The 72,089-nt window shown below is 40.4% G+C and overlaps 1 protein-coding gene across 1 annotated transcript; it reads right to left on the minus strand.

Moving 5' to 3' along the window:
* Window positions 1-581: 581 nt before the first annotated feature.
* On the minus strand, window positions 582-57,910 carry Dtwd2 (DTW domain containing 2). Its single transcript, XM_028871804.2, has 6 exons — window positions 57,641-57,910; window positions 34,371-34,461; window positions 31,140-31,234; window positions 30,626-30,818; window positions 8,022-8,150; window positions 582-2,212 (listed from the first exon to the last, which is right to left on the minus strand). Exons 1-6 carry the CDS (start codon window positions 57,829-57,831, stop codon window positions 2,042-2,044), a joined length of 870 nt encoding a protein of 289 aa, XP_028727637.1. The 5' UTR covers window positions 57,832-57,910; the 3' UTR covers window positions 582-2,041.
* Window positions 57,911-72,089: the final 14,179 nt, after the last annotated feature.

Below are 72,089 nucleotides of genomic sequence, written 5' to 3' on the forward strand. Positions count from 1 at the left end.
CAGACTAAGAAGGACGTAGGGTTCTTCTCCCCTATGTGCTGGCTGTGCAGATGGAGACTGCACATTGCAGAGATCCCGTCTTAAACTACAGTTTTGACAAATGCCACTTAAGAGCTGAGGAAGGCATGCCTTTGTTTTCTTTTACGAATCTCAACTTCTGTATGTCATCTCTGTCTAATGCTGCACTCCTGACTTTCCATGCCACTCGTCTCTGGAGCCGTGCATCTGATGCTGTTTTAGATTCACGGGTGTAGCAAAGTGCCAAGTGTCTCAAATGTGCCATCTTCCCTCTATCTAGATACATCTTCTTTAAGTAAATGCACATGCGCGCACACACACGCACGCACACACACACACACACACACACACACACACGCACACACGCACACGCACACACACAGCCAAAGTAATTAATTTTAAACATTTAAGTAGTTAATATATTTAAAACATAAAAGTTATTCTAAATGGTAAACACTAATTAAAGTTTGGAAATATAAATGGTATCTGTGATATTAGAAATTAATATCAATATAAATGATTTTTCTTAAAAAATCATAACACTCAATAGAAATTTGTGAAATTTAATTCCAACATAAAAATTACTGAAAGATGATTTTAACTCATTCCTTAAGAAACAATTATACATTATATTATTTTTTCATTATTACACAAATAATTGATACTAGACATTTAGGTTATAAAAGGCCAACTTATTTTTAAATGAAAATATAAGTCAGCAATTGAAGTCACAAATCTAAATTTTAATATTTTAAAATATTTTCATATAACTTGCTACATATTTGTTAGCATTCTAATTGGGACCAGCCAAGCTATTAATGAGTGTCTAATCTGAGCCAATAATAAACAAATGAGCATGAAAAACATCAAAAACTGGTGTATGTTTGTGTCACACACAGGTACTTATCAAATCACCACTAAACTGCATGCTTGATTTTTCCTTCCATTTAACACTGAATTCAAGGAACTGTAGTAATCAGGAACAAAGGTCAAAATGAAACACCCTGATCTTGCCAAAGTGTTTTCTTAACTATAAATTGAATATAAATATAGAGTGTATAAATTTCTCTTATTCTATACAAAATCTCAGCACATATTCTCCTAATAGGGTGAGAAATTTGATCTTTCATATTGAAAGCTTTTGCTCTTAAAAAATTTTTTTAAGTCGAGCTACTTACAGAAGTATGTTCTCAAAATGATAACTGTATTATACTCTACTTCAGTCATTGCCATACAGAAACTTCACCAACAACCTCTTACCACAACGAGTAAACTTGTTAAATGAACACTGAAAACTAAAACTGAGGCAAAGCAACTACCAAAGAAAATGTAGGCTATTTCAAAGTTAAATGCACTCCACAGGAAGCCAGACAATTACAGGGTGTAAATCACATTCACGGAGTCCACGTTCAACCCGAAACAGTCAAGTTTCCCTGTTTCTTTATACTAGTTAATAAAACTAGTAACCCTCTTTTGCCACCTATTTCACAGTAAGGCTGAAACTAATGCAGGGTATATTCCATCACTGATCTCTAGATACCTAGGTATCCACAAACACTGATGGAAACAACACTGTTCCCAGGCAGAACTACCTTCATTTTATACACACTCTTTACTCTAGACCAACAACTAATTGTATTTTGAAGAGATCTAAAACAATGTATTAGAAGCACATATTTAAAAACAAATACAATATCTGGATGGTGGTGGCACACACCTTTGATCCCAGCACTCAGGAGGCAGAGGAAGGTGGATCTATGAGTTTGAGGCCAGCCTGGTCTACAGACTACACGGAGAAACCTGGCCTCAAAAAAAACAAGAAAACAAAATGAAACAAAAGACTGCTTTTCACAGAGTGGGTGGAAGTGTGCTGCATGATGCTGTTTAGCAGACCAACTCTTTCCGCACAAGTACCTGCCAGCATCCCTTCTTCAGAGTCAAAGCCCTCAAGCCTAAACTGGGGGAAAGTTTACTAAGTCTTGTCAGCTAAAGACAGGTGAAGGAGCATCACGGGGACACTGGGCTAAATTTTAACACTGTTCATCAACAGCTCCATCTTCCTGAGTTTGCGTTTGTTCTTTGGCATTGGCTTGGGATATAATCCGTTTTTCAGAAGATATTCCTTGCTGAGGCGAATCTGAGCACCGTGCTGAAGCTGGAAAGAACACAACGCTTGAAGAGGGCGAAGCAAAGTCTGTTAAGAAAAAAAAGATACTAAAAATGTATTTGTGGCAACTTGTATTCTATCTATTATTTTTCTTTCAAATACAATTACGTGTTCTTTTTTTATATTGCTTTTGACTGTGAAAAGTAATCACTACTCTATACTTCATAATTATTTCTAAATTCACAGATTCTAATAAAAGGATTTATATTGATTTTTCATATAAGAAATAGAGTCTGACTTAAGTTTTATACACTAGTTTATTTAGATAGCATGAAATGTGTCATTATAATTTAATTAGTTAACAAGCTGATTAAAGGAAGCATTTAGATAGATAGGTACACCACATTAGTTGAATTTCAATCACTGATACAAACAATTCCATGATGACAATGACGTCTCCCTCACATCAGTCCATGGAAGACACAGAGGTGACAGAGCCACAAGTGGTACACTTGAAATACTGTAATTTTATACCCTGCCTTAAAGTAAATTTCTGCAGAGCCGAGCAAATAACACTAGTGTGGTAACTGGCTTTACATGTAAGTTAATAGAGATGGGTGCCACACAATAGGAACACATGCTGCATGCAAGGTTATTCAAGATCAAAAGCTAAACAAAATTAAATAGTATTTTAAACACATTTTTTGGGTCAGATTCTTTGTATGTGAGAATAGCAAAGGTTTTGGTTGAAAAGGCCATTAAAGAATAATTTTTAAAAAGGAAAAAACTGAGCCAGGCAGTGGTGGCACATGCCTTTAATCCCAGCCCTTGGGAGGTAGAAAGAGGAGGATGTCTGAGTTCAAAGCCAGCCTGATCTACACAGAGTGAGTGACAGGACAGCCAGCGCTGCACAGTGAAACCCTGCCTCAGGAAAAAATTGACAAAGGGTCTGTGTGAAAATTTATTCCCCCACATATACAAAATACAAGGTATAATTTATATATAAAAATATACAATGAAGTATTAAACACTATGGCAGGCCCTGATCATTGCTTCTCCCTACCCATTATTTTTATCCTTAGTAATAGAACCCAAGTTGTATTCATGAGAGCACTGTGCCCATCTACTAATAAAATAATGAGTAATGACAGGTAACTAAAAGTCACTTGGAATAGGCTTTTAGAGGCACTCAAAGCCAACAGGTTTAGGTAGCATAGGTTTTTTTTTTTTTGCCCCCCTTTTCCTATCAAGAATATGATTATTAGAGTGGGACAACTATGATGATCAGTCGGCAATAAATGTGACAATTAAAGCCAAACACAGAAGACAGTGGACAGAAAAAAATGTGGGCTTTTTGTGTTTATGTGTATGGGTATTTTGCCTACATGTATGTCTGTGCACCAGAAGATGTCATCAGATCCCCTGGGATTGAAGGTCCAGACAGTTATAAGCTGTCATGTGGGTGCTGAGAATTAAAGCTGGGTCTTCTAACAGAACATCCAGTGCTCTTAACTGCTGAGCCATCTCTCCAGCACCATAATTTGGGTTCTTGATGTCCTTTCCAAACTGCATGAATAACTCAGGACTGCCCACTTTTGCATGTTGTACTTACAGAAGTTTTTTTAAAAATTGATTTAACCACTGCCTTTGTTTTTAAATGCTGTCACACACAATTCCTTATTGATATAGACCAATAAGGAAAAACAGACAAGTATTTTGGAAACCTCAACACAACATTATTGTTGAAAGTCCATTAGGTATGTTTTCACTATTATAGAAATCCCATCACGTATCTTTTCATTGTTTATGTTAATAAGAAAGACAGGAAAGGAACTAGAAAAATGTATTAATTTTACTTAATAGTCAACTCAATGGACAGACTGGACAATAAAACATGATAGGTCTCTAGGAAACACGGATATGACTATATACAGATAGAAGCAACTTAAAAGTCTCTTCATGTTCTAACATTTACTTTCACAGATAGAATAATGCTAATATTATGGTCAAACACCTCCAACTTTGACATCCCAAAGATAAGGTTCTATCAAATTTACTTAAGTAATAGATCTAAACCAGATCCTCATTTAATCTCTGTTGTGGTCACTAATAATAAAGTAACTTTTGTCTTGGTAAACGATCAGTTTACATTTTTTTATTTTATTTTTATTTATTTATTTATTTTGGTTTTTCGAGACAGGGTTTCTCTGTGTAGCTTTGCGTCTTTCCTGGATCTCACTCTGTAGACCAGGCTGGCCTCGAACTCACAATGATTCGCGTGGCTCTGCCTCCCAAGTGCTAGGATTAAAGGCGTGTGTTCCACCACCGCCCAGCCAGTTTACATTTTTTATTCCTTTTGAAGTTAGTCATGGACACTGTCCTACTTAGTTTTAATTGTCAATTTGACACAGCCTAGAGTCATCTGAGAAGGAGTATCAATTGGGGAATTCCCCAGATCACATTACCCTGACGGCAGGTCTGTGGTAGACCGCATTGATTGTTAATTGATAGAGGAGGGCCCAGCCCAATGTAGGTGACACCATTCTTTAGGCAGGTGGTACTAAGATGTATAAGAAAACTCATTAAGCTTGAACCTGTATGTGAGCCAGCAAAGAAGCATTCTTCCATAGTTTCTGCTCCAAATTCCTACTTGAATTTCTGTCTCCACTTCCCTTAGTTATGGACTGCGATCTTTAAATTAAAATAAACTCCTTCCTTGCTTTTGGTCAGAGTGATTTATCACAGCAACATAGATCAAGTAGACTTAGTTAATGAAATCTGAGGAGCTCGAGTACTGTGTGTTGTCTTTGGGTAGAAGTATTATAAGTAATGCAGAATTTACCATTTTTCTTGCCTCATCTTTATGAAAGTGAAATATTTTTGGATAGATTTCCATAATCCTGGGTCCCTAAGCACCTGCATGAGCCTCTAGAAGCCCTCCTGGCACTCCCACTGAACAAGCAGCATGCAGAGAGGCATTAAAGCATTGCCATTCTATGCCATTTTAATGCAGCCTTCTTGATGATGCTATCATATATTAGTTATGTGCTTCAAAGTAAGTAAATAAAGTCTACCTAAAAAAGTTATTATCATAACAAACAGTGAGGTGATATATTAGACCCCATCAATTACAGTGTTGAAACCACTACCTGATGTTCAATAAATGATAATGCTTCTAATATAAAGAAAAATATCAGATTTGAGTCAGAGTACATAAGAAAATCCTATTTATAAAACTAGTTTTATCTAAATGTTTACTTGAGGAAAATGAGTGTTATGTGGATCCTTTTGTCTTCATGTGTGTGGTCATAGCTTGCTGGACAGAGCTAAAATTCTTAAATTTACATGCAGCTAAAAGCTTTTTACACTTTGAAATTCTGTAAGGTAAAACTTCCCACATAAAGGAAGACCTTGAAGCAAAAATAAACCTGAAGGTGAAGGCTCCCTGGTAAATACTGCAGTAGATTAATAAAATTCATCAAGCTGTAGTTTAAATCTTTCCTTGATCTACCAAAATTGGAGAGGCATAGAAAGTCAAAGGTGCTTGTGTCGACAATGGCAGCAATTAATACACCCCACTTCATTTTACAATAGGAGGCAATGGGGACGGAACACATTAGGCAAGTCCTCTCTCACTGAGCTACATCCCCAGCCTAGGTAACCATTTTATACAAGTTTAAAAGGAAAAGCAAGTACAAAGAGAGATTATGCAACTGCCCCTGGCAAGCCATGCTGACAACAGTGATGAAGTTGCGATTCAAACTGACTTCAAAGCCTGTACTTCTGTTCCAGGAGCCATACGCTCATAGCCTCTCACATCCTGCTACTTCCTGTGCTTCAAAGTTGCTCCAGCATACAGGATGGGGAAGAACCAAAAGACTGAAAAGCAATGTTACATTAAATTTGTTTATTCTGAGGAGCCTGATATCTATAAGTCATACAATATTTCACTGTTTTCCAAGATCTCAAGGTTTTCTAGGAGAAATACACTATAGCTTTCCTCCCAAGGAAGAACTAATATACCCATTGTCACAGAAGACAGTAACTGTGTTCCACAAAGTGTGCTATTTAATTTTTTTAACTAATTTTTAACAGATTGGCCTTAGGGTTCACTTCCAATAAAACAGCTTATACTATTAACTGGAAGCAAATTTGTTTTCTATAATAAGTAACGAGATGTTTCTTTACACGGGTCTCCTGTTCATGCTCCTACCAAGCATGTTAGAATCACCGAAGTCATGGATATGATTGTCAGACACTGTTTCTCTACTGGCCACTGTGATTTGATTATTCCTGAAGGCCGAAGTAAGCAGAATAAGAGTTCTAGGCCCTTACTGTTACTATGAAAGTTTATGTTCGATCCATCCATAAGGAATAACAAAAGTTCAGGACATGTGGGCTCCCATCACAACTCTATACTTTAGCGATTGCTTATTCTCAGATACTATACTTAGGACATAGTTATTCAAGTCTTGTGTGGTCATGATAAAGATTCCTCTTTAAGATATCATATCACTAACCATCACATATAATCTAGTAGGAATCAATGTCATCTTTGAATGCTTCTGGTTTCATCAAGAAGGAAAAGTGGTGAACAGATGGAAATAAAGTTACACAAATAGGAAAAAGTAACGGGTAGAGGAAGAAGAGAAGTGTCTATGGTGCCCTGGTCATTCAAGGCACAGAACCAGGATTGCTGGGAAGTGTTCTTCTCAGAGACAACATGGGGAGTGGAACTGTTTAGCTGGAACAGTCCATTTCCAAAGGAAGTCTCATCATGAAACACAACTTCCATCCAAAGAAAAAAGCCTCCAACTCTCACTCCCACAGCTCAGGGCCCTGGGAAGAGCAAAGCACTCAATCCTGGCTCCCCTCACTCTGACTCTTTTGCAAACTCTGGAGATATTTTTGTTTATTTTCTTCAGGATTAACGTCTTTATAACTTCCAGTTACTCTGGCTAGGTTTTAATCACGGCAGGAATTTCCTTCCTGGCTAAGGTATCGTCTCATCACAGTACTGATACTTACTATACAATGAAGGAAGATGAGGCAGGAGAGAGAGCTGTCTATGTGTAGGCATGTGTGGGAGTGCCTGTGTGGTGCCATGTGGGGGAGGAGTTACCAACTCTTTTTTAATTGTCATCCTCTGACATTGTTTTCCGAGGAAGAAGTAAGAGTTCACTTCTTTTTCATAACACATCTTAAAATTATTTTTACTATACTTTTCTTTTGCTATAAATATGAAGTTTCTAACATGTCCCCAAAAGTTGAGATATTACTAAGCTCAATGAAATGTTATTCTCTGCTGATAATTGTTAGTTATATATGTAATCACAAGAAATTTTATGAGAATTAAATATAATGTTGATTGTAGGTTAAATCCTTTTCATATTCTGTGGGCATTTCTATCCATATAAGTATCTATTTTACACTCTAAGCAAGTTTAATAAAGTAAACAGAATGTTAGCATATCTCCTCAAATAAAGGCACCAATGCAAACAAGTAATGTTGCTGGAGAATGTTCTTTTAATTAAAAAGAAAAAAGCTGATCACCAGAGAATACAAACTACTTAAAAAAGAAGTAGAGAACACTAAAGGAAAAATCGAGCCAAAAAAAAAAAAAAAAACTCTATTGAGCACTGTGCTACTCACACGCAATTTAGCAAATTAAAAATGCTGTTTGCACAGCTTAGTGGGAATATTTAAATAATGCAATCTGGAATGATAAACCAACACAGTAAAATACCAGAGAGGAAGAAGATTATGAAAGTCCATAAATATCTACTGCAGATATACTCCACTTGTCACGTGACTTACAAAATTTACAAGTGATGCATGTCTAAATTTTCTCAATAACATCCAACCCTACTTTTAAGAAATGATGACTTCCACATACCTCTTGTATACAGTTATTTTTCTCCAAGATGGAAAGAGCAACAGCAGCACATTCTAGGGTAGAAAGGCACCTGCTAGTGGGTTGCATCCGAATTACATACTGACTACAAATGCTAGTTTTTAACTGCACCTGAAACCAAAAGCAAAGTAATCAAATGTAATTTTCCTCTTGAATTTAAAACTATGAAACATATATTTTAAATCCCACTCACCTTCCATCTAAAATGACAACTTTAGAAATATTAAGTATATCAATATCTTTGCACATAATTAGTTGTTACTGTTGGGTAGCAGAAGCAAGAGTCTAGCTATGAAAAGATATCTGACAAAGAAAAGATACCCAGAATACATTCAGATTTCTATATACCCCAAATGATACCAGTAACACCCTCCAGTGAGGACAAGAGTGAAGACACACTTCACAAAAGAAGACATATGGATAGCAAACAGGTACTTGGCATAGAGCTCAAATGACCCAATGAGTAGCTAAAAATTAAAAATAAAATAAAATTAACATGAAGCTGGGGATACAGCTCAGTGGTAGGGCCCTTGCTGGGCATACAGGAAGCCCTCAACTCAGGCCTGAGTATTGCCTTCCCTTTACCTTCCCCCCAAAAAACTAACACCATTATCCAAATATAGAGGCCCACAGACAGACAGTATACAGAGAGTGAGACCTCGGAACACTCAGCCCTCAATGAGATGTCTACATTGAATCCATCCCCTGAGGGCTCAGGGAACCCTGTGGAAGTGGAGGCAGAAAGAGTATACGAGCCAGCAGGGATGGAGGACTCCAAACAAAGCCCTCTAAATCACAGGATCCACGCACATATGAACTGTATTACAGACTGAGGCAGCTGCACAGGGCCTGCATGGGTCTGCACGTTAGGATCCTGGGACAGAAAGAAGTAGACATATGCCCCCCAATGATAACCCAGAGGCTATCTCTAAGTGATAACTATTCGCAAATGAAAATTTAATTTTCTCCAAGGGAGTCTCACTGGAGGAAAGAAACTACTCTCAAATGTAGGCTCCATGCCCAGTAGTAGATGGCCAACAGAAAAGGAACTCCATGGCATCTCTGGAAGTTACTTGTCCCATAATATTGTGTTATGGTTTTTTGCTTTGTTTTTTTAGAATATTATTTTTTGTTTTATTTATATTTTTCTGTCTTTTTACGCTAGAGGTCCCTTCTGTATATATTATGGTTTCCATTTAAGTGTTTTGATGGGATTCTTGAGTGTGTGATTGAGTGGGTCTCTGTGTCTATGTGTTTTCTTGTGCCTTTTCTTGGGCTCTTCTTCTGTTTGTTTTGTCATATTTCAATGTATCTGTTTTTGTTTTATCTTATTATATTTTATTATCCCTTAGAAGCCTGTTTGTTACTAATAGAAGAGAAAGGGGAAAGATCTGAATGATAGAGAAAATGGGAGGAAATGGGAGGAGTGGAGGGAGGGTAAACTGTAGTCAGTATATATTATGTACAAAAAAAATCTATTTTCAATAAAAGGAAAAAATAAGAGTTTCAATGTAAAATAAAGGACTTACTTTATACTTAAAATGTGGTACATATATACAATGGAATTTTATGCAGCTCTAAAAAATTGGAATCATGACATTTGCAGGAAAAACAGATGCAAATGAAAATCATTATGTTAAGCAAAAAAAGGGGCTTAGAAAAAACAAATACATCATGTTTTCTCCCATATGCAGAATAAAGATTTAAATGTGTGTGTGTGTGTGTGTGTGTGTGTGTGTGTGTGTGGTGTGTGTGTGTGTGTGGTGTGTGTGGTGTGTGTGGTGTGTGTGGTGTGGGGGGGGGGTTACTGGAAAAACAGTAAAAAATACATAAAAATAAACATGTTACTTCTTTGACTAAATTAAAATCTCAAACTAGCAAAACTTGGTGTGGAGAAAATATGTTAAATATGAATCTGTGTAGGCATTTAAACAGAGAATTCTGTTCCTCGATACTTTTTAACTATATAGCAACATTTAGAAAATCATAAGAAAATGCAGGGGATTGAGTTTTTCATTTATATGATTCAGAGGATGTCACAGCATTTACATTAACTATATGAAAAATATATTTGACGACTTCCATATATAAGTTTTAACCTCTCAGTTTGGGCGAGGGGAGGGGAAATTTCCTGCATTGTGAACTTGCATGTAAATGTTCTATGTTTACATGTTCAAAATGAGTTTAATTCATTTGTGAGTGGTTATCATTTGGAGATAGCTTCTGGGTTAGTGATAGGGGCTTAAGACTGCTTCTCTTGGTGCTGGAACCCTATCTGATGCAGACCCCTGCACGTCCTGCGTATTCTACCTCAGGCTCTGTGAGTTCATATGCTCATCTGTCCTGTTATATTTAGGAGTTTCCTTGGTGTCATCCCCTCTGGCTCTTATACTCTCTCCTCCTCCTTTTTCATGGGGTTCCTGAGCCCTGAGGGGAGGGGTCTGATAAAGACATCTGTTTAAGACTCAGTATACCACGGTGTCTCACTCTCTGCACATTGTCTGCCTCTGGATCTCTGTAACTGTTCCCATCTACTGCAGGAAGAAGCTTCTCTGGTGAGGACTGAACAAGACACTGATCTATGAGAACAGCAGGATGTCATTAGGAGTCAGTTCACTGCAATATTCCTTTAGCAGGACAGTGGTATTTGGTTTTCCTTTCAGTCCCTGACCTATCCAGTCTGAAGTTCTTGCCCCCTGAGCACTGTTGGGGATGGGTTCCATCTCATGGAGTAGCCCTTAAATCCAATGAGATACTGGTTATGTCCATAAGCTTTATGTTACCATTGTACCAATGTATCTTGCAGGCAGGTCATTCTTGTAGGTGACAGTTTTGTAGCTAGGTTGGTGTTTACCTTTCTCCATTGGTAGTATGCTAAGTACCTCTCAGTACGAGGAACACTATTCTGTAGGTGTGAAGGCTCTAGACAGGAACCAACTTAACTTCTCCATGTCCAATGAGTTGTGTTAAGCTTTGTCTTCAGCAATAGGAGGACCCTATCATCAGTTTTTGGAGAGCTACCAATTGCCTTGGCAATAGCCTATGTTGTTTGGGGTCCCTTTGGCCAACAACTCAATTAGATATAACCCATTCCCGGTACTGGGAGCTTCATTTGGTTTGCACTCTATCTCCCCTGCTATTCAGCCATTTGATTAAATCACCTTCATACATGCATATAATTCAGGAAGCGTCTACTATATTAGGTTTTCATACAACCTCTCTGATGGCCCTTAGTTTTAGCTGTCCCTCCCTATATTCCCTCCTTCACCCCCCTCTTAACTCTGCCTTCCTGTTTGATTATCTGATTCCAGGCCCCCACTACATCTACCCATAACTAAGTATTCTATTTTCTCTTTGTAGGGAGATCTAGCCCTCCCCACTAGTCCCTTACTCTATACCTAACCTCTGTGGTTCTATGGATTATACCATGCTTTCTGAAGACTTAACAGCTAACATCCACATATAAGTGAATACATACCATATTTGTGTTTCTGAGTCTGAGTTACCTCACTTAGGATGAGTTTTTCTAGCTCCATCCATTTGTCTGCGAATTTCATGATTTCATTTTTAACAGCTGAATAATATTCCATTATGTAAATACACATTTTCTCTACCCATTCATCCACTGATGGACATCTAGGCTGTTTCCAATTTCTAGCTATTATGAATAGGGCATAAATGAATATGGCTGAGCAAGTTAGGAATATCTTTTGGGTGTATGCTCAAAAGTGGTATAGCTAGATCTTGAGGTAGATCAATTCCTAGCTTCTTGAGGAACCATCACAGTGATATCCATAGTGGCTGTACACATTTGTACTCCCACCAGCAATGAATGAGTGTTCCCCTTACTCTGCATTCTCACCAGCATGTGCTGTCACTTTTTTACTACTTTTGGTCACTATGATCGGTGTAAGACAAAAATGTTAAAGTAGTTTTGATTTACATTTCCCTAATGACTAAGGATGTGGAACACTTCAAGTGTTTCAGAGCCATTTGTGTTTGTCTTTTGAGACTTCTCTGTTTAGAGCTGTACCCCATTTTTAATTGGGTTGTTTTCTTGATGTCCAGGTTTTGAGTTGTTTATATATTTTGGGTATTAGCCCTCTGTCAGATGTGTAGTTGGTAAAAATCTTTTCCCATTATGTAGCCTGCTGCTTTGTCTGAATCGCCAATGGTATCCTTGGCTGTACAGAAGCTTCTCAGTTTCATGATGTCCCATTTATTAGTTGTTGTTCTTAGTGTTTGTGCCATCAGTGTTCTGTTCAGAAAGTCTGTTTCTTATATTATTAAAGAACTAAAAGCTACATTTAAATCTTTTCTACCAATACAAGCACTTTTATTTTGTTTTCTGAACAATCCATCTAAAAGTTCAGGTCAACTGCTTATGTAATATAATAACATAAAGCACAGGAAAAGAGTATACTATAATGAACTTAGAGTTCTGTTGAATGTAAACATGTATGTAAAATAGCAAGTGATCAAGTATTCGCTAGTACTAATATATATGACTCTAATCCAAGAGGAACTGGAAATCTAGAAAGATCAGAAGATACAAGGACATAATAGCAGCTACTTGAGGAAGAATTCTAACAAGTAGGAAACAGATCAAGTCTTAAGTGTATTTTTAAACATGTATTTTATTAACAAATTTATACATAAGATGACTGAAAAATTATTAGGGATCATTGGGTACTTGATTTTGTTTTCTGCTCTCGAGGCTAAAAAACAATTTAAACTAGTATCTGCAAGCTTAAACACACCTCAAATCCAAAATCCAAAAGTAGTATTCAAAACTTACTAGAAAATATGTTTTTAATCTAGCCCTTTTATCCAAACTGAGTAAGATTATCAAAATAGATAATGGTGTAACTAAACAAATTCCTTTTAAAATCAAACTGCAAGCCAGGTGGTGGTGGTGCACGCCTTTAATCTCAGCACTCAGGAGGCAGAGACAGGTGGATCTCTGTGAGTTTGAAGCCAGCCTGGGCTACAGATTGAGTTCCAGGATAGGCCCCAAAAGCTACACAAAGAAACCCTATCTTTTTTTTTTTTTTTTTTTTTTTTTTTTTTTTTTTTTTCAGAGCTGAGGACCAAACCCAGGGCCTTGCGCTTGCTAGGCAAGCGCTCTACCACTGAGCTAAATCCCCAATCCCTAGAAACCCTATCTTGAAAAAATAAATAATAAATAAATAAATAAATCAAACTACAATTTAAAAAGACCACAGAAAATACTGGTGGCAAAGCAGAAGCATATACTCTTCTAAAAAAACAAAGACAAAGATTGTTTTGCATACCTAATTCTCAGTTTCTAGCAGATGCATTATAGAAAAACTGAACAGTGCTATGTCCCTAGTGGTTATAAGGCTCACTTATAAAAATGTCCCCATTGCTGGGCAGTGGTGGCACATGTCTTTAATCCAGCACCTGGGAGGTAGAGGCAAGCAGATCTCTGAGTTCAAGGCCAGCTTGATCTACAGAGTGAGTTCCAGGACAGCCAAGGACATATAGTAAAACTGTCAAAGAAAAAAAAAGAAACAATAAAATAAAAAATTTATCTCTATGAGTTTGAGGCCAGCCTGGGCTACAGAGTGAGATCCAGGAAAGGTGCAAAGCTACACAGAGAAACCCTGTCTCGAAAAAAAAAAAAAAAAAAAAAGTTAAAATGCCCCTGTTAATTGCAAGGTTCCAAAAATGTTGTTTCCCTAGGTAATTGAATAACTACAGAGTAGCCCTCTTCTTAGGTATCAACTAGGTCCCTTTTTACTCTTGTAAATTTATATATATATATATATATATACATATATATATATATACAATACACACACACACATATATGTGTTTTGAAAAAGTCATTCAGTGACAACTGACTACTACATTGCTAATGAAAATTTAACAGTTTTATTTCTTGAAATAATAATATATCACTTTCCCCCTTCCCTTTCCTCCCTCCAAACCCTCCCAGGTGTGTTGTACCTTTCTTGCTCTCTTTCAAACTCATGGCCTCTTATTTGTTTTGTTGTGGGTGGTGGTGGTGGTGGTGTGGTGGTGGTGGTGGTGGTGGTGTGGTGTGTGTGTGTGTGTGTTCCTAAACATCATGTCATATAATGTGTGTGTGTGTGTGTGTGTGTGTGTGTGTATGTTTTCAGGGCTGACCATTTGGTATTGAATAACCAATTGGTGTGCTCTCTGGGAAAGACTTTCTCTCCCAGTCTCCTACTCTCAGCATTCCTGAGTTGCCTATAGTTCTTTGTGTAGGTCTGAGGCCTCATGATACTGCCTCCCACACACGCATCCAGTCCACTTCGGAATGTCTACTGGTGTTCTTTTCCTATTCCGCTGGCTCCTACCAGCTTTCCACTCCCCTTTCTGCAATGATCCCTGAATCTCAGGTGTAGGAGTTATATTACATACAAATCAGTTGAGACTGGGCTCCACAATAGCATTTTAATAAGCTGTGGCTTTACATAATGGTCTCCATCTGTTGCAAAGAGAAGTTTCCTTAATGAGGGGTAAGGACTACAATCATCTGTCAATTTCAGGACAAATATTTAGAATGTAAGTAGGGATTGTGTTGGTTTAGTAAGGTGATGATTCTCCTCCAAGATTCACGACTTTCCTACAGTGCTAATGAAAAGTTAAATATATCCTCTTCAGTCCTCAAACTATTCATCTCAAAAGCTTAACACACACTCATTCTTGACCATTTAGAACTTCTGAAATACATTTGGATCTGAATCTGAACTTAAGAATAAACATTCCTTCCCTGCCTTCAATCTAGGCTAGAAACATTGATCACTTTAAAAATGATGCTCTAACACTGATGAGACATAAAATGGTCTAATTTTATCTCATAGATTCAGACTAAACCTTTAGAAAATGGTAAATTTTTAATTCTTCCCATAAATTATAGACTATAACCTATCTGCTTTTGGTTCAATAAATCTGAAAAGCAAGAACTGCTTTTAAGTTGATTTGGGACATACATACTTAGCAAGAACCTTTAGTAGCCTCAGAGCATACTAAAAAGTAGCTACGAATCAGTGAAAAGTACATGAAATGTGGCTTATTCAAGGCTGCATATGTGAATGTGCATGCGTGTGTGTGTGTGTGTGTGTGTGTGTGTGTGTGTGTGTGTGTTGTGTGTGTGTGTGTGTGTGTGTGTTCTGAGAAAGAGAAAAATGTATGGGCTACAAAAGCAAAATGTTTTAAAGTGTTGTGTTTTACAGTAAATATTATGAAAGTTAGGAAATGCAAAGGCTGCTTGCATGTTTATTATAACCAACCAACAATGAAATTCATTAGTGATTTCTAAAAGCAATGAAATACATTTTAATGTCATCTTTCTTCTTAATCAGTTTATATAAATTTCTTCCATTTGTATTCAGTGTATTTCTCAAACTATACAAAAAAATTTCCAATTCTTTAAAAAATTACTAGTAATATGGCAAGGTATTCTTAGAAAGTCAAGTATTCTTAGCCATCTGTTCATACTATGCACTCTCATCTTTTCATAAACAACTTTATCCACCATGCCCCATAATTGAGGTACATAATCATACCAGCTGCCTAACTATGCCAACCACGCCTGTCATGCAAATAGCTCCTTTTCTGAATTAATTGTGTCCACTGGACCAGTTGAATACAGCACTTCTCCAGGATGACTCTGCCAACTGTGACAGCTGTTGCATGGAAGTCTACAGTGCATACACTGCTGCGCACAGCTTATTTTCACTGTGGATATGCAAAACATTTCTGAATAACGTACTCCTCCAAAAATGTAGACAGTTAGAGGTTTATGTATCACCAGAAAATAATATGGCTCTCTAAAAGTTACAGTTGATTAAAAACAAATACCAAGTCATCTCACATTACTAGACCCTTTCAGGTATGACTGCAATTCACAAGATACATGGGATCAAGGCACTAATATTTAATAAATAAACAAAATAAGACTGACAATATGGCTTACTATGGCACTTGCTGCCAAGCCTAATAACCTGAGTTTGATCCACAGGACCCCAGAATGCAATAGACAGAAAAGCCCAACTCTCAGAAGTTGCCCTCTTACTTCTACAGACACACAGTGACACATCATGTGTACACACACACACACACACACACACACACACACACACACAAATATTATCCACAAATTTTATATAAACAAGAACACAAAACAATCTAGCTCAGTACTAATAAAAATACATTATCATAATATAAAACTTAATAATGGGGCAAATTGGCCTTCATTAAAATTAAAAACTTGTTCTTCAAAATCAATATTAATAAATGCAAAGCAAGGCTGAGATTGAAATAAGTATTTGTGATACATAAATCTAACAAGGGCTTTGTAGATATATTTAAGTCTTGCATCTCAATAATAAAAATTCTCCCCCAAGGAGGAAAGGCTAGACACTTGAAGAAAAACAGAAAAGGATGCTTGGCATCTGTGATCATAATGGGGGCACAAATGTAAGTCAAACCACAATGAGGGACAAGCTACTGCAGTTAGAATGACTAAAACCAAGAAAAAAGCTAAATAAGAAACACAGCCCACTTTCAGGTATTTATTTATCCAAGAAAAAACAGAAGCATGTGACCCAAAACCCTTGTAAAAGAAAATGTCCAAACCACACTCATTCATCCTTTCTGCTCTCTGAGAAACATACTATCATGCTATCAAACATTCCTTTTCTTACCTTGATCTCTTTTAACTAAATCCTTCATACTAACTAAAAAACAAGCTTAAGCCTCTCTTTATTTGGGGAAAATAAGTAACACCCTCCCACCAGTCTCCCAATTCTACCAGCTTCTACTTCCTCCCTTTCCTCTCCAAACTGTCCATATCGGTGTTCTATGTTAGCTCACGTCCAACTGCCTCTTAAGCCAGATTGTGTGGGCTCCATCTCTGTATTCCATGAAAACTGCTCTTACTAAAGCAACACTGCAGCAACTATCATGTCATTAAAACTGACGACACTTCCATGCTCATTTTAACTGATCTAACAACAGCGTTCGACTGTAATGAAACTGTAATAAAATATATATATTTGCTCTGCTGTCAAGCCCCTGGTTTCCTTCTATCCGTCAGGCTACACATTCACAGTGTCCTTCACAGTGTATGCTCTCCCTTGCATTAAGTACTTCAGTTTCTCAAAACCCAATCTTAAATTCTCTCTCTCTCTCTCTCTCTCTCTCTCTCTCTCTCTCTCTCTCTCTCTCTCTCTCTCTCTCCCTCTCTCTCTCTCTCTCTCTCCCTCTCTCCCTCTCTCCCTCTCTCTCCCTCTCTCTCCCTCCCTCCCTCCCCTCCTTTTTCAGAGCTGAAGACCAAACCTAGGGTCTTGTGCTTGCTAGGCAAGTGCTTACCATTGAGATAAATCTCCAACCACTTCTTTCTTTATTTCAATCTATGTTCTAATTCTGGATAATAATATGCATACCCTTACTTAACTTGCCATCTAGCTGGAAATGACTGGCAGGTCTTAGCTGCTCCTACAAATGAAAGATTGAGAATGTATTGCTTTAAAGAGATTCTGAATTATCAGTGTCGTTTAAATAAGAATAGTGCAAAAAATGAATGAAAACATTATGTGCAAACAATTGTGTATCTAATTAATAGCTTAGGATTATCATAATGAAGTGGCATACATAAATGAAAGAGCATTAAGAATCCCAATGTAAATACACACTAATGCGGAAAGGAAGGGGGAAGAATGAATGAGTGTGATTGTACAGTTGCACCCAAAGCAGGTGACCTAAACTTCTTATTCCAAGGTCTTCAGTGACACCTAAAGAGTGGTCATCCAAAAATCACTCTAGCTAGTGACGAGGACAGGTAAGAAGAGTTAGAGGGAGTCAGTCCATAGGGCTACTTCTTGAACAAGTGGGTGGAGTACTGTGACCGAAGACACTAGTGACTTAAGGCAGAGTCTAGGTCCCAGTGACATAAGCAGACTGTGAACTCAGAGTTCAGGGCTAAAATTAATTCACCCAGAGACAGTATTACAAATGAAGGAAGACGGATTCAACCAAGAGTGTTCTGGTTCACCCAGGTCTCCAAATACAAAACTAAGACCATCCAACTCCAATGCAAGTCCAGTATCAACTGCGTCAACTAAGGCAAAGTAAAGAAGGAAAAAAAGGAACAGAACAAATTTAATGTCAGGACAGAGATGGACACATAGCTGTCCTTACAAACAGGGAGATTTGAAATCAGAAGACCCTTCTTCTCATTCCAGTGTCTGCTTTCTCAAGCTAAGTACCCAGAGTTTCAATTTATAATGACATGAAGTAATTAGTAGTATTTACCATACCTCCTCAAAATTTATTTGAAGAATGAAAATTGATGAAAATTATTTTCTAATATGTAATAATACCTCTATAAAGTTGTCATTTCATTATAAATACTAAAATACAGACACAAGTACTAAATATAAACAAACCAACACTCACATGGGGCACTGAATGAATTTGTACATGAAAAGATCAAATTATACCTAGAACATGTATAAGACTTGAAGATTCTCCATGCTATTCAGAGGGAAGGAGAATCTCTGAATTCTCAGGAGCTACAAATGAGTGAGTAAACAAGAAATATTTCTCATCACATGTTAGAAATGTTTCTATATTAAGTAAAGCTCATTTTTAGTCATAAGAACCTGTAATATTTTCTATAAAAAGAATTCTTCCCTTCATAGTTATTCCTGAAAACAAAAGTTATTGTGCATGTTAGCCCTCAATTCTACATGCTGGTCAGATTTTTATTTCCAAATGAAAATGAGCCTGAAAAGGTTGAGATTTAAAAAAATAAAATAAAATAGACACTCTATAATAAGTATATAATCAGAGTATTGCTTATCTTAGAAACACCAGAGCCAGAGATAATGTTATATATTAATAAGACAACCAAAAATACAAATAACATGAACACAGAATCATTCAAAGAATGAAAGATGTTCCTTAAAATTTGAAAAAGATAGTTGGGGAAGAGATGAAAGGAATTACTGTTAAGTCCAAATAGGGCCCCCAAAAGGCAGGGTCCTGTGGGAGTCTGCCAGAGTCCAGCTCTGACCTGCTCCCATCTATGGAAGGGTTCTTGGGTGAAGGAGAGAGGAATAAGGAAATATTAGGTAGGATGATAGACCTAGACAATGAGGAGAAAGACAAAGACACAGGATAGCTTTGGGAGGGCCCTGGATCAATACCCAGCCACCCAGAGGTTTATTCAAAAGGGCTTTTTTTTATAATATGCCAAGGGGAGAGGCAAAAGACTTCCCCCTTGCAAGATCAAAGCACACTATACAGACAAGTGTAGACCCTTCCAAACACCTGGTAATCATACCCATGGCCAAATCATTCCATTATGCAACCCTGCTGGGTAAAGCAAGCTCAGGTTCTCTGACCCTTAGTAAGATCTCACTAGATAGCCTCTGTGGGCCACCACAGGGTCCTCCATAGAAGAGCTCTGAACAGTTAACAGGATTGCTATTGAGTAAACAGAAGCCTAAAGATGGGTTTCTATTTATCAGGAAAACCACTACCTCCCTTCATCCACCTCCAACTGGTTAACTGCCTCAAGCAAGGGCATCTAATTCCCAGTTAATCTGAACAGCCTGTATTAGCTCAAAGACCACAAACCCAATGACCGTCAAATAAAACCTGCCTGCTCTTCCACCATTGTGCTGTTCTCTCTGACCCCTACCTCACACAATCCAAAATTTCAGACTCCCTGGTGAAACTGATGCATGTCTGGTAGCACACTGTGTGCACTGTCGTTAGAGCACAGTGTACCACTCATCTCTTCAGGAAGTGTCCATCAGTGCATGCTTCTGAGCAGTCTCCGCCCTGCTCTGTCAGGTGCTCCCTACACAGGCAGCAACAGGCAAAGAGGACAACTAACACTAACACAGGCATTGGAAGAACAATGTGGGCGGCACAAAACAGCATTTCTCACACTCACGTGAGAAAATTAAAAGCAATTCACAGAAACCAGCATCAAATTAAAAAGTGGTAAGTCATAGTCTTTTTAAAATATGCATCACTACAGAAAACCTCAGAGTAAAATTAATGTTTGAAAATTAATTCTTAATTGTAATCTCCTAGTAAAGCTTGATACAAGCTATTTTCATGCTACTAATAAAATATTACACAATTAATTTCTTAATAGCCAGCCTTCCCCACACACCTGCTATCATGATGCTCAGCCTATCAGGCCCACAGTAATGAAGCAATGATTCCAGGCAACCAAGGACCTGGAATCAATCTTTCGCCCTTGTTTAGGTCAGGTTGTTTTGTGACCGAAACACAAAAGCAACACAAGAGTGAACAATAAATTAAGCATAATTTAAATGACTGCAGAAGATGCAATTATGAAATAAAATATAATTGTAATTATTCAAAGGATGCCACATAATATAAAAATAATTTGATGATTATAAATTTAATGAAAACAAAATAACATGACCAACATAAACTGCCAATTGGGCTGCTAATATAGATTTTTCTAATTTTGTAAGAAGATAAAAAGCAAATGAGCATTAAAAAGGTACGAGCCAAATATATATTAAAAATAAATATAAATGAAGTAAATTAACTGTATTTTATGCCTTTTATGTTTAATGCTTGACTAGGCTGTCCTCAGATCTAACTTCTATTATCCCAACACCACTACCTTTGGGGGCCATTTTCTTTCAAACCACCACATTCCACTCCCTGATCCCCATAAACTTATAACAATAGCATAATGCAAAATGCATTTAGTCCAACATCAAAAGTTTGCATAGTCTATTACAGTCTCAACATGTTTCAAAGTCTCTTCTGAGATTCATGAAATCTCTTAACTGTAATCCCTTATAAAATAAAGTAAAAAGCCAGATCACATACTTCCAACAAATAATAGCACATTACCATTCCAAAACGTAGAGAAGGAGTACAGTGAGGAAATACTGGACCAAAGCAGGCCCAAAACTATCTGGGCAAACTCCAAATTCTGCATCTCCATGTCTGATGTCAAAACACTCTCCAGATCTCCAACTCCTTTTAGATTTGTTGACTGCAACATACTTCTTTCTCTTGGGTTGGTTCTACTTCCTGTGAACACCTTTCCTCAGCAGGTATCCCATGGCTCTGTCATCTACATTATCTTGGGGTCTCCAAGGCAATCCAGGCTTCAACTTCACAGCTTTACACAACGGCCTCTCTAGGCCTTCATTCAGGGACACTCTAGACCTTAGCAGCTTTCCTTAGTGTGAAGGCAAATTCTATAACCCCTTCTTCTGTCTTTAACTCTGAAGCCAAAACCACCTAGCCAAAGCTGCTAAGTTCTTCTGCTTTCAGGGGCGGCAAAGGGGGCCTGGAACATGGCCCCCTTGTTCAATTACATATTCACCAGCTTTCTGTTTTCAATAGTTTCCTTTGCCGTCTAAGCTTAGCTTTCCATAAATTTGCTCTGTAGACCAGGCTGGCCTCAAACTCAGAGATCTGTCAGCCTCTGCCTTCCAAGTACTGGTATTAAAGGAATGCACCACCACACCTGGCTCTAAGTTTTCTTCAATTCCTTTTTACAAGTTGGAAACTTAGCTGGGTGGAATCTTGCCCTGAGGTCACCATTTCCTTTATTCCATTTCTTAATCTGTTTATCTCCTTGAACACAGGTCTTACCTCCATTCTACTTCACGGTGCTCAGCTGCTCCTTTTCATTTGAGTTACCACTAATAACCACACAACAGAGTCTATACTAGGATGTTTTGAGATTTCCTCTGCCAACAGAATTAAGCCAAAATTCTTCACTTTAGCCTCAAACAGACTTCAGACAAGGGCAAAAGGCAGCCACTTCCTTCACAAAACTATCATAAGAATGATTTCTAGGCAACATACTAAAATTCTCCTCTGAAACCTCTTGAACCAGACCCCTGCAGTTCAAATCATTCCCAGCACCATTGTCTTTCATGCTCCTACCAGTATGGCCGATTGATTCCACTGCTTTCCTAACCCAAGTATGAAAGTCCAAATTCCTCCAAACACTCACATGGTCAGGCCTATCACAACAATACCCCAGTCCCTGGTACCAACTTCTGTCTTAGTTAGGGTTCCTATTGCTGTGAAGAGACACCATGACCATGGCAACTCTTATAAAAGAAAACATTTAATTGGGTGGTTTACATTTTCAGAGGTTTAGTCCATTATCGTCATGGTGGGACATGGTGGCATGCAGGCAGAAGTGGCATGGTGGCATGGTGCTGGAGAAGGAGATGAAAACGGAGAAGGAGCTACATCTTGATCCTGCAGGCAACAGGAAGTGAACTACAATACTGGGCATAGCCTGAGCATATGAGACCTCAACGCCCACCTTCACAATGACTCATTTCCTCCAACAAGGCCATACCTATTCAACAAAGCCACACTTCCCAATAATGCCATTGCCTATGAGGCTAAGGGGATCAATTACATTTAAACTACCACAGGGGCTAAAAATATATCTCAGTGATCCAGCCATTGCCTAGCCTAAGGAAGATCTTAGACTTCAATTCCATTAATGCAAATAAAATATTTATTAAAGACATCATAAGAAGACCATAGTTTCTCTTCTCGTGGATTTAGTAATGTACCAACAACAAAATACAATGAAACATAAACATAAAGAATGCAAGTGATGGACACAGATGGTACCCCGCCCCCTGAGACTTCTGGGTCTGTGGTGGCCACAATCACCCAGGAGCCACCAGCTCTACCCAGGCCTGAATCTGTGATGGACACAGATGCCCCCATCAACCCCCCAGGCTTGGAGCCATTGTACCAAGTACTGCCTGAGGTTTCCAGGCCTGGGCATGGGAGTGAGGAAAGGCAACAGCTCTGCGTCATCTCTTGTAGCTGGGTTGGGCAGTACACAACCAAGCACCACCTGTGACCCCCCCACCAAGAGCCCTGGCACTGAGTGGTTTGGCACCATTGTTTTGAGATAGTACAAGGTAGAGAGGTGGAAGAGAGGGAGAGGTGGAATGGTTTGTGGGTAGGGGAGAGAAGTAGATTTGGAGACATGAGGGTAGTGAGGAACGGGCTGATGTGAATGGTCAGCAGGCTACCTGAGTCCAGGGAGATGTCTGGACCTCGGCTATGACTAAGGTCTTGATCTGGGGCCTTTGAGCATCTGAGGGGGGCTGACTTGATGTCTGTGACTCCTGCTGTCACTGGAGACTGTGCAGGGCCTGTGGTCTGGGTCATCACCTGGGGCCATTTTGGTGTCCAAGGGCCACACTGCTGCCAATCTGGGTCACTTGAACAGTGACATGGGACCATGGTGACAACTGAAGATCAGTTCTGGGTCCATGGTCCTGCCACGGTTGGGGTCTCTGTTGATGTCCCTGACCCATGTTGCCACCAGAGCCCATGTGGAGGTCAGTAGTCTGGGCTGCAACCTATGACCATGTTGGCATCTGAGGGCTGAGCTGCTGGCACCAGGCCAATTTGCATGGCCAAGGCTGTCGACTGGAGTCATGGTATTAACCAAACTGGGGCCGCAGCTAAGGGCTACGTCTGGGTCTATGGCCCTGCCACATCCAGGGTCTATGTTGATGTCTGTGGCTCCTGAGACCATCGAAGACCATACCGATGCCAGGAGTCTAGGCTGCCATCTGAGGCCATGTTGGTGTCCAAGGGTCACACTGCTGTGGGGGCCATGCCAGCCTGGATGGCCTGTGCTGCTACCTGGGACCATGGTGACATCCAGGTCCGGGCTACTGCCTAGGACCATGTCTAAGTTTGTGGTCCTACCACAGCCAGGGTTTGTATTGATGTCTGCAGCTCATGTTGCCACCAAAGGCCACATAGATGACCACGTTCTGGACCACAACCTATGGCCATGAAGGTGTCCAAGGGCCATGCTGCCACCAGAGACATCCTGATCAAAGTGCTCTGTGCTGTCACCAGGGGCCTTGGTGTCAGCTAGGCCAGGGCTGCTGCAGAGGGCATGTCTGGGTCTGTGGCCCCACAGCAGCCAGGGTTTGAGTTGATGTCCAGGGCTCCTGTTGTCACTGAGGGCCATGAGGGTGACCAGGGTCTGGTCGGCCACCTTAGACCATGTCAGTGTCTGAAGACTGCCATGCCCTGGGCCATACTGATCTGGGTGGCTAGTACTACCACCTGGAACCATGGAGACTTCCATGCACAGGCTGTTGCCTAGGGCCATGTCTGGGTCTGCCACCCTGCAGAAGCTAGAGTCTTGGGTGGTGTCCATGGCTCCAGTTGCCACCAAGGGCTCTGCAAGTACCCGGGGTCTGACCAGCCACCTGGGATCATGAGGATGCCTGGGAACCATGCTGCTGCCGAGAGTCATGTCTGGGTCTGTGGTCCTGCTGCAGTGGGGGTCTGTGGTGATGTCAATGGCCTGTGCTAGCACAGGGATCATTGAAACAATGCTGTAGCCAGTGAAGGGCTCAGTAGCCAGCCTCACCCTTCATTGGCCTTGGAATGGCTGGTCCTAATCCCTTGCTGGATATTACAACAGGCAAGTTGGCCCTTCCCTTCAGGACAATCCCTCACAGTTGGCATCCATGTCACCTGGGAAACACACTAGAACTGACCCTGTGGTTGGAGGTGCAGGTGAGCTGACCCTGTGGTTGGAGGTGAGCTGACCCTGTGGTTGGAGGTGAACTGACCCTGTGGTTGGAGATGCAGGTGACCCTGTGGTTAGAGATGCAGGTGAGCTGACCCTGTGGTTAGAGATGCAGGTGAGCTGACCCTGTGGTTGGAGGTGCAGGTGAGCTGACCCTGTGGTTAGAGATGCAGGTGAGCTGACCCTGTGGTTAGAGATGCAGGTGAGCTGACCCTATGGTTGGAAGTGAGCTGACCCTGAGGAAATGAGAGCAGGAGAGCTGACTCCCACCCCCAGTCTACCATGTGGTGGCATGGGTGAAGGAAAGATGTCCTCCCCCCTCACCCATTACCTCCTGTGGCAGGTGAGAGAGCTGGCCTTGGGGTCACAAGAGCAGGAGAGCTAGCCCCAACCCTCACCAGCTGCACCACACAAGAAAGCAACCTCTGCTTCCCATCTGGACAGCACACTAGAGCTGACCCTGTGGTCAGGAATGCAGGTGAGCCAGCCCTGAGCACATGAGAGCAACAGGGCTGACCCTTCCCCCCTACACCTCAACTGCCATGCGGTGGCATGGGTGAGAGAAAGATGTCCTCGCCCCCTCTACATTTTGCTACCTGTGGCAGGAAAGAGAGCTGACCTTGGGGTCACAAGACTGTGAGAACCAGCCCTGCCCCACACCAGCTACAGCATACAGGACATCAGGTCCTGATTCCTGCCTGGGCAGCACAATAGAACTGACCCGGTTGTCAGGGTCAGAGGTGAACCAGTCCTATAGGAAAACAGGAGAGCTGACACCGACCCTCCTCGTATGCCCCCTAAAGCAATCAGGAGAGAGGGCCCGAGAACAGGAGCACTGGCCCAGCTCCTTGCTGAAGGCTGCATTGGGTGAGCTAGCTGATGCGGTGCTGGAGAGCTCAGCCAGGTAGTGACGATGAGGGAAAGCTGGCCAGCTGACCAACCCAGCTACCAGCCAGGCCCAGAACCTGGCTAGGAGTTAGCCCACCTCAACATCCACCTATCTGTGAATTGATGGAGGATGTGAAGGGGACAAACCTACAGATCTAAAACAGCAGGGTCTCCATGATACAGGACAACGGGATATCCAAGAGGAGCCCCAATGAGAGCCCATTATCGAGGGTGTTGAGGAAGCCAGAGCAATGAACACTTGCAAGTAAAGATGAATGGACTAAAGGGTTAACTGTGTGCCTCAACGGGCCACACTACAGTTCTACGATAAGATTCTTCTTTTTCGTTTGTTTTGTTTCTTTGTTGGCTTGGTTTTGGGGTTTTTTTTTCTTTTAAATTTGGGTTTAGGAGGGGAGGGTGTAAGGGCAGAGGGAAGGTAAAGAGGATAAGGGGGATGAGTGGGATCGGGACACACAAAGAATGAATAAAAGTAAAAAAAGAAAAAATCATAGAAGCCGGTGTCTCTGACTCTGTTACCTACTTCTAGGACCCTTTCCTCCTACCCAGTGGCCTCGTCCAACAGAAGAGGAGGTGCCTAGTCTCACTACAATCTGATATGCCATGGCTGGTTGATATCCATGGGAGGCCTGCCCTTTGCTGAAGAGAAACAGAGGAGTGAAAGAGGTGGGGAAAATAGGAGGCGAGGAGGAAGGGAAAACAGTAGTCAGCATATAAAAACAAAAAAATAAATACACAAATGCAAAAAAAAAAGGAAGTCAAGCTGGGCAGTGGTAGCATCCCAGCATTCCTGGAAGATAAAGGCAGGCTGATCTTTGTGAGTTTGAGGCCAGCTGGATCTACAGTACAGAGCTAGTTCTAGGACAGCCAAGGCTACACAAAGAAACCCTGTACTGAAAAAAAAAAAAAATCCAGAAAAGTGATAAAAAGATGTCATAGAAATCTGTCATTCGATACCACTACACAGCCATGTCCTCCAGGAATCCAGGCATAACTCCACATTAGTAAATATTCATGTAATTAGTACCCTCAAACAGCATTCAGACTCATAAATGATCAGAAGGTAGTATGTAGAAGTGACTATAGTAACAGCCAGGACAGTATGTCACCACTAGAGCCCAGCAATCCTACCACAGCAGGCCCTGAGTATTGTAATACAGCTGAAGCACATGAAAAACACCTTAAAATAGCCTCTATGAATATAGTAGTACTCCATAAGGAGGAAATTAATAAATCACTTAAAGAAACCTCTGAAATCATAAACAAATAGTGGAAGGAAATGGAAAACACTTCAAGGCCTGAAAATGGAAACAGGATCAATAAAATCCAAACTGAGGAAAATCTGGAAATAAAAGCTTGGGGAACTCAAACAGAACCTCAGAGGGAAGCCTCACCAACAGAATATGAGAGATGGAAAAGAGAGTCTTAGGCATTAAAGACTCAATAGAAGAAATGGATACTTTGGTCAAAATAATATTAAATCTAGAAAACCCTGGCAAAAAACATCCTGGAAATCCAGGACACTATGAAAAGACTAAATACAAGAATAGTAAGAATAGAGAAAGGAAAGGAAACCCAGGTAAAACGCACAGAAAATATTTTCAACAAAATCATAGAAGAAACTTTCCCCAACCTGAAGGAGGAGATTCACTAAGGTACAAGAACACCAAATAGACTGGACCATAAAACAAAGTTCTCTCAGCACATAATAATCAAAACATTAAACACAAAGAACAAAGAAAGAATATTAAAAGCTGTAAAGAAAAATACCATATAACATATAAAGGCAGACCTATTAGAATAACATTTGACTTTTCAATGGAGACTCTAAAAGCCAGGCTTCTTCATCTTTTTTGATTTTGGTTGGTTGTATCTTTGTTTTTGCTTTTGTCTTTTTCTCTAACATTTTAGTAGTTTTATTTCTCCAGTTGTTACTTTTCATGTAATTATTATAAATTTGTACATTAGTTATTAACACAGCAAGTTTTATATCTATCTCATCAGAATTGTCCTTAATCAAGCAATTTTCATTTTTCTACACCCCCAAAATCTTTTCACATCTGTAATTGTCCTCCCTTACTGCCTCTCATACCTTTACCTACACACAGCTTCTCAAACACACTGGATGCCCTCTCTTCCTTTCTCTACTGATTCTGCACTTTGCTACCCAAATACTAATACATCCAGCTCTAAAAAAAAAAAAAAAAAACCACACCTTCTCTAACTAGTACCCCAAGCTGATGTCTCTGAATACAGCACAAACCAAGGTCTGCCAATAAAAAAGTGCAACCACTGCAACTCCACATAAATAGCAGCAGGAAATAAAATCTAAGTGAATATAACCCTTTAGAAGGACTCACAGAAAACAAACAACCAAAGAGAGATGAAAGAAGAGGAAGTTAAAAAATGTAACATAAATTCATTCCACCAAGGTGCAAAACACCACAAAAAGAATGTGGCATAACTACTCACCTCGGCCTATCTCCAACCTCCCTACTCCCTCAAACTGGAAGCCATATATATCATACATACATGAGCAAAATTACTTAAGACAGCCAATATTTCCAAGAAGTCTGGGATATATTCAAGAGTCCAGACCTAAGAATTCATGGGACAAAAGAAGGAACAGAGATAAAGCAGAAGTTATAATGAAATTATAGAGAAAAATTCCCAAACCTAGAGAAAAAAGTACACATCAAAACACAGAACTACAAACAGACAAGATCAGAAAAGAACTTTCCATGATATATCACAGTCAAGATGTCAAAAATACAAAGAAATAATGCTAAAAGTAGTATAAGAAAATTGTCAAGTCACATACAAAAGCAGGAACACCACAACAACTGGACCTTATATCAGCAACTCTAAAAAGCCAGAAAACATGAAGTGAACTATTACAACCTCAGAAAGCAAGTAACTATGAACCAAAAGCACTATACCCAATAATGTTAGCTTTAAAAAATGAGCAAGATACACACAAATTAAGGGACTTTGTGGCAACCAAGCTACAACAGAGAAAATTCTCCAAAGACTACTATACAGGGAAGAAAGAGTTTCTTCTCTCTATGTATATGTATGATGAAATATGAGTCAGTCACAAAGAAGAATGAAGCCCTGTCATCTGTGCGAACATGGGTGAACCTTAACAAAACCACCAGTCACACATCATACCATATGATCAACTCCTGTGAAGCCTAAAAAAGTTTATCACAGAATTCGAGGTAAAATAATAATGGGCAAACACTGAAAGGAGATGGCAAAGAAAGGAAGGGAAAGAGGCCAATGAACAAAGTTAGAGTGAGAAGGAAAGAGTGAGTTCTCAGGCTTTGTCACACAGCACAGTGGCTCCAATCAACAACAGCCAACCTTCCAATAGCTGGAAATCAAATCTGAATGTTCACACCATGAAGAAACAATAGCTGCTTGAAGAAATGTTCTCAGTACAAAGAGATAATGAACACCTGAGATAATGACACTAATTTCATCATTAAGCCAATGTATACATACATGTCCCAGAAAATCATAGGTACTCCATGAACATGTGCAAGTATTATGTCAATTAAAAATACAACTGAAAAATTGATCAAGATAAAATTACTGAAGTGAAAACAAAATATAACAGCAATTATAAACAATATAAAAGCTTTAAAAGCTCATAAAGTAGAGAAACCTTGAGAGAAAAGTATGCCTTCATCTGTGTATGTGTGTAAATGTAGGTGTGTATCTGTGTGTGGATCTTAGAAACAAGAAAGAACGTATTCAGGACAAGCTAACTGTTTAACAATTTATACTACTCACTTGGAGGAGAGAATCCCCTAGAGAAATAGAGAAAGGAAGGTCAAATGTAAACAGAAAGTTTGAAGTCTCCACAGAAGAGTTTGAACAATTTAAAAGCTACTTTTTTTTTAAGTGACCAGAGCAGACTAGAGCAGATGGCTTTACCAATTCATTCCATCTAATTTTTATGGAAGATCTAATTCTATAGGGAGCTAATTTAGGCCACAGAGAAATATTTCTTTAATTTATCCTGTGAAGTCAGAATAACTTTAGTACCCTGCTATGGGATGTTCTGCATGGCAAATGTGTTGCTCTGATTGGCCAATAAATAAAACACTGATTGGCCAGTGGCCAGGCAGGAAGTATAGGCGGGACTAACAGAGAGGAGAAAAGAAAGAACAGGAAGGCAGAAGGGTCACTGCAGCCGCTGCCAGGACAAGCAGCATGTGAAGATGCCGGTAAGCCACGAGCCACGTGGCAGGGTATAGATTTGTGGAATGGATTAATTTAAGATATAAGAACAGTTAGCAAGAAGCCTGCCACGGCCATACAGTTTGAAAGCAATATAAGTCTCTGTGTTTACTTGGTTGGGTCTGAGCAGAGCCGGGTGAGAGAGATTTGTCCTGACTGTGGGCAAGGCAGGAAAACTCTAGCTACAGTACCCAAACTTGCCAGGGAAAAAATATGGAAACCATATGTATTACAGTTCAATATATTACACAAAATCCAAGTTCCAGATGAATACAAAATGTGAACAGTCAGGAAAGTTCACCCAAAAAAAAACACAAACATGGTTCAATACTTCAAAACCTTTGATTACAACAAATTATATCAAATCTGAAGAACAGGACTAGGGAGATGGCTCAGAAGGTAAGGGCACTTCCCACCAAGACTGACAACCTGAGTTCGATTCCCAGAACCCACAAGCTGTATGTATACACACACACACACACACACACACACACACACACACACACACACACACAATGTCAAAAAAAGCTTTTAACATGAAAAATGAAGGATGAACCATGATATTAATAAATAAAGTGCCTTGCAAAAAGTTTAGTCATTACTAATAAGTAACTAAGTATTTAAATATAACATTTCTTAACAAAATCATTTATACATATAAAAAGAGATGACACATTTGAAATTTGCTCTATATACAAATGTAAGTATATGTACTTACAACATACACATAAATACCACTTAATTCATATTATTAGACTGTATGGTAAATATATATGTGTGTATATAGCAAGTAATTATACAATTGTAGTTATTCTTTGTTTACCTGTTTGGGAAGTCGGAACAAGGAATTCTTATAGAAAATGTCCTTAGCCTGGCTCCATGTACCATCAATGAGGATGATTGTGGAAGGATAGACAGGAGAATCTAATATAAATTCTTCCAAATTAGTAGCTTCAGCCCCTGGATATAATATTAATGTACCAGAGTCCCGGCAAACAGTTGAAAGTTCAATATCTCTAAAACAATAATTTTTAAGATATCTTTATTAGGTATGGGAAAACAAAAGTTTTACTACACTTAGAGAATGCCTAAGCAAAGCTGCCCTCTCAACGAATCTGTCTAATCAAATGGAAGCACCAGTTCAAAGGTCAATCAGAAGCCTCTGAATCTGGTGACTGGCATGCTGTCTCCTCAGCCACAGTTCTTCCACTTTCCTCTTCATCATTTCCTGTCAAGGCTTTCCTAGCCAATGGCTAGTGACATAATTTTTACCCTCCCAAACAAACCTCTATGCAGGAAAGAACTAGCCCCAACTGCCAGTCAGTCAGCTCACTCACCGCTCTTCACTGAAGCGGCGGCCAATCTTTACTGTGCACTTGTCAGGGGGGAGGCATGCCGCTAGCAGAGGGACTGTGCGCAACACTTTGCTTTCCTTTAACAAAAAAGTAAAACAAGGAGTTACTACCTAGGTGAACACTTTTAAAACTGTCCCGGAACTGAGTGACAAATGCTCACTCATCAGATACAGGGAACTGAGTGTCAGCATCAGCACTCCAGAAAGAAAAACCCTTCTGAGAAACACTTGCTTTATAAATTTATATATTTTACAAATCTTTTACTCAAGACCAGACTCTAAGAAGCAGTAACAGTTCTCTAATTTATCAGTATTAAGCATAACACAATCATATTTTTTAAACTTATTTAGATATACTTACAGGCTAATGGTTAGAATTATAAATTATAGGGGGAAAATACTTTATACATATGTATGTAATCCCACAATGAAATCTATTGCTATGTATAATTAATAAATATCAGTAATAAACTAAATGAATTATAAATTATAAATGCACGTAAATTTGTGTTAAACTGAATAATTTATTCTGATAAGCTTTTATTTCAACAGTAATTACATTTTGCAGCTTGCAGATGATAGCCTATATCTCGATACCAAAAAAGCAGCAACATGCGCCAAAAGAAAACAAAGGCAGTCCAAACGACAGAGCCACAAGTTTAGAGACTTACTAACGGCCAAGTGGAACAATTTAAGCAACAAAACAAATACTAGACTCTACTCCAGAATATACAAGTCTCCACAGTGTTACCTGCAAATTACTAAATAACTAATGGGAGAAAGGGAAGTGGCCTTCTTACATAACTCTAATGGCCAGTGGAACTGCCCACTCCAGAAAGCTTCCTCTCCCCTCCCATGGAAGTGGGCTGCACTTTCAGGATTCAGAAGACCCAAGCACAAAGCTTACCACCATCCGTGGATTTCTTCAGCATCCTAGCTTCCAGTGCTAAGAACAAGTTTTCTTGTTACCACAGCTCTACTGTTAGTCCTATGGAGGCAAGCAGTTAGCCATTGTGCCTTAGGTGGGGCTAGGGAAATTTTCCAGTGTTTCATAGATTAGTGTTTCCAGTGTTCCTCTCTCCTTATCACTATGGAGACCTTTGCTTTCCAAACTTTTGTTAAGTAATACATTTATATATGTCAAATTAAATAGTCACAAAGATTTAAAATGCCATAATTTTCCCAGGTATACTCCCCAGTACCACTTCCAAGAAGCAATCACTTTAACTCTTAGCCTTTTCTAAGAATTATTTCCATAATTCCTATAATGTGTGTTACAATTTTTATTTTTCAATTTTATATATTACTTACAAACTACAAGTGATCACCATCATATCTAACAGTAACACAGACAATTCCAAGTGTGACATATAGATATAATGATATAAATACCCGTTTATTTTTCACAACAAATCAGTAAAGAAATGAAACTTTTATTATATGTCAATAATACCAATGAGGAGACTGAAGCCCAGGGTCACAGACTGTACATAGCCAGTAAGTATTTGAAACTCAGACAACTTTGCTCTAGAACCCTGATCCTTAACTTTAAAGTACAGCATCTCAAAACAAGTTAACATTCTGAACTCTTACCTTGCAGCTAACTCTCATTTCTGATAACGGTTACAGAAAACCAATAACGGTGTATATATCAGTATGGCTAAATATACACTGTTCACAAGGCCATACAATTTAGTATAACACTTTTTCCTTTTAAAGCTTCTTTTTTTCTTATTTTTGAGATATCTTCTTGTTTTTAAACAACTGTCTCCATTCATGAACCTACTCTTTGCAATGTCCATCACATCACTTCCATGCAATCCTCTCTACCACATCTCTTTCTCCACATCTCCCTCCTGGGACCTATCCAAATAGTTTTCAACCTCATTTTTATGGGAGAACCATGAAATTGTCAAATCTGTTTATGCAAAGTAGTGTGCTAAAGTTACACACACACACAAGCAGCCTATATTAGTGAACTAGGTGAAGACCAGAAAGTTCCTTTACTGATAGGGAAAATCAATTTGGATGTTCTTGTCTATTCATAAAATACATCCATAGTGGATACAATTTTAAATATGTCATCTAAATTTGGGACTAACTGTGCTTTTTCTAAACTGTAAGAGATTTCAAAATATAAAAATCACCACAAATCCATTGCCAAAACTACATTTTGAAGGCCATCTAATACCCTAGAACAACATAACAATGGAAAAGTACCGTATTTGCACTATAACATGGAAACTATATTCACCAAAACTCAGGTTTGAATCCTCTATGACCACAGCACCACTGTCTTCTGTAAATGTAAGTTGTACAGTATTACAATGTTAACTGCAGTAGAATAATCAGTGACAGAATTGCCAGAACCATGAGAGCCTGCTGTCGAGTCTGGAAAAAGACCTGTCAACAAATAACTTGCAAAGAAATAGCATTCATCATTCAGAAAACAGTAAAGACTAATTTATTTTATGTCTTTGTTGTATCTCTGAATAGGCTATACAAAGTTTTTAAAAAGAGGTCAAAGATTTCTCACTTGGGTTACCACTGATTCCATTTACATCATGCACTGACTAGTTTTGTATTAACTAATTTATAATATCCTATGATTTCCTTACGTCCCCTCATCACAAATCAAAACTCACAAAAAAAACATACACACTGGCACATGTCTAATCCTAAACAGCTCACAAAAAAAACATACACACTGGCACATGTCTAATCCTAAACAGAACAGAAGAGCATTAGCTAAAAAGTCTTACAGACAGCACAGTACAAAGTAGAAGTGTTTGTTCTAGCCACCTAACAGAAAGAACATTTTACTTGCATATCCATCTTGTAAGAGTAAAATGCCAAAGTCAGTATATACTCTAGCAAGAAAAGCTATCAGGAAGCCAAGACTATGACCAGTGCTTTAAAAGCGGTCATTTTTCTCAGCTCTTTGTTCACAGAATTGCATCTTTTCATCATACAAATCTGCTGGAGTTCTAAATCTCTACCTTACAATAGAATTATATAAAACATTGTGTCAAGCATGTGACTCTCTACTATCATCTAATAGACAAAGCTTTCTTCCTTAAAAAGTAAATACTTATCAATAACGGTTTTTCTGAAACATTATGCAGCTATGAGGAATAAGCATGTTTACATGGGTGTTTTCTCTGCTGCACTCAGATTCCACCTGAAGGCATATCATTTACAAATGTTAACTCACCTCTGCTGGATGCTGAATTATGTACAAATGGGTGGAGATTTGGAGTGGGTGCACTGGTAGATATGGACACAAGCACACTTTCTGGGGCCGGCTAAAGAGTAAGAAAAGCAAAGAGAAGCAATGAATTTTTAGAATGTGATATAACAACATCCAAATACATCAACATCATGACATTTTTATATCTAAAGAAGTTTGGAAAAACAACATGCTTTCAAAATGAAACCCATTAATGGATCTAATGAGACGTTTTAGACATGGAAATTATGAAAGAGATTTAAGAACATTTTCCCCATCCACAGAAATCCTGGACTTGGCAGTACACTGTGGTTCAGTGCTGCAGCACCTGCTTACGCTTCCAAGACCACAGGCTTAATCCACTACAAGACAAACTGGCTAACATTAAAGAATTTCAATAAATATTAGTTGTCTTTAATGGAAAAATAGTTACTGGGTCACTAGGGCCTTTTCATTCATAGAGCAATACTTCTTTCATTTAACATCAAGAACAGAAGTTATGACCAAAAAAAAAAAAAATGGACCCAGAGGCATCAAAAAATACAGTCTCAGATCCTAAGAGCACAGGAAATAAATTTCAGAAGAGGAAAAATAAACAAAGGAAAACTAGGAATGCAAACAACTTGTTTATAACAATAAACCAGGAAACCGCTAATCTTAGCAGGTGAGAAAATAAAAAACAATAACCCAGCCAAGCAGAGACAAGAAACGGCAAGACTCAGTAAATAAATACCTCTCACTAACAACCTGACATGTAAATGGGTTCAAAGACAGGTAAAGAGATGTGGACTGGATGGCTGGATAAAAACTAGATCTAACCATCTCATCTCCAAAACACATACCCCACTGGAAAGACACCCACAGACTGAGAGGCCAAGATTAAAACAACGTGTCAAAGAACAGAAACCAAAAACATGGCTGATATCTGGTTTAAAAAAAAAAAAATAGCCAGTAGAGTTTAGGCCACCACGTATTAGTAAAAGAAGTAATTAAATAAGAAAATACAGCAGCTGGGCAGTGGTGATGCACGTCTTTAATGCCAGCACTCAGGAGGCAGAGTCAGGCGGATCTTTGTGAGTTCCAGGCCAGCCTGGTCTACAAAACAAGATCCAGGACAGTCACCAAAACTACAAAGAGAAACCCTGTCTTGAATAAAAAAAAAAAAAAGATACAGCAATCAGCTATTGTAATTATATACATACTAATCACTGAGAGTCATAATTTCACTCTTCACAGAACTAGAACAAAACAAATCCTAAAATTCACAGAACACCTCAAATAACCACAAAAGTTTTTTAAATTTATGTATTTAATGTGTATGAGTGTTTTGCTGGCAAAGTATGCATGTGTCCCACATGGTACCTGCAGAGTCCAGAGTTACAGTTTTCAGTTGTCATGTGGGTTCTGGGAATTGAACCTGGGTCCTCCACAAGAACAACTACTCTTAGCGGGGTGGTGGTGGTGGTGGGGGTGGTGGTGGTGGTGGTGGTGGTGGTGGTGGTGGTGGTGGTGGTGGTGGTGGTGGTGGTGCACACCTTTAATCCCAGCACTACAAAGGCAGAGGCAGGCAGATCTCAGTCTTGTCTACAGAGCAGTTCGAGACAGCAAGAAAAACCAAAGATCAAAAACAACAACAAAAAAAAAAAAAAAGAAGAAGAAGAAGAACAAATGCTATTAACTGCTGAACCATCTCTCCAGTCCCAACCACAGCAATCTTAAACAGAAAAGGCAATATCAAAGGTATCACAATTCTGGATCTCCAACTATATTACAAAGGCACAGTAACACAATCAGCATTGTAGTGGTGCATTTAAAACAAATACACTGACCAAAAGAACAGAATACAGAAGAACCCATAAATAAACTCACATGTCAACAGCCACCCAATCTTTGACAAAGCAGTCAGAAATATACATTGGAAAAAAAAGACAGCACTCTTCAACAAATAGGGCTACTAAAACAGGACATTGACATTTTAAGAATGAAAGCAAATCTGTTTCTTTGCTCCCATATAAAACAATTCAAAATACATCAAAGACCCTCATTAAACCTGAGAATGAAAGTGCTAGAGGAAAACAGAAGCATATGTAAGGGCCCTCTGAAAAGGACTCAAACAGCACAGGAAATGACCCAAGAGCTGACAGCTGACAACTGGGATTACATGAAATTAAAAAGCTTCTCAACAGCCAAGGAAATGATGAGCAGAGTAAAGACTGAGACTACAGAACAAATCTCTGAGAACTAAATATGTGACTGGGAATTAATATCTACAATCTACAAAGAACTGCAAAAATAGAAAACCAAATCATCCAATAAGCAAAAGGTCAAGATGAGGTGAAGAAACAATTTCAAAGAAGAAATACAAAAACCAATAATCATTTGAGGCCTGTTTATGGCTGTACTGGCAAGTGACACTGCCATGTGTTCCTGCAGTAAACAAGTGAAAACCCCTCAGTACACGTACAGGACTGATCACTGTCAGATCTTACCTCTATTTGTGTAATGTGACACAAGGTAAGAAACGCTTATGCTAAACTACAGAGTGTGGGCAAATGGGTTGAAGTAGCTATTATAACAACCAACTCTTTCTACTCCTGCTAAAGACATTATCTAGATCCCAGCTTCTCAAGCTATGGGTCACAAACCAATGTGAGGTCAAGTATCTCAATGAGTGAGTCACAAAAAATCTAACAACAGCAAAGGGTTCTGATGGTACGATGACCAAAAAGCAACAAAATCAAACATGTAACAAGTCTGAGGTATGTCTGGCAGCACCTGCCCCAATATCATTGCATGTGTTTTCCCTGCAGCCTTGGTTCTGAACATATAATATGCATACTTTGCGTGCACATGCTATTAAACCATGCAACACCAACAAACCTTTGCTCTTTAAAACACCCTGGCTCAATTTCAGACTACCATGTTAGGAAATGCAGTGCTTTTACTGTACATATGAAGTTTGTTGTTCTTATAGAAACTTAATGATTTAATTACTGAAAACAGACAATACTTTATCATCATCCCTCAGCACTTAAAGTACTAAATTAATATTGTATTATAATACTTGATTGCTATGGGATGTTCTGTATGCTGTGAATGTGTTGCTCTGATTGGTTGATAAATAAAACACTGATTGGCCAGTAGCCAGGCAGGAAGTATAGGCGGGATAAACAGACAAGAAGAATGCTGGGAAGTGGAAGGCTGAGTCAGGAGGAGGGGAGCAGCATGTAACCGCACACAGGTATAGCCAGGGAACACATAGCAACATATAGATGAACAGAAATGGGCTGAGTTTAAGTGTAAGAGCTAGTCAGTGGTAGGCCTGAGCTAATGGCCAAGCAGTTTTAATTGATATAAGCTGCTGAGTAATTATTTCATAAGCAGCTGTGGGGTCTGTGGGGCTGGACAAGACTGGAGAAAACTTCAGCTACACTTGATTTTGGTAAAAAGTGCTGTCTGAGCTGCTGGCTTGTGTCTTATATAAAGATCACTAAACGAATTTCAGCATGCAACATGGTGGCACGTGCCTTTAATTCTAGCACTGGGAGAATGAAAGCAGGAAAATCAGAAGTTCAAGGTCAACCTCAGCTACATAGAAAGTTAAAGTTTAAGACTAGCCTGGGACACAAGAGACCCTGTCTCAAATTGAAAAAAAATAATTTTGTCAGGAGATTAGAACAGAATTTCCAACCATTTCCAAACATACTTTTGCCATTTTATACTATGCATTATTCATGCATATTTTACGCTGATAATTATAAAATTAAAAGTATTTATCCACTCTGAAAATGCTGCATGTTCTACAGTGTCAAATATTCAGCTAAGATTTAATTCTTTATGTAAAAGCAAACACTTCTATCTCATTAGTATGTAAATTTGCTTTCATTTTAAGAAATGATAAATTTGTATATATTCCAAAGAATTGTTTTAAAATAAAGTTCTTAATGATATATTATCAGTAAATGTTTGATTTGTATAGCTATATGTTCAAGGTGCATAAAATTTTCTTAAGTAAAAAAGAGGAGTAACAAGGGGAGGGTTTTTAACGATTTATTTTTATTTTATGTATTTCTGACTATATGTATGTACATCCTGTGTATGCGGTGCCCCTGGAAACCAGAAGGGGCCATTGGATTCCCTGGAGCTAGAATTACAAAGGTTGCAATCTATCATGTGGGTTCTGGGAACTACACCTGGAGAGATAGCAGGTGTTCTTAACCACCAACCTATCTCTCCAATCCCAATAATGGGAAAGGGTTTAAGAAGCTCTGGTCTAGATGGTATCTTGCTCAGGGATAAAAACACACCATCTTGGGCTGAAGAACTGGCTCAGCAATTAAGAACACTTGTTGCTCTTACAGAGGAACCAAGTTCAATTCCCAGCACCCACATGGCAACTCACAACCATCCATAACTAGAGTACCAGGGGATCTGATGCCCTCTTTCCCGGCATGCAAGTGGAACACAGACATATATGAAGGCAAAACATAATACATAAAATACATAATTTTTTGCTTTGTTTTTTTTTGTTTGTTTGGGGTTTTGTTTTGTTTTGTTTTCTTGTTTTTATTTTTCAAGACAGGGTTTCTCTGTATAACAGCTCTCGCTGTCCTATAATTAAATTTTATAGACCAGGCTGGACTTGAACTCACAGAGATTCACCTGCCTCTGCCATCCGAGTCCTAAGATTAAAAGCGTGTACCACCACAGCCTGGCAAAATACATAACTCTTAAAACACACACACACACACACACACACACACACACACACACGACCCCAGCCTCTTTCCCTCAATGAACCTTAAGTAGACTTAAGGAAAAACCAATGCACTCACTTTCTAGTTCCCTTTGAGATGATCTGGTATGCCTGTCTTATCTCATGCTGAATGTCCTGTCATGACTATAAACAGATTTACAGGAGTGACAAATCCTTTCATGCTTACTAGAGTAAAGCACAGGAAGGTGCAAACAGGCATTAATGAATCTGAACATACCAACAAATGTAGATCAAGGTCTGCTATAAGAAAGAACTCTTTCTGTAAAAGGAGAACTAGGGTAACATTCAAATTCTAAAAAGCCTAAGATTCTAATTCTTCACATGAAATTTATCTAAAATATAAATTAGGATGATCAAAGGAAAAAATCAAATAAAAATTTGTTTCTCTAGCATAACATCAGGCAATTTAAAGTTAGACCCTAACCGTATTCCAATAGGTAAGGTAGAATTCAATTTGGAAATTTTTTTTTTTTTTTTTTTTTTTTTTTGGTTTTTCGAGACAGGGTTTCTCTGTGTAGCTTTGCGCCTTTCCTGGAGCTCACTTGGTAGCCCAGGCTGGCCTCGAACTCACAGAGATCCGCCTGGCTCTGCCTCCCGAGTGCTGGGATTAAAGGCGTGCGCCACCACCGCCCGGCTCAATTTGGAAATTTTTAATAAATGTATAAAAATTTTGGCCAAAGAACAGCTATGGTTTTACAAATATTAACTTTAATATTTTATAGATAAAATCCTAATATTATAGCATTCTGTGCTGCCATAGTAGTGAATATTCATTTCAAATATTTAGTAGATGAATCAATCACCAATTACACTACATTTTTATAACTATCATTCATCAGCTGTGTTGTGCAGCATTTATTATTTAGGTTTTATTTCAATTCTTACGCACATTTTTAGATCTTTAAAAACCTTGGCATCACTAAACTTCCTTACCAACTTACTCAAACTGCCCTTTATAAACACTCCCTCAAAGAACTCAGTGAAAATGTTACATGAGACTAATTTTATAAAAAATAAGTTAAACCAAAATATTGTAGCCTTTTTAAAATTTAGCTTTGAAAAATTGAATATTAAATACAACTAAGTACAAAAATCAAGTTATCTTCCTATTGAGGAACCATTAAGAACATTTACCAAGTATGCTCTAAAAGTCTATTAATAAAATTAGTTCTCTGGAACTGGTTAGATCCCTGGTCAATTTAAGCCATCAATCCGTACACTATTTAGTACATTACTTTAAAGATGGTGTCTAACCAGAACTACATGTATGCTCTAGAACACTCCTTGTTTGCAACTATTTCTTCTTTTTGCTACAATACTATGGGGACCAAGAAGTGAAATATGGTGATTTGAATGAAATGTCCCCCTAGTAAGTCTTGGACATTTGAATATTTGGTCCCCAGCTGACGGCTGTTTGGAGGAAGTACGTCATTGGGGGTGGACTTTGAGTATGCTCTCTACTTCCTATTTGGTATTTGAGATGTCACAAATATTAGCTTGTATCACCATCACCTAAGAGGCTCATTAAGCTAGATTGCTGAGCCTAACCATCACCTCACCAAGCTTCCGACAGAGTAGCCTTGTGAATTTGTATTTCTGACAAGTTGGTGGTTGGTGGGTGATATTGATGCTGAAGATGGGGATGGATAACAGAGGATGGTCTCAGATGCATTTCCCTATAAGCATGCACCCCTGCAGGATTTTCTTTGCCACTGAATAACTTGAATTCATTCCTGTCTAAATGCTGCCTACTTATCCATCCCTGCATCTGAAGACTGTCAAAGCCTTTTGAATTTTTAAAGAAGCAGTTACCAAAGAACAAACAACAGAACAGTGAACGAACAAGCCAGTGAAACCATTTTTCTCTTCATGAAAATATGACCTTTCCTAGCCAACCAGTTCAGTTGCCCTGACAACTCTATCACTAGGCAACCCTGCATATGATTAAAACAACCCACAACTGATAGAATGCATATTGCCTGGAAAACTATAAAGACCTGATCAAGACACCACACTTTGCACTTCCCTGAAATGGAGCCTAGAAACTTGCTAGTTATGAGTTGTTAGTTCCTGTGGGTCTGAAGCTATCATCTATAGCTGTGCTGTGTGCAAGTCACCTTGCTCCTGAGCCCAACTGCTATGCTAGACTGCCACAAAGATCATGGCAGAAAAAAAAAACACCTAGGCCAGCTCTGATGCAAGCTGTCACTCTTGTCCTGTATGTTTCTGGTATCAAGAGTGGTCTATAGCCACACAGTACTGGCGCACACCTTTAATGCCAGCACTTGGGAGGCAGAGACAGGTGATCTCTGAGTTCAAGGCCAGCTTGGTCTGCAGAGTGAGTTCCAGGACTCAGGGCCACACAGAGAAATCTTGAAAAACCAAAGGCTGTCGGGGAGCCATAGTTGTCTATTTTCCAGAACGTTTCACTAACCCCACCTATCTCTAGGACCTGATTCTTCATCTTATCTGCTCCAATACACCATTCTAAAATAATCCATTTATTCTCATATTATTGCTTTCTCAGCCCTTTATCCTGATTTCCCTTCATATACCTGATCACCTACGGAGATCGCATTAATATAATGCAGGGGTTTTGCTCCAGTGTTGGCTACAGGACAAGGTCTGGCCTCCTCTTTGTGTTGTTGTTTCTAACACCGGCATAGCAGGATCTCAAACCATGCCTAGTGTACGAAGGAATATCTCCACATTCCCTCTTACCTCCACACTGAGATGCTTTTCTTCTCCTACACAATTTCCTATCCCATCCTTTCATTTTCTCACACATCGTATTTCATACCTCCTTTATGTTCTCCACAGTACTTAAATAATCCATTTCTATTATAAATGAAACCCCGTATTTCTGGTCTCCATTTGAATAGTCTATGACCAACTTAATAAGTGGCAGGTTGTAAGAGGCAAAACTGTTACTGAAGAAAAAGGCTAAGTATTTTGAGTAAACACTGTAAGCATGAATGATGTAGGCTAAAATTAATTGCTTCACCTCATGCTTTGATAACCTCATAAAATATCATTACTTATGTATTTAACCTTAGTCTCTAATAACCTAATTAATTCTAATTACAATTTCTAACTATTTAGTTTTTTTGTGTGAATGTGTGTGTGAGCATGTATGTGTGCAGGTGCACATGCAAGAGTATACATGTGCACATGGAGGCAAGTTGACAACTTAAGGCATCATTCCTCAGGAGCTATCCACACTGGTTTTTGAGACATGGTCCCCATCAGCTTGGACCTTGCCAAGAAAGGTTGGTTGGCGAGAAAGCCTCCGGATCCTCCTATCTCCATTTCCCCAGAGCTTGAAAGTAGCATGTGCCAACACACCTAGCTTTGGTGTGTGTTTGCTTGTTTGTTTTGCTTGCTGGTTTGGTTGCGGGTTTTGTTTTGACTCAGGGGTTCTCTATGCAGTTCTAGCTGTCCCAGAACTCTGTAGACCAGGCAGGCCTCCAGCTCCCAGAGATCCACCTGCCTCTGCATCAGCAGTGCTGGGACTAAAGCCGTGTGCCACCCCTCCCAGCGACAACAGGCTTTTCACAGGGGCTCTGCCGACCAAACTTGGGCTCTCATGCGCGCATGACCAGCACTTCAACAACTGAGCCTCTCTCCAGCCCCAAACTACAGCTCTCTGTTTAGTGAGTGACTTTATAACGGGAATTTGTGTCTGTTACCTTAAATACTCTCCTCTCTGCAGTGCATGCTGCACTGATGACTAACTGTTCAGCTGCAAAACTATCTCTTAATAAAAGAGTAAGTGCAGAGTAACCATCTTCACTCCAAATATTTGAAAAAGAAAGACTAAAAACTCTATACACCTAAACTTAAACCTGAAGGTTATTTTATATTATATTTTGGATGGATAATACATTGAACAAAAATCCATAGCTGCATAAATATATTAAATAATAAATTCAATCAATTTTTATTTTAATATGCACTACACATCTAACTAACTATAAAGGAATGACCAAAGAGCTGAATTTTTCCATTCACTACTTTTATAGTGCATTGTAAACACATTATTGTTTTTCCACTCATTGGGCTTTATCTTCTTTAAAAATCTATATAAGCCAATAAATTATAATTATATTCCTAAAATATGAATGGAAACTACAAGGAATTTCCCCAAGGGAAATGAATGAAATAAGTTTTTCTTTGTTTCTCACTAGAGACATAGGAATGACTATGTGGGCCACCTGTCAGAGACAGACTGACTCGCTGCTTCCCTAGTGAGTGAGGCAGTAGCAGGGCAATCCATCACGGCAAGCACACACACTCCTACAGCCTGTGGGCTAATTCAGTTATGTCTGACATAGATCTGAGATGTGAGATGCTAGGACCCACAAAAATATCTTTCAAAACCTAATTAAGTCCCTTGTATAATAGTAACTGAAAGCTTTTTCCTATTACAGTACTGATTTTAATCAAGATCATCTCCCATAAGTAAAAGTAAACTTATTTATGATATATGAATAGATTTAGAATCATTATTAGTTTAAAGGATTTTTACTCACTAAAGAAACACAAATGCAAACCTATAACATGAATCTTAAATGGTCTTATAGATAGTGCCAGCTATTGGAGTGAATTCTGAAAGATCAGAGAAGCAGAACAAGTCACAGCCAACCTCACCTCAACAACTCCTTATCAGATCCTGTTTCCACAAAACTTCAGACTGAAAGCTTCTGAGTCGTCACCAGAATGGATTTCAGCTGAACTGCTGCTGAAAGCCTAAAAACTTAAAAGCCTCTAGTTCCTGGTCCTCATGCCTTATATACCTTTCTGCTTCCTGTCATCACTTCCTGGGATTAAAGGTGTGTGTTTTTCTCAAGCAAGACAGGAGATCTCAAGTACTAGGATTAAAGGTGTGTGCCACCATGCCTGGCTGTTTCCAGTGTGGCCTTGAACTCACAGAGATTCAGATGGATCTCTGCCTCCTGAGTGATAGGATTAAAGGTGTGTGTGCCACCATTTTCTGTCCTCTATGTCTATCTAGTAGCTGTTCTGTTCTCTAACCCTCAGATTAGTTTATTAGGATATACAATATATCAAACCACACAAACCCACAAAAAAATAGTTTAACTCTAATTTCCCAAAACACAACAGTTTTTTTTAATGCTCTCAAAGTGGGAGAAAGTTAAGAACTCCACAGCTCTTTACCACATTAACTGAAGTCTATAATACAGCACAAACAAAAATGGCAACAACTTTTTCATTTTAAAACAGGCTTTAGAAAACTAAATCCCACAGTGCCCTCTGCTGTTTTCTTTTTTTTTTTTAAGTTTTATTCACTTTTATCCATGTGTGTGCACATGCTTGCATACCCGCATGTGATCTGCATGCAGGTGCCAAAGAGGCCAGACAAGGGCATCAGATCTCTTGGAACTGGAGTTATAGGCAGTTGTGAGCACTGTGGTGGGTACTGTGGGTACTGGAACCAAATCCAGTTCCCCTGGAAGAGCAACATGCACAATTAATCACTGAGCCATCTCTCCAGCCCCCCACTATTCTTGCTGTCTTTTAAAGAAACTAGAACGATCTGGAAGATGAATGCTAGTTACTAGACTTCTTTTTAAACTATACACTCAGCTTGACCAATGAAAAGAATACACCTGTATAAATGTTTAACATATTAAAATTTTCATCCAATACATAGGTAACCTCTTCCATGTATGACTAGTTCATATTTAAGTAACTATAATATTCTATTATACTCCCCCCCCCCCCACCAAGCACCAAGCTGTTTTTCTTACTGGATTCTTTTATAACTGACTTCAGGAGTTGAGGAAAAACAGAAAAGAGAAAAATTACTATTCTAAGCTGTCTAATTAGACTTAAGGTCTACTCAACAGGGGAGACATCAAGCCTAGTACTAGAAACCTAGTCAATGTACTGGGGCTAGTGAAGTCATGGACATGAGAAAAGAATCTACTACTGCCATTTGCTAGAAAAGCATAATTCCTTACTATATTCTAAATATTATTCTTATAGCCATAGATAAGTGTATACTCCTCATCACAGAAGACTCTCTTTACACCAAATGGAAATCATTACAGAAAGCCAGAAATGGAGAGAACAGATTATGGGAGCCAGCCCCAACAGATGCATCTATATCATAGCTCCTATATCTTGGCTTAGAAAACATTGAAGAAGAATGTGCAGAACACCAAGAGTAAGAGCCAGAACACCAAGAAGTCATCTGTGAAACAGCCTCTACTAGAAATGGCTGCATAAACAGGACTGGAACAATGGCTGCATCAATGGACACGTTAATGTGGAAGGGGGAATTTTTCATAGGGCCCCATCCATAGACAAAGAATCACAGACAATGAGTTCTGGGAGGAGAATTAGCCTTTCCCAGGAAGGAGACCCCTTATTGGTTGTCCAATGCAGTGTTCAGCTCTGAAACCATATACACACAAACAACAAAATGAACTCAGTAAGTTGCACTTATATACTTGTATACAAACATACATACATACATACACACATACATACATACACACATTGCAATAATAATCAAAGGAAAAGAGGCTGTGACCCTGGGAGTGGAAGGGCAGTGGGAAGGGTTGGAGGAAGGTACCTGAGAGGGGCTAGAGAGAGGAAACGGGGGGGGGGATGTAAAAATACTCTTGCAATTAAAAACATATTTTAAGACAAAAAATTTACTGTTGTAAGACAGGTAGAAACTCCACAAGAGAGTAAAGTATCTTGAGATTTTCCAACAGCTGCCTAGAAGGCAGGCCTACAGCAGTAGAGAAGTAAGTAAGTGTATGTACTGTGGACGCGCATCTTACTCTTGGTTACATACAGTAGGTCTCACCTAATAAATAATAAATGATAACATTTTACTATCATTACTGGGAAATATATTTTCAACAGATTATTTCCTCATTATTTCTTCCCTTTAAATATCAATGTTATGTATGTTTATGAGACACTTGTAGTATTAGTAAATAAAATGTATGTAATTATAAATAAATACATGGTATTAGAAATACACACTAATTTTTTAATCATCTATGGAATGTGATCCAAGAAACTTCCATTAGAGCCATGGAGATCAGTTTGTTCTTACTATCAGATCCAAGTCATAGAAGAAAGCGTTTCATTTGAGCTGTGGTCACAGAGGCTTAGAGTCCATGACCTCCATAGCAGGGAGCACAGCAGCAGGCAGACACCGGAACAGTAGCTGAGAGCTCACGTGCTGAAATGAAACCATGAGGCCAAGAGACAATGAGAATGGATGAGTCTGCCCCCAGTAATACAGCTCCTCTAACAAGGCCACACCTCCTAACCCTTCCAAACTGTTCTGTCAATTGGGGACCAATTATTTAAACATATGAGCCTATGGGCGCCATTTTCATTCAAGCTACCACAACGACTATACAAAGCCCCTACCACACTGAAATGACAAAAAAGAAACCAAAAAAGAGGTGAGAACTTTATTATCAGTTATTCTAGTCAGTTAGCTATGCTTTACTTTCTGCTCTTTTAAGAGAAATAGATAGATGGATGATCTACAGACAGTAGGTGGGGATGGATGGATGGAACAGTCTGGAGGATGGATGTGAGTAAGAGAGAGCTAAGCACCCACAATACCCGGGTTTGGATGCCTGAGACAGGAAAAGCAAAGAAGATGGCAAGCAGCTGTCCTAGTAGCAAATTAATCAGCGTCCCCTCCGCAAATGTGTCTTCTCTACTTCCGTAACTCTTCATATTACTTATACATGTTTTCTTCCATATTTAATTTTCTAAAGGAAGAGATTTTAATCACTTTATATGTCATCAAGTGTTCATTACTTATCAGATACTAGATACTGAATAAATAATGACTGAATAATTTTTTTAAAATCTACATGCCTCCTCCCACTCCCCAAAAAACTGTTCTTTATTTTCTTCTAGTACTGAGGATCAAAGCTAGGCTCTGTGTGTGCATGCTAACATGTTGCCCCTGAGCCACATCTCCAGCCCATACATGACACAAAGCAAGCCTCCCTCTGTGTACAGCAGAAGCCCAGGTTCCCTCCCTCGGGCTAATTAAAGGGAGAAACATCCATCCTCACCAGCAAGGAGTCAAAGGTTAAAAGAAAAGCTATTTTCCAAAGACCAGCATAAAGTGAGAGGATCGTGTTACTAGAAAACACTTTCATTCTTTATGTTTATTCTTTCATCTTCTCTTTTCTAAGTGGCCTATATTTTTAAATACAAGTTTTTTTATTTTCCTAATTTTATTTACATGCCTATTTCCTCAAAAAAATATAAAGGAAATTGATTTTTTTTTTTAAAATAAAGAGACTATCTTAAGGCTTAGTTTAGTGTTAGTTTGTTGCATGAGAACTTAATGTAATAATTAACCCATAGATTTGAGGTCATCTCACCCAAAGTGCTGTTGTTTGTTTGTTTGTTTGTTTAAGTAGTTTTGATCAACTCAACATTTGCGTTAAATGAAGACCCACTGATGGTCTGCAGATTAACACAAATTCTTAATGTCCCTTAGCCTCTGGATTTTGGAGGGTGGAGAAGAATATCCTGGCAATTAAAAGGTTGGATACCAGCAAAAGCACTAATTTATCCATGATAATAAGAGTGATATTTCACAGAAGAAAAGGGAGGGGTAGGGAGTAAAAGAAGAGAGGAGGAAGGGGCAGCAGAGGGAGAACTTAACATCTGCGACACGCTTTATGTTAGCGGTGCAATGCAAATGTTCTACCTGTCAGAAGAGGTAAGGGCACTGTCCGAGTTTCCAGGTAGAAACTGGAGGCCCACACAGGTTAATAACTTCCTCAAGAATACAGCAGGGGCCACAACAGCTCTCACTCCAGAACAGATGCCTTTAATCAGTACACTGTATGGAGTCCATAGGTCTAATGCTCATCAAGCTTTAAGGTACAACTTTATGTGAACTGTTTTAGGCCCTACCACAGATAACACTAGAACCAAAACAGCTGGGAAAAAAAACCCTAGACACTGCAAGAATCAGAAGAAAAAGGTCAGTGCCCAAGCATCCATAAAAAAGGTATAAAATGGCTAAGAGTCACTGAGGATATGAGGTTGGATATCAGACTAGATAGAAGGAAGTAAACAGCACAGTAGAAAGAACCGGAGTTACAGAAACTGTTCAAGGGCTGAGATAGCTCAGGGTGTAGAAGCACTTGCTATGAAAAAAAGACTTGAGTTTAGAATCACAGAACCCACACAAAGCCTGGCACAGTACCACACATCTATAATCCCAGTGCTTCTAAGGGGAGAGGGGAAGAAAGACAGGAGAATCCTTGGAAATGTGCAGTCAGCTAGCCTTGACTACACAGCAGCAAATGAGCCCCTGTCTCAGAACAGCAGGTGAGGACCCGCACCCAGGGTTGTCCTCAGACCTCTGACCCATGCACTGTAGCTCATATGTACCCACACTCACAGACATGAACACACATATACATAACACACACACACACACACACACACACACACACACACATATTATTCACATATATGCAAAGAAAGAAAGAATACAGGGGGGGGTGAGTTAGTTCAAATTTGGAAAAAAAAAAAAAACAGAAAGGATAGAAACAGCTTTCATGGCAATTAAGTTGGACCCTGAGATAGAGCAGGATTTCATAGAATAGAGAGAAGGGAAGAGATTCTCAAAGGGAAAAAATAACAGAACAAAGGAAAAGAGTCGAACATAAAATAACTGTTCAGGAGGAACAGTTCTGGATAACAAGGTGGGGATATGTAAGAGAAAGACACAAACCAGCAGGCAGGGGACTAAGCTGCAGGCCTTTGGGCAGTGGACTCAGGAGTTTGAAGCCCTGCCTTTACCTAAAATATATGGCCAGATCTCCAGGAAAAGAACAAAAGAAAGCTGGACTGCCAATGAAATGCAAGCTGGGAACCATTAGTACATAACTGTGAAAATCACGACAATAATGTCGGTGAGCAAAAAAAACAGGTAACAGAGTAGCTTAAGCGGGGAGAACAAGGGAATCCATGGCTGATATGTGGAACTGAATGGTATTGTAAAATAAAAGGAAAAAAAAAGAGTAGCTTAAGCAGCTGGGTTCTTGTGAAGCTGGAAGTAGTAAGTCCTCCCAGCCTGCTCTGTGCTCCTCAAACTCATCCTTCGTGCTGCACACAATCACTGCCTTATGTGCTTCTCCTCTGGAGGCTCCTACGGTAACAGCCAAGTTCCATTCATCTTCATTCTGCCAGTGTCTGGCTTAGCGAAAGGTGCCATATGACAAACATGTGCAGAACACAACATCTGAGCTGTGCTACAGACACGACTGAAGAACAGGCTGGATTAAGAATAAACCCTGCTTCCCAGAAGCCTAGAGAGATGAAGTAAGTGGACTGTTGAACTCTCAAGAGAAGACACTACCCATTCACATCTACCTAGATTCTAAGACATGGACTAAGCTACACTTCTTGGAACCTGAGTCACTAAGTGGCACTGGGTCCACTACTCAGAGGCCTTCTCTGCCTTCTGTTTATTCCCCAGCTGGGCAGCTGTTCCTGGGGACAAACTTGGCCATTCTGACCCTCGTTTATTCTGGCTCGGGTGCTATCCTTTTGATCCTCCGATGGTAACAGTTGAGTTAGACAAGGGGTAGTCCTTTCTCAGTCTAAGTCACATGCTCTGGACCAAATTCCAAGAATGTTCTGCCCAAGGAATTATAGCACCTAAGAATCTGAAACACAAAAGCCTCCTGGTCAGGTTCGAGAGTATTTTACCCCCACTGGAGGCCAATAAGTCTAACAGAAGAGGTGAGGGTTCTAAGTTAGAGGCAAAGTGCATTATGTGTGGTGCTGTGAGCATCCCAAATACTCACAGCAGCCCCCTTTTCCATAAGTCTTACAAGAATAAAGTGGGTGATCAGTGGGTTACGTTACAGAGGAGAAACAAAGAGCTTGCGGAATCACTGATTTTAAATGGTATACAAACCTCCTCTTTGTTGGAACAAAGATCTCATCTCTCATGGTTCCTCAGTATAAATATGTGGTGGCCCCCAAAGGGAGCAGCACTGTTAGAAGGTGTGGCCTTGCTGGAGGAAGCGTGTCACTGTGGGGGTGGGCTTTGGGGCCTCTTTTACTCACGTTTCCCTCAGTGTGACTATCAGTCGACTTCCTGTTGCTTGCGAGAAGTAGCACTCTCAGGTCCAGCACCACATCTGCCTGCATGCTGCCATGCTCCCCGTCATGGTGATAATGAACTGAACCTCTGAGCCACCCCAATTAAATGTTTTCTTTATGTGAGTTGTCGTGGTCACGGTGTCTCTTCACAGCAATAAAAATCTGAACTAAGACAAAATATTACCTTTTAAAAAAGGTAAAAATGTTGATGTCTTAAAATCTTATCAGAATATCCTGAGAGATATAAATAGTAGACTGTGTGGGTTGAACAATGTGCCTTAAAAAGACATGTAAAAGTCCTAAACCCCTAATACCTGTGAATGTGGTGGTATTTGAATATCAGACCTTTGCAAATGTAATTAAGAATCTTATAATGAGATCAGTCTAGGATGGCTTAGAATGGCTGCTATAAGGAAAGGGCAGATCTGATGAAAGAGGGGAGGGCCACTATCTAACAGCATTAAGAAATGCCTACAGCCAGAAGACAAAAACAATGAACAGCTCTCCCCAAAATCTCAGACAGACCCAGCACCAGTGACAACTTAAGCTCCAACTCTTAACCCCCAAAATATGAGAATAAATTCCTGTTGTTTTCAGTTTCCAAGTTGTGGTGGTTTGCAACGGCAGCCCAGGAAGCCATGATTCCTGGGACAGGTGTCTCCTAACACTTCATCCTCCACTTGTATTGTGCTTTATACACTGATTGGCATTTCCTCTGCCAAAACTCACAATGATGTCAACCACAGATTAAAGAAGTCACTAGGATTCCTGCCAAGAAAAGTAATTTAAGAATATCAAAATTCCATGATGCCACCTAAATTCCTAGATATACAGCAGGATTTGGCTGTGTCTTTAACACTCTGACAAATTTACAAAAGCTACAAGTTTAAGAAAAAAGCTGTAGGTGTAGCAAGTGGCGGGCACTTGCCTAGCATGCATGAGGCCCTGGGTTCAATCTTTAGATTTAAAATCTACTTGGTAGGGAAGCCAAGAAGATGGGCTGGACAGATGGCTCAATATTGAAGAGCACTGGTTGTTCTTCCAGAGGACTAGATTCAATTCCCAGATCTCACAATGTGTATCACTCCAGTTCCAGGGGCCTGATGCACCCTTCTGGATTCCAAAGGCACCAGGCACAGATATGATGTACAGATATACATGCAGGCAAAACAGCTATACACATAAAATAATGTCTTTTTGTTATTGTTTTTAAATCAGTGGATAGTCATTTGGCATATGTGAGTAGGTAATGGCTGTCATGAGACATTATGAGGTGTTTCCATATGTCCCATTATAAGATCCAGCAATGTGTAGCTTTTTTCATTACACATATACCTCCTCTGTATTGGGAGGGGACATAATTAAGAAACACTAAGTATGGAAGCTAAGAGAATCATGCAGAATTCATTCATAACTATAACAGACCACTGACTGTCCTTACAGAAATTCCAATAGTCTCTGTTTTGGACAGATCACATTTGTCAAGGGCTACAGAGGCACTGGAAGATGGGCCCACAGCAGGCAGTGGTGATGTACACCTTTAATCCCAGCACTTGGGAGGCAGAGGCAGGTGGGTCTCTATGAATTTGAGGCCAGTCTGGTCTACAGAGAGACCTCCACGATATCTGGGGCTACTCAGAGAAAGTCTATCTCAAAAATAAAAGTATAATAAATAAAAAGTGAAAACTAAGACAAAAAAGAAGATGGGCCCCATTATGATCATGCTCAACTAGTGTCACTTATATCCCATGTGCAAATCACTAGGGAGAAAAGTGTTATGGTTTGAGAGTGAATGTATAAAGGTTTAGTTGCCAGCTGATAGACTTTAGAGAGGTCACTGTATCCTGAGTGGCCTAGGTGGACAAAGAAGGCTGGGGGATGTGCTGTGCGATATCTTTTTTTGGGGGACGGGGTGGTTTTCGAGACAGGGTTTCTCTGTAGCTTTGGAGCCTGTCCTGGACTAGCTCTGTAGACCAGGCTGGCCTCGACGGTAAATAGAAATTACTAGAGATAGTATGCTGGTTAGTGTTTTGTTAACTTGACACAAGCCTCGGTCATTTGGGAAAAGGAATTTCAATTGGGAAAAAAGCCTCCATTAGAAAATGCCTCCATTGGCCTGGCAGTGGTGGCACATGCCTTTAAACACAGTACTCAGGAGGCAGAGCCAGGCAGATCTCTGTGAGTTCAAGGCCAGCCTGGTCTACAGAGTGAGATCTAGGACAGGCACCAAAACTACACAGAAAAACCCTGTCTCAAAAAACCAAAAAGAAAAAAAAAAAAGAAAGAGAGAGAGAGAGAGAGAGAGAGAGAGAGAGAGAGAGAGAGAGAGAAACAGAAAGAGAGAGAGAAAATGCCTCCAGTGAGCAGCACTCCTCCATGGACTCTGCATCAGCTCCTGCCTCCAGGTTCCTGCCCTGCTGGAGTTCCTGCCCTGATTTACTACAGTGATAGGCATTACCTGGAAGTGTAAGCTGAAAGAAGCCCCTGCCCTGCCCTGGCAGCTGCTTTTGGTCATGGTGTTTCATTACAGCAAAAGAAACCTAAGACACGGAATCTGTATTAAGATGATGAAAAGGCTTTGGGTTCATACAGTGCGGATGACTGTTATAACACTACAAATCTAAATGCCACAAAATGTGTCGTAGTTACTGTTCTATTGCTGTGAAGAGACACCATGATCAAGGTAGTTTACAAAAGAAAATATTTAACCAGAGGCTGCTGACTGCTCCTGAGGGTTAAAGTCCACGGCCATCACACTGCAGAGAAAGGCAGCAGGCAGGCAATGGGGCAGTGGCTGAGGGCTTGCAGCTAATCCAAAGCAGCAGGCAGAGAAAGAAGAGACTGGGCCTGGTGTGAGCTTTTGAAACCTCAAAGCCCACCCCAGAGATACACCTCCTCCAACAAGACCATACCTCCTAATCCTAAACATCCACCAACTGGGAACCACACATTAATATATGAGACTACAGGGACCATTCTCATTCAAACCACCACAGGATGCAAACTTATAACACAGTTAAAATGATGAATATGTTCTTAAATATGTTATCCCAACTCAAAAACTAAGGTAAGTCTGCCAAGAAACTTACCCATATAACCAAACAAACCAGATATATTTCTATTGCACTGATTTTTCTAATCCTTTTTGCAAGGCCAGTGGGCTTATTGCATACCTCTTCTTTTTATTTTGTTTGTGGGAATAGCTTTTCCTAAAAATATCTCTTGCTTTCAGAAATAAAATTTTGCCAGATCTTGCAACCAAGTTAATAATATGCCCTGAGACCATTTAAAACTATATACTTGATCTGTTTCCCTACTATATATTCACTCTGTTAACTTGCCTTTCAAAAAACAATATAACCCTTAGAACCTAACTCTGCCTTGGACTTCACAAGCAATCAGTTTTTATGACATAAGCTAAACTCTGATCTTTAAACTATGCATTCTTCCATGCCTCAGACTCAGAATAGTTGTGTGTGTGTGTGTGTGAGAGAGAGACAGAGAGAGACAGAGAGAGAGATAGAGAGACAGAGACAGAGACAGAGACAGAGATGGGGGAGGAGGTGGCAATCATTTATTGAAATCAGCCAACAAGTTAAAAGTAATTTTATAGAACAAGTATCTACCATATGGAAGCAACATGTAGATATAGTTTAATAACATCTCTCTGTGGTTTTAAGTATTACTCTGGGTCATTTGAGGTCAGTAAAATAATTCCTTTCCTTGTAAGAGTCTGCTAAAATTTTCTGTAAAAAAGCATTCCTCATTTTTTTCCCATTCCATGTTTTTTGTGCTATTCAATAAATATTGAGAAAAGCCCTTTGTTAGGGACAGACTTCAGACAAAGACAACAGACAGAAGACAGATGGGCAAATGGATCAAAAACAAGGCAGATGGAGGATACAAGGAGAGAGGGGAGGTTTCAAATTTGGGCTCGCTTTTGGTATACTCCAAGAGGAAGAATCTTTTTCCATCTGTTATTGCTATACTGATATTTTTTTTCTGGATTTTTTTTTCCTTGACTGGTCCTGAAACTTCTATTCACTCCATTTCAATGTCTTCTCTTTCCCCATCTTTTCATTAGGCTTCAAACACAACTTTTTTAAAAATTAAAGAAAAGAAAAAAAAAACCTCAGCAGAATAAAAAAGTTAATATCTGCCCATACCATCTTCAAATCTGCCTTCCTAACTGAAAAGGAAGAGCCATCAAGAGAAGTAAGAATCTGGTCATAGGAAGGAAAAGGATTCAGCAGATATGAGCTTGACCTTAACGTGGACAAGCTGGGCGTGGTAGGACACAACTGTCATCTCAGCACTTCACAAGAGAACTGAAAAAACAATAAATAAAAATGGTTCATCTCAAAATAATTACAAATGGCCATAGCCAAAGGCATGGAAAACAATCTATGCATTAGAAACGGCAAAGAAACACCTTGTTACAAATATGTGCCACATGCAGTAGAAAGCTAAGGGCCCATATGCTTATTCCTGCAGTTTGTTACAATGTGCAGCAGCAACAGAAACATTAAAGCCAGAGCAGCTATCCCTGTCACTAAGCATCTGACAATGACAGTATCTAAAAAACAAAAGCACAGAGGCAGGAGACATTGGTCTATGGGTAAAGCACTTGCCACTCAGGGGAAAGACCTGAGTTCAAATCCCCCGAGCCTACAAGAAGAAAGGCTCTGTAGCTGAGACTATAATCTCAGCACAGGGGCCCCTCACTGTGTAATAATCCTTCTGTACACTGTAAAGATTTGTCACTCAAACTGGTTTAATAAAACGCTGATTGGCCAGTAGCCAGGCAGGAAGTATAGGCAGGGCAACCAAACTAAGGATGATGGGAAGGAGAAGGGCAGCAGAGTCAGAGGAGATGGCCAGCCAGCCACTGAACAAGCAGGACGTGCTAAAAATGAGGTAACAAAGCTGGAGAGATGGCTCAGTGGTTAAGAGCACTGACTGTTCTTCCAGACGACCCAGGTTCAATTCCCAACACCCACATGGCAGCTCACCACTGTCTGTAACTCCAGTTCCAGGGAATCCAACGCCCTCCTACAGACGAACATGCAGGCAAAACACCAATGTACATAAAATAAAAATAAGTAAATTATTTTAAAAATGAGGTAACAAACCATGAGCCACATGGCAAAGCATAGACAGAAATATGGGTCAAGTATAAGAGTCAGTAACAAGCCGGAGCTATTGACTGAGCATTTATAAGTAACATTAAGCCTTTGAGTAGTTACTTGGGACTGGGCAGTCAGGACAGGAAACATCCATTTACAGTCCTTAGCCTGGCATATGCAGTAGCAAAGTAAGAGACCTGCCTCAAGAGGACTACAATGTGGACCAACATCAAGGTTTTCCTCTATTCTCCACACACATGTATGTACGGGGGGGGGGGGGGGGGGGGGGGGGGCGGCTTAATTTTCCTGTTTCCTTAAACAGAGGGAAAACACTATTAAAATCACAAAGCTATCTCATTAAATAAAAATGTACAAAAGGAACTTTGGGGCCAGTGAGCGGCCAGCAGCTTAAACACTCTTCCTGCAAAAGCCCACAGACCTGAGTTTGATCCCAGGAACTTAAAGATGGAAAGAGAGAAACAAAGTTGTCCTCTCTCTGCCATATTCATTCCTGACAGGTGTGTGTGTGTACACACACATACACACTTTTATCTCAATTACTTTGTAACTTAAGAACTCCTTTCTGAAAGACCCCCGCTCCATTATGAGGACATGGGGCGTTGGGCCGATGAAATGTCCCCCCCCAATAACTTAGCCTAAGAAACGCCATTCTGAAGGAATCAGAAAAACAGGAGTTCACAGCCGTAGCCAGCCACCCGGCCTTGAGAGAGATAACTATGGCCAGCCATCCGGCCTTGAGAGAGATAATTGTGGTCAGCGGCCTTGGGAGAAAGACAGTTGAGTTAAATTAGGATATTTTATGGCGGGCCCCTGGCCTTGAGGAATAAGCAGCTGGCCTGGGCAAGGCCAGATCAGCCACACACATACGACCCCAAGTTCACCCTGGCCTTCTTTGAAACAACCAATAGGGACCCTGTAACTATGCTTCTTGCTTCTGTAACCGCGCCTCTGCCCTGGAATCCCATAAAAAGTCCCCTTTGCCCTAGGAAGGGGCGCAAGTCCTCCGAGAGACTTCGCCCCGGGTACCCGTGTATCTAATAAACCCTCTTGCTTTTGCATCTGATCGGTGGTTTCGGTGTGTTCCTTGGGTTTGGGGTCTCTCCTGAAGGAAGATCTCCTCTGGGGGTTCTTTCACTTTCAAGCCGGGTGGTGGTGGTGGTGGTGGTGGTGGTGGTGGTGGTGGTGGTGGTGGTGGTGGTGCACACCTTTAATCCCAGCACTCAGGAGGCAGAGGCAGGCGGATCTCTGTGAGTTCAAGGCCAGCCTGGGCTACCAAGTGAGTTCCAGGAAAGGCACAAAGCTACACAGAGAAACCCTGTCTCGAAAAACCAAAAACAAAAACAAAACAAAACTCCTTTTAAATAATACCAGATTTTAAACTAGAATATTACTTGATTACATAGTCCTTAATTCCATGGGCACTACTAATACTATAAATTACTAATTTGGGGCAAAATAACTTAAGGAATTAATGTGGTTTGATATTTGAAGAAAATGTTGAGTATAATACTGTAATTCTTATTTGGGAGGGGAAAGTAAATCAAACGTTTAGTAAGCTCTAATGTGTCTTATTTTTAACTGGTCACTCTTTAAAGATTTAATTAAGATTAAGGGGGAAAATGCCTCTTGGCATATATTATTGCTCAGCTTTGAACATGATTAGCTTACAAAACAAATTTACAAATCAGCTTTGCTCATTCACCATGAACAAACCGTTTTCAAGAATAAACACATTTTCTATGCAAACAGGAAAGAACAAATTAACGATTTTCCTTAGAAATATGCTTTTTGTATGTACAAAAAGTTAAACTTGCAGAATACCTAAATATTTACCCTAAACAATAAAAAGCCTGGCGGCGGTGTCGCGCGTCTTTAATCCCAGCACTCGGGAGGCAGAGGCAGGCGGGATCTCTGTGAGTTCGAGGCCAGCCTGGTCTACAAAGCGAGTTCCAGGACAGCCGGGGGCTCTGTTACACAAAGAAACCCTGTCTGGAAAAAAAACAAACCAACAACAACAAAGAAAGCACTAAGTAAGTCTTGCAGGAAGTCAGGTTAAATAATCATGGTCCTGGCTGAAAGGTTTCCTGCTGCGGCAGGCACGTCCGAGTCCGCCTGGCCGGCAGAGGGCGCCGCAGCTCCCGGGCCGCCCTGGCGCCAGCCCCGCCCCCGGCCCCCGCGCTCACCTGCAGCGGCTGCACTCGGGCCTGCGCTCGGCGTGCTCCACCGGCAGCTCCCACAGCCCGGCGGCGCCCGCGGGAGCCGCCGCCAGCGGCGCGCTGCCCTCGGGCCGCTCCTCCTCCTCCTCGTCCGGCGTCGGCGACCCGGAGGGCCCAGGAGGCCGAGGCACGGACTCCCCGAGCGTTGGCGACTCCATGTTGGATGGTACGAGCAGGCCGCCGCATTGAGGGAGCGCCGCCGCCGGGGGGCGCCACGCGCTGAGGAAAGCGGTCCGCGCCACGCACGCAGGCGCGCACGCACGTCACGTGAGGGGCGGGCCTCAGAGGTGACGTGAGGTCCCGCCCCGTTGCAGAATGAAAGGAGCCCATTGGTCAGGGCGGGAGTGCTTCGCCTATAGGCAGGAAGGAAGGCGTGAGCTAGGTGGCTAGGCTGGTAAGAATAGGTTTCCTGGGGCCGGGAAGGGAGTCACCACCTCCAGAAGCCACCCAGACACCGAATCTTAGTGCATTTCTGTGCATCTAAAAGATAAACGTGAGGTTCTGATGCTGCAGTGCCGGGTTCTAGGACGAGTGCGCGCTCAGCCCTGCAGCACCTCGCGCCCTTGATGGCTAAAAGCTGCAAAGGAGCGGTTGCAGCCACTGAAAACTGGTCCCAGGACTTCGCCAGTGACAGTGTGAACTCCTGTATCTCGAGCCTTACCTTCTTCCTAAGTGTTTCTTCTAGCGGTCAGGCGTACCATTTCACATTCGACGCCGAATGATTGTTAAGTGATGTGTTTAACTCCCCCAGGCCAAACCATGGCTACAGTACACATTGTGTGGTTGACACTACAAACACGCACTACCTTAACAAAGTTCTCACAACATGTAGTTAGCAGAAGAAAGCCTGGCAGCTCTGCTTTTAAAAGCCCTAAACGGAGGCAGAAATGTTGCTTGCAGAGAATGAGTGATTGTATTTGTTAATTCTTACTAATGTTAATTCTGACAATATACACTTAAACAAAAAAACTAGGTTTTCATCAGTCCTCCGAGTTGTTTTGCAGTAACAGCTGCCTTGATGCTCTAAATAGACTGGACATAACCAGGAACAGTAAAAACTAATAAATTTTGCAGCTCTTATCATTTATTTTAGCATTCGATTTTCCATTTCCAATCACCTAAAAACAAAATGGAGTGGTATACAGGGCTATATTTTAAAGTACTCTTAATTCTTTCCCCCCTGAAAACAGTATCCTTTTATTTGGGGATAGCGTTAAAAGAAGGGGAAGGGGTGGGACAGTCCACTTGCTAAGTGGATGTAAGTTAAAAAACCAACTGGCACATATGTGTGTTTAAATTGGGAAATGAATAAAATCTAGAAACTGTAGGAAAGAGGATGAATCTGAATATAACGAAATCCTGGCTACAGGTATAGATTGGAGGACCGGCTATTTTTAATGGCCAAATTCAATTCTCTGTTGACTATGTTTAAATGAAAGGACGTTCCTGCTCTTTCGTTTCAAGACAAGGAAAGCACTAGGAGGTGGGGTAAGGTTTTTCTGCACTGTCAAACTGCTAGAGAACAGATGAGTGCTAACAACCATAAACCCACTCTTTCTCAGTAAATCCACACCACATCTCTGGCTCTGACCTTCAAAGGATGCAGAATCCAGCCATTCATCTGTGCCTCTACCTCTGTCCCATTCAGGTTTCCATGTTTCTTGTGTATATTATTTCCATTGCCACAAACAAGTCCTGCTTCATCTCTATTTTTGAAAAAAAAAATTTCTGGTCCATTTTTCCCAGAGTTTGACTAGAATGAAAAAAAAAGTTAATAAACAAATACATAAACCTCCCAGGGGCTGACTTAGTGGTAGCAGACAGGTGTCCTTTGCATGAGCTAGACCTGGGATTCAATCAACAACACTTTAAAACAAAACAGACTAATTAACAAATCTTTTGTGGGGGAGGGGGGAGGGACCTGACACAATCAAAAACAGGTGTCTGTTGCCCTCGGGGAAGTGGGATATACAGCCTTATGCCCATGTTTTCAAACTCTCACCTGGAGCAGTCTGAGGAAACCCATGTGTGCAGTTACCATCTTGGAGCACACAAAGGTAACAGAAGACTAGCAGTAGTAACCTGCCTGGAAAAGGCTAGGACCAAAAGAAAGGAAGTGGTCATTTGAATAATGGTCCCAGAGGCCCATCTATTTGAATGCCTAGTCATCAGAGAGTGGCACTATTTGAGAAGGATTGGGATTTATGGCCTTGTTGGAGTAGGTGTGGCCTTGCTGGAGGAAGTGAATCTCTGCAGGTGGGCTTTGAGGTTTGAAAAGCCCAGACCAGGCTCAGTTCTCTCTCTTCCTGAGGCCCATGGATCAGGATCAGCACTCTCAGCTCCAGCTCCAGGGCCGTGGATGCCCAGCCATGCTTCCTGCCGTGATGATAGTGGACTAAACCTCTGAAACTGTAAGCAAGCCTTCCTCTTTAAGAGTTGCCTTAGTCATGGAGTCTCTTCACAGCAATAGGACAGTAACCAAGACAGGGAGTAAAATGTCTTTTAAAGAGAAACAACTTGCTAGCAAGAGGATAATGCAGTTAGGTGTTCCTTTATGCAGGTAACCGGAATTTTATATTTCTTCCCCTCAAGAGTTTCTATGATAGGGGTTGTTGAAGGAGCCTTTATATCATACCACTGATGTGAGAGGAAGAGGGGACCATGTCAAGCAAGGGCCTCAGTAAGGCCAAAAATTACACACCCTGCCGATCCAGCAGGAACAACTGCCAACCATGGATAAGCTTTGATTCGAACAAAAAGAAAGATGGGACTTTTTTGACATTTTGTTTTCCATTGCCACTGCAACAAACTGCCACAAATGTAGTGGTTTAATAAAACACACGTGTATTCTCTTAAACGTCTCTGTCAGAGCTTTGACATGGCTTTCATGTCAGGCTGCATGTGTTTCTTGCTGTGGGTTGTTGGTAGAATTCGGGTCCTTGTGGTTATTTTCTTGCAGGGTTATCAGCTGTGCCCAGCTTCTAGAAGTCACTCATGTGCTTTGGCTCAGAACCCCCCTTCCTCCATCTTGAGAGCCAGTAACTGTGGGTTGATTCTTGCTCACTATTCTAACCTTTCCTGCCTTTTCAGGAACTTCCCTCTCTGAACAACCCTCGGTCTTTCTTCGACACTTCTCCTTCCACTCAGATAACCCAGGGAAATTTGGCTGTATTGAAGTCAATTAGCAACTTTGATTCTATTCAGCTATATAGTGTCACACACATAAACATTACGACTGAGAGTAAATGTCATGCCAGCCAAAATTCTGTTCACCTTATATATGCTCACCAAATTTAGTGGTTTCATAGTCACACAAACTGCATGTAAAAAGTGAAATATACCCAACTTGTCACCAAGATTCAATAGTCTATTTCCTCCTGAGTTAAACCACTGCTATCAAGATTCTCTTTTCCCTAAGTTGCTGATACTATTTTCTGTGGTGGTAGAGATTGTCAACAGATCTGAAATCACCTGGAAGACAACTGTGTGGGCACCTGTGTCTGGATTTTATAGAATATATATCAGGTAGGTGGCAAAACCTACCTGAGATATGGATGGCACCATTTCTTGATCCTGATCTGAATGCACAACCATTCATCTCCTATCTTCCCCATTGCCACCACCCTGTCTTCCCATGAAAGAGCTGTACCTTCATACTCTGAGCCACAGTAAACTCTTCTGAGCCACAGTAAACTCTTCATTAGGTCACTTCTGTTAGATATTTTGTCACAGCGATGAGAAAGGTCACCAAACAAGCTCGACACAGAAAGCCCCATTTCTCTGCTTGATTTTGCTGGTGGGTCTGCTCCAATTTCCTGCCTGTGTGATTTTTTGCTTTAAAGCTTGCTTGAAATTCTGCATTACCTTCACTTGGAAATGTATTGCCTTGTGCTCACAGATGTCATTTTCAACATTTGCCTGCAGGATTTTGTGTGACTTATATGCTTGGATTTATGGGGGAGGGTGTTTATGTGCTTGAGAGTTTTTGTTTTGTTTGTTTAATTGTTTAATCAGTTAGCCTTATAACAACAGAAGCATGTTTTTGTATCTTAAAGTAAATATCCCTGAGTGAATAACTTAATAGTTAAGTAAATAGCTGTTTACATGAAATAAAAGTTGATTGTGTTACTGCAAATAGCTGTTCTGAGACCATGGTGGGAAAAGAAATACAGCCTAACACAGGACTTTTCCAGTCTAGTTTCCCTTGGGGTCACCTAAGAAACCTCAGAGCCTGTAGGCATCAGCACTCACAGGAATTCTGCCCTCCAGTTCAAAGTGAGAACCATTGATCTGAGCTGATCCTGCATTTGTGGAAAGGTAGGTACCAAACAGAAAGTTTGCACTGCCCAACTTCAAACCTGCAAGGTTTTCACCATACCAGCCTCCATCTTGGGTGATTCTGATCCTCTGTGAGGCATTCATAATTATTTAGTATGTCCTAAGTTCTAACCTGATTAAACAGAATCTGCTGCGCTTTACATGGTCCAGGTGAGCACAGAAGGCTGTGAACTATTGGAATTTACTTAAGGTAGGCAGACTTTTCTTGCCAGAAAAGTAGAACTGAGATTTCGGTCCATTTAAAAAAAAAAAAAACGAGATTATTAGTCTTGGATTTCTGATTATGAAGGCAATAGTTGTTGCTTGGGGGCTAGTGAATGAATGTTGGTTTCCTTGCTATCTTGCTTGCTTGCTTGTTTGTTTTCTGAGACAGAATGTAGCCCAGGCTGCCCAGGAGTTGATATCCTAGGTTTTGCCTTCATTCCTGGCTTATATATTGTTTTTCTGTTTTTGTTTTAAAACACCACTCTCCAATTGTAGAGAATTTTACCACAGTAGAAATCAATTACCAAAATTGCTTCTTTTTCTCATTTTCAAAGCACAGAAAGAGTACTGTGTTCGAGTTTAACTTAATAGGGCAAGTTCATTGATACAATGTTAAAATTTTGGTACAAGATCCAAGAAGAATATAATTATCTGAAAAGACTTGTAAAAAGAGATACTTTTTCTTTAATATATCTGTTTCATGACAAACTTTATGTGTGTGTGTGTGTGTGTGTGTGTGTGTGTGTGTGTGTGTAAATAACATAGCACATAAGATTGAATGTGGAAATAGATACCAGAATGCAAAAAGACATTACAGAGATATATAAAATAAATCAATACAACTCTTCTCACGGACTTTTCATTGAAAAGATATTTTGTTACCATATAATGTGATTTCATACTGTTATCTAAAAATTATTGAGTATAGAAATTTCCATCTTGCCAGGTGGTAGTGGCACAGGCCTTTAATTCCATCACTCAGGAGGCAGAGGCAGGGGGATCTCTGTGAGTTCAAGGCCAGCCTGGTCTACAGAGTGAGTTCCAGGAAAGCCAGGGCTACACAAAGAAACCCTGTCTTGAAAAAAAAAAAAATTCCATTTTAATTTCTAATACCATAAATATCAGTAGATAACAACCCACACAAAGGTTCTTTTTGGTTCTGAGTATGTTTTTTAAGAGCATTGTGGGGTTCTGAGTTCTGAGGGCAAAAACTTGAGAAATTCCTGGTCTAGAAGCATCCACAATGAGGAGCAAGAAGACTATGTGTCCAGTACTGTGAAAGGGGGAGAGGACGAAAGGCCGCCGCTGAGCGGGCATGGGAAAACTGCAGCCCCGTGTGCAGCCAGCTTCGGTGAAGCCCCCTGCTAAATGATTCTCCTCTTCCCTGAAGCACCAGTGTTCCCTTCCAGATCCTTCTCCTCAAACCGAGTTGTTTATCACTACCTGACTCTAGAAAGAAAGCGGGTAGGCTCTCGCCAGCATATAGAGGCTATGTCTACTGTGTGACACAACCTAGTGTCGTTTGGGAAAAGGGAGCCTCAGTTGAGAAAATGCCTCCATAAGATGGGCTTATAGGCAAGTTTGTAGAGCATTCTCTTGATGGATGATTGATGTGGGAGGGCCTACCCAGCCCTCTGTGGGTGGTGCCATCCCTGGGGAGCTGGTCCTGGGATGTATAAGAAAACAAGCTGAACAAGCCAGGGGTAATAAGCAGGTAAGCAACGTGAGTCTATGATCTCTGCTTTCGTTCCTGCCCTGACTTCTTTCAGTGAAGAGTACGATGAAATAAACCCTCTCCTCCCCAAGCTGCTTTTGGTAAGGGTGTTTTATCACAGGAATAGAAACCAAACTAAGACATTTCCTAAATTTCAAAATATTATATAAACTGGCAAGTGGGAGAGATCCATCACATCCAATAAATCCATAAATATCACCATGGAAACACAAGAAATATGAAAAATAACAAAGTAACATGACCCCTCCAAAAGTTCTTAACTTTCCTGTAACCGATCAAAAGCTATCAAAGTAGATGAAAGGCCAGATCAAGAACTGAGGAATTAGTTTAATGATCAGCAACTTCAAAGAGAATGCAAATAACTGGATGGATTACTATGAAACAGTTATTCAAGCAAGACAGAGGTCTGTGACAAGGAGCAAACAAATGCTGGAAATGAAAGTTCAGGACATCAAAGGCAAATAAAAACCTTAGCTGAGGGGCTAGAGAGTGGCTCAGTAGCCAGGAGCACAGGCCACACTGGACCTGCACCCAGACCGTCTCAACCATCATCAGAGAAATTCCTCATGTAGTAGAGGGGAATAATACAGAAGCACACCACACGACAATGTTCAGAGAGTGAGAGACTTTGGAACACTCAGTCCTAAACTGGATGTCTTCACCAAACCCCACCCTTCCGGGTACAGGGAGCTGTGCAAAGGAGGCAGAAAGATTGTAAGAGGCAGAGGGGATGGAGGACTCCAAGGAAACAGCTTCTTCCAGACACAACAGGCCTAACACATCAGAACTCAGAGACTGCGGCCACATGCACAAGACTGGCAGGTTGGGTCCTCATGCTGAGAGGGGGAAGTGGATAGGATCTATCTAAGAAGCTCTCTCCAATAGACAGAAATAGTTTACTTCTCTGAAATAAGCTCACTGAAATTCTCACTGAGTCTATAAACCACACTTAAGGGCAGGGCTCACGCCTGTAGTAGATGACCAACATAAAATGAACTCACTAATGTGTGTGTTTGTTTGTTGTGTTGTTTGTCTCATATTGCTTTCTTCGGGCTTTTTTTCTATCTCATTGGTCTTTTGCTTGTGTATTATGGTTTCTGGTTTTGTGTTTTTATGGTGTGTGTGTGTGTGTGTGTGTGTGTGTGTGTGTGTTGTGCATTTTCTGCTGTCTTATTTATTATTCTGGTTTGTTTGGGTTCATTTTTTTATTTGCCTGTTTGTTTTCTAAAAGAAAGAGAAAGAAGATGTGGGGCTGAGTGGGTGGGGAAGTGGGGTGGACCTGGGAGGAGATGGAGGTAGGGAAAACATGACCAGAAAATATTATATGACTTTTCAATTGAAAGCATTTGCTCCTCCTGCTGAGGAGCTAGGTTCTACCTTAACTCCGGTTCCAGGAGATCTATTGCCCACTTCTGGCTTCTGTGGGAACCTGCATACAAGCGATGTACATGCTTTGACTTAGTGAGTACACACAAACACAGAAAATAACCTTACCAATAGTGTTGAGCAAGTGGAAGGGAAAAAGAAGATCAGGAATTCTCTGGTTTGAGCATTGTGCTGGCCTTATAAAGAAACAAGAGATGCTTTCATGAGGCTTATCTAAATTATATGGGAAAGAATGCCTCTTTTCAGAAAGCCTTTTGTAAAACACAGAATAATGGAGGATTTTATTTTGTTTCTTTTCCAGAAATTCAGGGTGTGGGAGCCCACAAAAGCTTCCAAGTGAGATCCGAGCTTGCTTTACACAGCAGGCTGCATTAGGGGATGGCTTGACCATGTGTGTGGTTGCCAGGTGTTTGGGATGGTCTGCACTTGGCTGTGCTGGGAGCGGGGAGGTCTTTTGCTCCACTCCTTGCCATTCCTTTAAAAGCCCTTTAGTAGAGACAGAAGGGGCTGGTGGGTTTTGACCCAGGCCCTCCCAATGCTAGCCTATGTTTCTAACTGTCCCTCTATACATTTCTATCTACGTATTTTTTTCAATTCTCCCTGTTCAAGAGTACCATGGAGGGGGGGGAGTGGGGACAGGCTCCCCACATCAGAGCTTGGATAAAGTTCAAAACCATGGATCCCTTCTAGATAAGACTGCCTATTGAACAATTCCAGAGGGCATTTTATTCTCTTCCTAGATAGGAATGAATGTGGCACTATCGTAATTAAGATCAATCAATCAAACAAAATATATGGCTCTGGCAGATGATTTATTGCAGTACGTAGAACTAAAACATGATGAAGAATGTAAAACCCACAAGTGAAGCTTGCAGCAACTTCAAAAAAGCTGCAGACCCAGCATGGAGACAGGATTTCACTCCGGGTTAGTTCCACAGACTGTTGGGAAGTTCCTGTCTCCCAGTGCTTTTGACTGAAACTGAAGATGATGGACAGTCCTGAAGCAGGGTAAGAATTATTGGTGCTTGAAGAGCTCCACAGCCCCCAGCAGCTTCAGGGGAAACAGCAGACTCCAGGTGGGGCCAAATTTGGCTCTGGTTTAGGCCTATGAGCACAGGGGAAATTCCATATCTTACGGCTATTTTAGAACAGAAACTGCATGAATATTTCATTAGATACAGAAAAGGTCTTTGACAAAGTCCATTGTCCCTTCACGTTAAAAGTCCTAAAGAATCAAGGGATACATGGGAGTGATCTGAACATAATAAAGGCAATATACAACAAGCCCACAGCCAACATCTTGCTAAGTAGAGAAAAACACAACAAGGCATTTCCAGTAAACCTCGGAAGCAAGAAGAGGTTGCCCATTCTCTCCACTCCTGTTCAGTGTAGTCCTTGAAGTCTCACCATAAACAATGAGACAAGAGAAAACGATAAAGAGGACACAAAAAAAAGGAAGGAAGGAAGGAAGGAAGGAAGGAAGGAAGGAAGGAAGGAAGGAAGGAAGGAAGGAAGGAAGGAAGGAAGGAAGGAAGAAAATGTAGCTAGAGTTTTCCTGCCTTGCCCACAGTCAGAACAAATCTTTGTCACCTGCCAGTCCCACAGCCGCTCAGACCCAACCAAGTAAACACAGAGACTTCTATTGGTTACAAACTGGCTGTGGCAGGCTTCTTGCTAACTTTTCTTATAGCTTAAATTAATCCATTTCTACAAATCTATACTTTGCCACACAGCTCGTAGCTTACCGTCATCTTCACATGCTGCTTGTCCTGGTGGGCGGCTGGCAGTCAGCTAGTGACTCCTGCCTTCATGTTCTTTTATTTCTCCTCTCTGTTAGTCCCACCTATACTTTCTGCCTAGCCACGGCCAATCAGGTTTTCTTTATTGACCAATCAGAACAATTTGACAAACAGACCATCCCCCAGCACAGCCAAGTGCAGATCATCTCAGACACCTGCACTCAGGCTTGTGGTCCTAATCATCCTCTATGCGGACCTGCTGGGTTAAAGCCATGAGGAACCCAAGAACGGGCTCCCACAGGACATACAGAACATCCCACAGAAAGAAAGAAAGAAAGAAAGAAAGAAAGAAAGAAAGAAAGAAAGAAAGAAAGAAAGAAAGAAAGAGAGAAAGGAGGGAGGGAGGGAGGGAGGGAGGGAGGAAGGAGGGAGGGAGGGAGGAAGGACCTGAACATAGTGACTGATACCTTCAATCACAGCATTTGGGCAGTCCCTGGATCTCAGAGATCCACAAAGTCATCCTCAACTGTATAGTGAGTCCCAGATCATCCAGGGTTCCGTAGTGAGATGCTGTCTGAAGAAAAAAAAATGGAAGGGGAAAATATATATCCCTGTTTGATTTTCAGATGATATGATTCTCTACCTAGAATAGTCCACTGGAGAACTCCTACATTTGATGAACTCATTCAGCAAAGCAACAGGATAAAAAGTTAACCCACAAACGTCTCAACAACCTTCCTGTATCCCAGTGACAAACCGAGGGGGAAACAGGAGAAAGACAATTCCATTCTCAGTAGCCTCAAAAATCAGACCGAGTCTAACCAAGGAAGGGAAAAATGTGTATAGTGAAAATTTTAGACACAGAAGAAACTGAGGAAACGCCAGAAGATAGAAAGACTTCCCATGCTCAGAGGCTCATAAAACCAATGTGAAAATGGCCATGTTACCAAAAGCAATCCACAGATTCAAAGCACTCCTCATTAAAATTCCAGTGCAATTCGTGGAGGAAATTAAAAACCTAATCTTAAAACATATGGAGACACAAAAGACCCAGAATAACCAAAGGAATCCCGAACAATAAACACTGCTGGAGGTATCACCATCCCAGATTTCAAGTAAATGTAGATGAATTTCTAAGTGGTATTATTAAATAGAAAACATGGAGCCAAATATAGAGGTGAAAGCCTTAGAGATCAGGGACACAGGAATAACCACCATCTAACCTTGCCTCACCACGCCACACCTTCCAAAGGTGCTACTTACTGTCTACTCGCACCTTTATTGCCTTGCTGTTCTGCCCTCTCATTGGCTCTTAGCCCAGCTACCTCACTTCCTTGTCACTGCCTGTCTTTACAGACCCCCAGGTCTCTATGGTTGGTACTGGGATTAAAGGCCTGTGTCACCACACTTGGCTCTGTTCCCTAGTATGGCCTTGAACACACAGAGACCCTGCCTGCCAAGTGATTGGATTAAGGGAATGTGCTACCACTGCCTGAGTTTTGTCTTTACTTAAAATGGCTTGCCATTTCCTCTGATCTCCCGGCAAACTTTTATTTATTAACATAAAAATAAAATATCACCACATTTCAGCACAAATAAAATATCACCACAAAGTAACACTCCATAGCTAATGGAAACAGCATGGTACTGTCCTAAAAACAGACAAAGTAGTCAATGGAATAGAGTTGAGGGTCCAGAAAAAAGCCCACCATCCTATGGCCACCTGATTTTTGATGTATGATGCCATTTCATTTTGATGGTTCTCTGCTTATTTTTGTCCAGATGACCTGTCTATTGGAGAGAATTGGGTACTGATTATATTATTACTGGTTGATATTAGTCTATGCCTTTAGTTCTAACAGTAATGAACTTTTAGTTAGTTTTTTGTTTTGTTTTAAGACAGTCTGTATAGCCCTGAGTACCTGGAACTCACTAGGTAGACCAGGCTGACCTCGAACTCACAGAGATCCACCTGCCTCTGCCTTCTGAGTTCTAGGATTGAGGGTATGCACCACCATGCCCAGCTTGGATTTTGTTTCTTGATCCATTCATCCATCCTGTGTCTTTTAATTGGAGAATTGAGGCCATTAAAACAATTGTTATTTGAAAGCTGTGTGCTGATTGGAGTGATTGTATTGTTGATTTTTGGTGCTGTAGTTTATGTTCTCAGTGGTGCTTTATGTTTCAGCAATTACAGCTTGGTTTGTTTTCTTTCTACAATCTCGTGGCTATGCCCATTCCCATTTTCAGCCTGAAATATTGCTTCCTCTATTTTCCTTAGGTTTTTTTTTTCTGTTGAATATAAATTTTAAGCTGTTTATTTCATGGGAAAGCTTTTTTTTCTTCTTCAATTATAGCAGATGGTTTTCCTGGATACATTCATCTAGGTTGGCTGTTCTGGTCTTTTAGGACTTAGAATGTATAGCTCTAGGCTCTTCTGGCTTTTGGTTTCCATTGAGAAATCAGCTGTTATTCTGATGGGTTTCCTTTATACATATGTTGCTTGAATTGCTAAATTGTCTTTTAATAAAAAAAAAAAAAATTCCCGGAGCCAGATATTGGAGTAAATGCTGAAGGATCAGACTGACAAAGGAACAGGCTGCCTCTTATCTCTAGGACTCCTCAGGCTGAAAAAGCTTCAGCCAATAGGCCTCTAGCCAAATGAGCTTCCTCAGCCAAAAAGGCCTTTATTTCCAGTCTCCTTACGCCTTATATACCTTTCTCTACCCAGCCATCACTTCCTGGGATTAAAGGTGTGTATGCTTCCCGGTACTGGGATTAAAGGTGTATACCACCATTGCCTGTCTCTGTTTTCTCTCCCAGACTGAGTCAATCTCATGAAGTCCAGGATGGCTTTGAACTCACAGAGATGGATCTCTGTCTCCCAAGTGCTAGGATTAAAGATGTGTGTCACCACTGCCTGGCCTCTATGTTTAATCTAGCAGCTTGTTCTGTTCTCTGCTCTTCAGGCAAATTTTATTAGGGAACGCAATGTGATACCTCAGTAAAACCCCCCACTCTATTCCCTACAGACAAAGAGAAGCTTAAACCAGGATTCCTAAGTGTAGATAAGAACTTAGACCCCTTTTCCCCAGGTGGCTGTATCTGCTACAGGGACTTTGGAAAACACAGTCAGGATATTCGACCAAAAGACTAAAAAGGGAGGCGGGTTAAAATAAATTATATGGTCTGTGCCTTTAAGAACTAGCCTCACAGAGAAAGGGGAATGCTCCTTCCAACCTCCCTGCTGTGAGTGAGAGATTTGGAAGAGCCTCCCTGGAGGCTTGTAAACTTAGAAAACACCTTACTTTTACATTTTGTACCTAAAGTCTCCAGTGGTGGCTTTGGGCATGTGATCTAGGCACAACAAGACCTTCACTCTATTGTCTCAAAAAGGGGGCCTTAGACAAAGATATCTCAATATAGATAGACCCAGGCCAGTTTCAAGTCCCCAGAAATGATGGTGCCAGCCCCAGGAACAAAAGAACAGAGTCAGGATGTCTGATGGTAACCAATTAACCACGAGATGCCCCTCTCCAGAGATAACATGACCAGACCCCGGAGATGAGTTGTAAAACTCCTGACAGGGCAAACAGATAAGCTAGAATAAGATAAAGTCCAGGCCTGGGAAAAACTGGACCAATCAAGGATGGACCCATACTAACCCCCTCCCCTCTAAGAAATTTTATGGGTTTTGCCTATAAAAACTAACTTCCCCAAGAAAGAGTAACTCTTCCCTGCCTCACTTGAGATGGCTTGAGTTGAGTTCCCTGTCATGACTTGTAACAGATAAACCTTGCTTTTGCATTCTGGTATGCTCGTCCTTGGTGGTCTCTCTGGGGTTACGATCTGGGCACAACAGCAATATATTACCACATGTATAACTTGTGTTTTTTTCTCTTGGAGCATTCAAAACACTTTAATTTTTACATAGACTTAGTGTTTTAACTATGACAAGCTGGGGATGACACAGTTATTTCCTGGTCTTATCTAGGTGGGATTCTGTGTGCTTCTTGTGTCTCTATGGTTATGTCTTTCCTTAGTTTGGGGAAGTTTTCTTCTATAACCTTGTTTATGATCTGGTCTATGCCATTGACCTGGGATTCTTCTCCCTCATCTGTACCTAGAATTCAAAGGTTTGGGCTTTTAATGGTGTCCAACATTTCCCGACTGTTCCTTCTTTGTGTTTTGGTTTTACACTTTACATATTCTTTGCTTCTTTCATCTAGATCCTCTATCTCTGAGTCTCAATATTCTATCTTCTGCTTGATCCATTCTCCTTGTAAGGCTTTTCCCTGAGTTTTCTAGTTGACTTATTGGATTATTCTATCTTCACTTCAGCATGAGTTCCCTTCAACGTTTCTTTTTATTGAATCCTGCTTTCAAATTCTGGATTGTCTTTGTCCTTTCTATCAACCTTTTTGTCTGTTTTCTGGAGCATCACTCAATTTATTTTTTTATACCCATTATCTTTGAGTTCATTGAGCTGTTTGTGTCTTCTTTAAACTCCTTGAATTCTTTGATGAAGTTTATGATGTTTTTTAAAAAGTTTATGTCTGGGGTTTCTGTAGGCAATTCTTAATGGCAAACATTTTTATAGGACTGGTAGATGGGGGGGGCAGAGCTGGGGGCGCGGGAGCTGGGGGCAGTGAATGCTGCCTTGATCTCTCATGCTGTTTTTATTTTTGCAATGACATCTGGTCATGTGGACTTCTTTTGTTAGTTCTGTGTGATGATATTTTATTTGTGCATCCCAATAAAGCTTATTTGAGGATCAGAGGAAAAAGCCAGCCACTATACTAAACATAAAGGTCAGGCAGTGATAGCACATGCCCTTAATCCTAGCATTTGGGAGGCAGCAATTTATCTGAATTTCGTGAGTTCAAGGCCACTCTGGGAACAGAGTCAGGCATGGTGGCACATGCCTTTAAGTCCAACACTAGTTAACCATTAAGGTCTGGAGGTCTGTACAGAGAGACAGGAAGTGATAGAGCTGGGCAGAAAGAGGAAGTGATGTAGCTGGGTAGAGAGAGGAAGTAAGAGGGCAGGGACAGAAAGGCATATAGGTGTGGGAATACAGGAAGTAGCTCTCTCTGGAGACTGAGGAGTTGGTAGGGTGATGTTGGCTGTGGCTTGTCCTATTCCTCTGATCTTTCAAGTTTTCACCCCAATATCTGGCTCTGGGTTTTTTTTTTTTTTTATTAATAAGACCATTTAGCAATTCATCTTATAG

Source organism: Peromyscus leucopus, chromosome 19, assembly GCF_004664715.2.
Source record: "Peromyscus leucopus breed LL Stock chromosome 19, UCI_PerLeu_2.1, whole genome shotgun sequence".
Lineage (NCBI taxonomy): Eukaryota > Metazoa > Chordata > Mammalia > Rodentia > Cricetidae > Peromyscus > Peromyscus leucopus.

Coding starts and splice junctions, on each gene's coding strand:
- Dtwd2 (XM_028871804.2), bottom strand. CDS start 57,831: ATGGAGTCGCCAACGCTCGGGGAGTCCGTGCCTCGGCCTCCTGGGCCC. Junction 34,462..57,640: donor CCCGAGTGCAGCCGCTGCAG/GTGAGCGCGGGG, acceptor CTTACTCTTTAG/CCGGCCCCAGAAAGTGTGCT. Junction 31,235..34,370: donor TAATTCAGCATCCAGCAGAG/GTGAGTTAACAT, acceptor TTTTTGTTAAAG/GAAAGCAAAGTGTTGCGCAC.